Source organism: Geospiza fortis, unplaced genomic scaffold (assembly GCF_000277835.1).
Source record: "Geospiza fortis unplaced genomic scaffold, GeoFor_1.0 scaffold37, whole genome shotgun sequence".
Lineage (NCBI taxonomy): Eukaryota > Metazoa > Chordata > Aves > Passeriformes > Thraupidae > Geospiza > Geospiza fortis.
Genome location: NW_005054449.1, coordinates 1,009,339 through 1,071,977, shown reverse-complemented (window position 1 = coordinate 1,071,977; position 62,639 = coordinate 1,009,339). Strand labels below are relative to the sequence as shown.

The 62,639-nt window shown below is 44.9% G+C and overlaps 3 protein-coding genes and 1 long non-coding RNA gene across 4 annotated transcripts in view; 3 read left to right on the top strand and 1 right to left on the bottom strand.

Moving 5' to 3' along the window:
- The first annotated feature begins 4,222 nt into the window (after positions 1 to 4,222).
- On the top strand, positions 4,223 to 35,763 carry MMEL1 (membrane metalloendopeptidase like 1). The gene is made up of 23 exons (XM_031062484.1): positions 4,223 to 4,351; positions 9,989 to 10,152; positions 19,254 to 19,313; positions 20,158 to 20,319; positions 20,720 to 20,800; positions 21,500 to 21,595; positions 21,850 to 21,968; positions 22,692 to 22,757; positions 24,946 to 25,080; positions 25,667 to 25,756; positions 25,979 to 26,115; positions 26,577 to 26,670; positions 27,466 to 27,594; positions 28,551 to 28,649; positions 29,032 to 29,115; positions 29,374 to 29,477; positions 30,184 to 30,242; positions 30,817 to 30,936; positions 31,392 to 31,525; positions 31,898 to 31,963; positions 32,878 to 32,973; positions 33,239 to 33,315; positions 34,824 to 35,763. Exons 2-23 carry the CDS (start codon positions 9,999 to 10,001, stop codon positions 34,921 to 34,923), a joined length of 2,262 nt encoding a protein of 753 aa, XP_030918344.1. The 5' UTR covers positions 4,223 to 4,351; positions 9,989 to 9,998; the 3' UTR covers positions 34,924 to 35,763.
- Positions 35,764 to 39,223: 3,460 nt separating this feature from the next.
- Positions 39,224 to 40,989, bottom strand: LOC102034191 (transcription factor HES-5-like). Its single transcript, XM_005427646.2, has 3 exons — positions 40,857 to 40,989; positions 40,436 to 40,616; positions 39,224 to 40,307 (listed from the first exon to the last, which is right to left on the bottom strand). The coding sequence occupies exons 1-3, from the start codon at positions 40,917 to 40,919 to the stop codon at positions 40,066 to 40,068; spliced, it is 486 nt and encodes a 161-aa protein (XP_005427703.1). The 5' UTR covers positions 40,920 to 40,989; the 3' UTR covers positions 39,224 to 40,065.
- Positions 40,990 to 52,984: 11,995 nt separating this feature from the next.
- HES5 (hes family bHLH transcription factor 5) lies at positions 52,985 to 54,990 on the top strand. Its single transcript, XM_005427645.2, has 3 exons — positions 52,985 to 53,118; positions 53,392 to 53,575; positions 53,908 to 54,990. Exons 1-3 carry the CDS (start codon positions 53,053 to 53,055, stop codon positions 54,171 to 54,173), a joined length of 516 nt encoding a protein of 171 aa, XP_005427702.1. The 5' UTR covers positions 52,985 to 53,052; the 3' UTR covers positions 54,174 to 54,990.
- A 7,080-nt stretch (positions 54,991 to 62,070) lies between these two features.
- Positions 62,071 to 62,639, top strand: part of LOC115948626 — a 1,684-nt gene continuing 1,115 nt past the window's right edge. Inside the window, exons 1-2 of the long non-coding RNA XR_004082423.1 lie at positions 62,071 to 62,197; positions 62,295 to 62,430. This is a non-coding gene — a long non-coding RNA (uncharacterized LOC115948626). The remainder of the gene's footprint in view (positions 62,198 to 62,294; positions 62,431 to 62,639) is intronic.

Here is a 62,639-nt window from a genome sequence, read left to right as displayed (position 1 = left end):
CCGCTTTCGCAGCAGCAGCGATATCACTCCGCGCCCCCTCAGCGCCGCTTCCGGGAATATCCGCACTAAGCAGTGCTATATCCACGGCCCCGCCGCCAGCCCGCACTGCTTTCGCCGCAGCTTTGGTGCAGCCCCGCGGTTCCGAGCCGCTGCATGCCGCTGCCGATCCAAAGCCGGCATCCCTGTGCCCTGCCACGCCGCTTCCGCCGCCACCGGGGCTGTAGCACAGCAGGCGAATACTGCAGCTTTGCATGTATCCTTCCGCGTCTCTCCCTCTGCCGGAACTTGAGGACGCGGGCACGGCCACATGACCGAGAGATCCCTCCGCGGCGCGGCACGTGCACAACCGATCTCTGATGTGCCTCCGCGTTTTCGCTTTCCACGCTCCTAGCGCTCTAATGACAGCTAATCTAAAAGCCATTTCTTTCACCATCATGCCCCTGCAGAAGATTAACTGTTGTCACTGTGCTGCTGCTGCATCCAGCAGTTTCCAATTTGCCAGGGCTCCGAGGATGTGGCACATGAAATGATCTCTGGCGCTGGAGCCTGCCTTTGGAGCCTCGGCTGCTTCCCTTGGATTTCAGACACACTGATCTGAGCTGGGATCTGCTGCTTCACTCAGTGGCACCTTAAGGAAAGCGGGTCATTATTTAGCATCCAAAGCTGTGGGATTCAGGAGAGTCCTTCCCCTCCTGCTCCTGCTGTGCATTTCAGGAATGACTTTTCCATATCAGGAATGACTTTTCCAGAGACTACACCTGCCCACAGGTGTGTACGGACAACCCTGAGCACAGGAGCAGTGGTTTATTGGCTCCCAGAAGTGTCTGGAGGGCAGAAAACAAACACAGCTGATATTCCTGGTGATATTGCTGAGATTGCTGGTTGTGGCTCTCAGCAGCTGAGGATGTTTGAGGACAGGTCGGGAACAAATTTCCACCCCAAATGGGAGGTTGGAGAACATGAGCCAGGCCCAAAGATGTTAGCAGAGAGTGGAAACCACTCCTGATCACAGTGATGCTGTTTTTAGTGCCTCACTAATAAACCAGCATTTGAGAAAAGTGAGAAGGTGAGAAAACACCTCCTGTCCTGGCCCTCCCTGAAGTCACAGCCTGGTGCCACTGACCCTCTGGGTCCCACACCTCAATACAGGGGTGGAACCTTCACCTCTGAGGTGTGCAACCAGATAATTTCCAATTAATTCACTCCCAAAGTCTACCTTGGGCACAACATGCACGGCCAAGACCTGGAAACCTTGGCAAGCCTCCCTTGTGTCCCTGAGAGCCACAGGGGACGCGTTCTGTGCCAGAGCAGCTGTGGCTTTAGGTGTGTCACCAGCCAACCGGAGCATTTCTGTGTTTCTGTGTTCCCGACACAGCCGCAAAGAGTCAGGAGTTGCAGAGAATGAACCAGAATAAGAATTTCCCCCCTGGTCTCTAAAGGAAATGAAGCAGTAGCTCATAATCAGTTTGCACGCCTCATTCCTGAAGTGCATCAGTAAACGAGAAAATTGAGCTGTGAAGCCAGGGGGGGTTTGTAGGAGGGAGCAGGAGGATGTTAATGATTCAATTCCACCCTGGTTTGCATTTTGTTATCCCCCTCATTTGTGCTCTCATCTCCAGGTGGGTGCTGCCACACCAAAAACCTCCTTGGGGTAACCCAGAGTGAGGGACCTGAAATCCCCACAGAGCCCCAGATCTCAGATGCAGATCAGTAGTGGATGAAATGGGAAACTGACAGGGATTAGCATTTCTCCACTTGAAATGACCACCTCACAGAGCTTCTTGATTGCTTGGAAAGCTCAGATGTGCTGTTAGAAGAGATTCCAGCACTGGTAATGTGCTCCATCTGTTCTCTGCGAGTCACACTCAAATCTGAAATTATTGGGAACACCTCTGAGTGCCTGTCACGGTGTAGGGTTTGTTCTCTCCCTGTAGATGTTAACAATGGGAACAATTATACCTTGCCATGTGCTGATTTTTGCAGCCTTGCCGAGAGGATTTTTTGCAGTGTTGTTTCTTTTCTTCTCGTGCATCATTTGGCCATTCTTGATCAGCTTCCTGAAGTAAACTGGTAATTAATTAGCCATCTACAGAAATTGCCCTGTGTCCGCACCGTTAATGTGCTTGGATGTTTTAATTGATTGCATTCTCAAATGGCTTGGATGGCTTAAATGCCAGCTAATGCAATCCAATTAAGACTCCTAATAAACCTGCCTGATGAACTGCAGGATAATCACACATCAAGCACAGATGTAGAGGAAAATGCCACAGAAGTGACAGTTCAGAATAGGCTGTGTCTTTTGGGAAGATCCAAACTGGGAACATTCCCTCTGACTGGTGCTGGATTTGGGCCCCAGGACCTGATCCAAGACAACTTTTAAGCACACACTTACAGCAGCTCCCATGCACAAAAGATTTTGCACAGAGTCATGGAACAGCCCGGGCTGGAAGGGACACAAGAGGTCATGAGAGCCAAGCTCAGTGGAAAAGGGGTCCTGGGTGAGATTATCCATCACCCTGCCCAGCCTGGGAAATCTTATAAAATTCCACTGAGGGGAACCTTATCGTGTCCCTGGGGAGGCTCTTCCAGGGATTGATTATTCTCACGGGCAAAAAAAATAATTCTTTTATCAAGATGAAATCAAGATAAAACTTTTCCCACTCCAACATCCTTTTGGCCCTCGTCTCCCACATGAAAAGAACAACTCAATAATCACCCTGAGGGAGCACAAATGCAAAGGAGATTTCAGGTGATATGGAGGGGGGAGGCTCTTAAAAATATTATTCAAAGACAATTAGCTGAGGCAGCGGGAAGTTAAATAAATTCCTACTGGGATAGGATGTGAACTTCCAGCAGTGCCCCACAAGTAACTCACTTGAGGATGGTGCAGTGTCTTTGTGGCAGCTCTGGAGGTCTTTCCTCAGCCCAAACAGAGATTAGGGATTTAATGGAGCAATCTGTGTGAAATTCTCTGCTCTGTTCTGCCAGATGCCAGACACGACATAATAGCTCCTCTGGCATCAATGTCTATTAATCTAATCTTGACTTTGATTCTCTGTGTGACTCCCTTTCATCTGTAAAATGGGGATAATTCTCTCTTTCAGATGCCTGTCAGTACCTCTTCGTTCTGGGTACACGGTGCTTTGAAGATGACATTATTTGTACATTTCCTATTATTGTTAAAGAGCTGCACGTTGTCCCTGTCCCCTGTCCCTGTCCCCAGCCCGTCCCAAATCCCTGTCCCAAATCCCTGTCCCAAATCCCTGTCCCCAGCCCCTGTCCCTTGGAAACAGGAATAATCTCCTTTCCATTTTTAAAAGCAGTACATTTAATGGAACAGCTGAAACTTGCATGTGCTCTCCAACTAAAAATAATATAAGGTAAAATACCTGAGATTTATTTTGTCTGGAATCTGTCTTTCTATACAGCAAAACAAGGTAAAAAAAAATATACCTTTATACCTTTCAAGTCATGTGCATGCAATTTTGAAATGCTTTTTTCGTTGAGAATATAATTGCAATACTGAAATATTTACAATACTGAAATTGGGTGTGACAATGAGACACCTGCATTCAAGAAGTCCTGAAAAACCTCTTAAGGGAAAAAACCTCTGAAACTTGCATGTGCTCTGTAACTGAAAATAATTTAAGGTAAAATATCTGAGATTTATTTTGTTTGGAATCTGCCTTCCTATAAAGCAAAACAAGATAAAAAAATATACCTTTATACCTTTCTAGTTATGTGCGTGTAATTTTGAAGTGGTTTTTTTTTCATTAAGAATATAATTGCAATACTGAAATAATTACAATAGTGAAATTGAGTGTGAAAATGGTTTTTTCATTAAGAATATAATTGCAATAGTGAAATTGGGTGTGAAAATGAGACACTGCATTCCAAAAGTCTTGAAAAACCTCTTGGGGAAAAAGGTAAAGCGCCTCATGGAAAACGAGAACTTTCCTAAGAATTAATTATTGGGATAAAGAGAATTCTCCAAATGCTGAGAAGCCAGGAAATCACCTTGTCCTCTTAAAGGCAGCCCTGCTACACAACCTAATTTCCAGTCTAGACATCAAACCAAGTGATTTCAGACGTGTTGGAAGGGGTTAAATCCCTGAGAAGTCTCAGAGCATTTAATTCATTGGGCATTGGGAGCCACCTGCGTGTGAGTGAGGGGGAGAGAGGGAGATTTGGGCACAGCACTTTGCAAAGACCATTCCTGGGGAGAGCCTCAGTGCTGGGAACATGAAGAAACATTTCTTTCTGACTGCCAGAAGACACAAACAGCCCAGTTTCACCCCAGAAACTGCTCGAGGCACCTCTGCAGCTGGAAATCCTCCCCCACAAGAGCCAGGTAAGGCACCTTCACCTTTTTACCTGCTTGTCTCTGCAGTGAATGCATCCAGAAACTCAGGGCAGGAGCTGCTGGGCCTTTCCTGCATAACAACACTGATATCTGATCGTTTTTAATTCTGGGGGTGCTCCAAGGATGCTCATCTCTAAAGGGAGAGCAAGAGAAGAGTTTTGAAACATCACCCAAACTTCGAGGTTTTCCCAGTTCTAAACTGTTTGAGCTGTGCCTCTCCCAGGACTTATTTCAGCTGGCAGCCAACCTGCTCCAAGGAGATATTTCAATGCTGAGCTTTATTTCTTTTCTGCTGGCTGACAGATGACAGGGTTCTGCTGGCTCTCAGAGACAAACCCATTATTTGTGAGCACAATGAGTTCTCCTCTGTGGGCAGCATCCCTGCCACAATAAATCACAGGCTGCATCCAGCCATTGTCCTGGAGCCAGGCATCTGCTGATTCACCAGGGAGAGGCTGCTGGGTTGGGCTTTTTTTTTTTGTTTTTGTTTTAATGTCACCCTATAGCTTCAGATTTCCTCCTGGATTTAAGTGAAAAGTGTATCATAATCTCATTTGCTGGCATTTTGACTGGAATAATGGGCACTGTTCTGGTTACTAAACTGACCATTTTACACATGTATTATAAACCTTGGTTCAGGTCAGTTTTCCTGTTTAGATCAATTTATACACACAGAAGAAATAGATTTTGTATCTGGGTAAGCTGAACATTGAAACTCAGATGACACCAGGTAACATCTCTCTTTCCAGACTCGTGGTTCTTTATTGTACTAAAACCAAAAAGGTAAAAAATAAAAGAGATTTTAAGCAGTCTTGGAGGAGTTTTGGAGCTGCTCCTCACACAGAGGAGCTGATCCTTTCTAACCTGCACTTCACACACTACAGGTGATTCCAGATCTGGAATTGCTCTTCCACTGACACAGAACTGCCTCAAATAATTTATTTTTTTTTAGTGCGTAGGCAAAGGATTCAGGGCAAACTACAAACCCTGACAGCCAGAGGGAAGAGACCTTCCCTCACATCTCAGATAGATGTGGATATAGAAATATATATATATTTATATAGATATCTATAAGGGTGTACCAGATAGAGATGGAGACCTTGTTTCCATGGCAACAACTCTTAAGACAAATCCCACTAAAGATGCTGCCACGTCCTGCTTGGCTCAGATTGCTTTAGGACATGGAGTTGTTTTCACATTTCACATTTGGTGGAGCTCTTTAATTCCTGCAGGAGAGCTCCAGCTGGGAAATCACTGCTCTACTGCACATCCACTCCCTGGATTTCTGGGAGCAGCAACCATGGGATCATCTGTTCAGGTGACCCAGAGCATTCAATGCCATCAATATTAACACTAAAAACTGTGCAAAAATTGGGCAGGCAACTAAAGTAGGCAATACATTCTCATATAATATTATCAGGTGCATATATATATATAATTTTAGGTTATATATTCTCATATATTCTTATAAGCACAAAGTTTTTGAGGTTCACATCACTGGTGACAAAACAAACACAGGAAGAGGGGGAAAAAATACAATTTCTGATAGTTTCTATCTTCAGAATCAATTCCTTCCCAAGGAGGTCAACTTGACATTTTGGCAACTATGACACAGCAACCAAACTTCTGAGCAAGGTAAAAATGTCCTTGAAGAGTCTCATCCCCGCTCAGTGTCCCAGGTGTAGCTGTAATTATTCCAGATTCTCCAGGGGAAATATGAAGACAACAATATTCAAGTGCTGTCTCCCAGACAGGTGAAGCATCAGCTCAAATATTTGCTGTCCAGGGCTGGAATTTCTGCCCTAAATTCCCCTCAGACTTGAGAATTTTTCCCAAGAAGAAAAGCACTGCATAAAACCCCAGAGCTGCTCCCTCTCTGTGTTCAGGAGTTCTGTGCAGTTTGGGATGTCGTGTGTCTGAGGAAGAACCTTTGGAGTAAATATTCACATGTGGGGTCTCTGAGCTCCATTAAACACACCCCACAAAGAGGCTTGGCTGCTCAAGCCCCATCCCTGCAGGATCCAAGGGTAAAATTCCCTGATTTGAGGTTTTTTTCAAGCTGTAACCCTGCCACACTGTGAGCTCTTTGCGCTTCCAAGTTCCAGTAACAGGAGAACCTCCTCTGCAAAGTTCCAAAGTAAGCAAAAAGGGAAAAATCCTTTCAAAGTGGCCCAACCCAAACAGCAAATGCCTCATTGCTTCATCTGGTTTGTGTCTACATTGCTTTGGGGAGAGAGGATGTTTTCCAAGAACTGAAAACCCCCCAAAGTTCCTCAATCTCTGGAAGAAGAAACCCCCAGAGCAGTGTTCACCTTCCCAGGATTGCAAAGAGATATTAAGCTTTTAAAAAAAGCTCTTTTGTAAAATGAAGGGTTGATGGGTGGTGGGGTGGACCAGCAGATGAGAATTTCTGCAGGCACTGATTAGATGATGAATAATTCAATCGAATGTGAGATTTAGGGGGAAAATAAATAACAGAGCAACCCCATTCCATTTCCCAGTATGGAGCTGCCTTTGCCACAGAGGCTGCAAGGTGAGAGTGAGAATGTCAGAAATCAAAGCAGCTCTGTCCCCTCCGAAGCAGTGACCAGAACAGGGACCTTGCTGCACTGCCAGGATGATGGATTGCTCCATTCCAGTGACCACTCAAAGCTGCTCAAGATAATCAAAATTAATGATTCTGCAAATAAGTCCTTTGCAGTTGCTGGTGCTCCTCACACAGAAAATAAAGAGGTTTCTTGAGTTTTGTTTGAGTTGGGTTGGGTTTTTATTCTTTTCACCTAGCACAGCAGAGGGAATAAAGCTCTTAGGTTCTTGGCATCTTGGTTCTCCACCTCCAAAATGGGCAAAATAATACTCTGCAGTGTCTTAGAGCCATGGTGTAAGAATAAATACATTACATCTATGAGAAAAACTACATTCAATCTATGAGAATAGTTATATTACATCTAAAAAAATAACTAGATTAAATCCATGAGAAAAAGTACATTAAATCTATGAGAATAGCTACATTAAATCTACCAAAAAAATTACATTAAATCTATGAGAATAGCCACATTAAATCTACAAAATTAACGACATTAAATCTACAACAAATGCCACATTAAATCTATGAGAAAAACCACATTAAATCTACAAAAAGAATTACATTAAATATATGAGAATAACCACATTAAATCTACAAAAAGAACTACATTAAATCTATGAGGAAAAACTACATTAAATCTATGAGAAAAACTACATTAATCTATGAGAATAACTACATAAAATCTACAAAATTAACTACATTAAATCTACAAAAAATGCCAATTAAATCTATGAGAAAAACTACATTAATCTATGAGAATAACTACATAAAATCTACAAAATTAACTACATTAAATCTACAAAAAATGCCAATTAAATCTATGAGAATAGCCACATTAAATCTACAAGAATTGTCACATTAAGTGCTGCGAGGCACCTGCCTGTTGCAGTTTTATGGATGTCAACCAGGTAGATCCTACTCGGAGCAAGCTTAGTTGTAAAGTGAGAGTAAAATGCTCAACAAGAAGGAAGATTGCCATAAAGCAATCTTTGTTAGCTGCAGAAATTTCTGCAAACAGAAACAAGAGATCCTGATAAAATGTATAGATTTGTCCTTAGCAGTGCCCCTGCCTTCTGCAGCTCTGTTTGCCATGTGGACACCCAGGAGCTGCTGGAGCCCCTGAGCATTTCCCACCCCTGCGTTCTCCCACTCCTCCTCAGCTGCTGGGATCAGAGTTGCTGCCTTCACACTTGCCAGGAACCTGAGTTAACCTGACTCTGGAGAGAAAAAAAAAAATGAAAGGGAAGTTCTCCCAGGGGTTTTGAGGCAGGATGGTGACTGGGAGAAGGAATTGGTGTTTATTGTTCCCCATTCTTGGAATACTGAGTGTCCATTGTCAGCAAAGGAATCCCTGCTCTGCCCCCAGCGCCTCCTCCTGAACTCACACACAAAACTTGGAGTGCAGGGGCACAACCTGGCATTTCTGCCGTGTGAATTCTCGCAGTGAGAGGAAAACACCCCCAGCCCCAGCCCCAGCCCGCCCCTCCCTCCCCACAGGGTCCATCTGCAGCGGGGTGAAACAAAACCCACGGGAAACCCACCCTGCCCTGCTTTTAGTGCCTGTCCCAGCTGTTCCCAGCCACATTTCCGTGCAGGAATTGTGTGCAGTGCCTGCAACACCCCATAAATCAGCCTGTTTGCTCACACTCCTTCATCCCACCCCAAAGCTGCCGGCTCTCAGGGAAACCAGAGAGCTCCAGCAGGTTCCCAAATCCCTACAAGAGCTACGGCCGAAAAACGGGGTGGTTCAGGGGTAACAGGGTCCGGGTGGAATTCAGGGATAACAGAATAACGGGGTGGCTCCAGGGGTAACAGAATCCCGGGTGGATCCAAGGCTAACAGGATCCCGGGTGGCATCCCGGATTTAACAGGATCCCAGGTGGCATTTAAGGAGTAACAGAATCCCAGGTGGCATTCCAAGGATAACAGGATCCTGGGCGGGATTCCAAGGATAACAGAGCCCCGGGTAGAAATCCAGGGCTAACAGAACCCGGGGTGGAAATCCAGGCTAACACAATCCCGGGTGGCATTCCAGGATAACAGAATCCCCGGTGTCATTCCGGGCTAACACAATCCTGGGTGGATTCCAGGCTAGCACAGTCGCGGGTGGATTCCGGGCTAACAGAACCCCGGGGCTAACACAATCCTGGATGGATTCAGGTCTAACACAATCCCGGGTGTATTCGGGGCTAACAGAACCCCGGGGATAACAGAACCCCGGGCTAACAGAACCCCGGGGCTAACACAATCCCGGTGGATTCAGGGCTAACACAATCCCGGGTGTATTCGGGGCTAACAGAGCCCCGGGGATAACAGAATCCCGGGTGGCATCCCGGGCTAACAGAATCCCGGGTGGATTCCGGGCTAACGCAATCCCGGGTGGATCCTGGGCTAACACAACCCCGGGATAACAGAACCCCGGGATAACAGAGCCCCGGGGATAACAGAATCCCGGGTGGCATCCCGGGCTAACAGAATCCCGGGTGGATTCCGGGCTAACGCAATCCCGGGTGGATCCTGGGCTAACACAACCCCGGGATAACAGAACCCCGGGATAACAGAGCCCCGGGGATAACAGAATCCCGGGTGGCATCCCGGGCTAACAGAATCGCAGAGGTGGCAGAGTCCCAGCCTGGATTCCCTGCGTGGTGACAGAGCCCTGCGGAGCTGCCCAGCGCCACGGAGGGATTATTCCGATTATTCTGGGAATACTTTGGAAGCGGGCAGTGAAAGCGGCTCTTTGCCCCCCTCCTCCCCTGCCTGCGAGAAAGGAGTTGCCCAACCTGGTCATGAGACTTTTCCAGACTTCCCAAAGAGGCTCCTGAAGTTGTGACACTGCCCCCAGAGCAGACACGCAGGCACGGGAGATGGAGAATGAGCTTGGCAAATCTGTGGACAATCAAATGGACAAATACATGTAATAATTCGGAAGTTTCCTTGCTCTCTTTGTTTTTATCCTGCTTCCTTTTTTTTCTTTTTTTTTCTTCTCCCTATCCTGATGTAGCCGTGCTGTTAACCCTTTCCCCTCCCTGATTTAGAGTTACAATAATGGGGAAATCAGAAAGTCAAATGGATATTGTGGAAAAATCGACCAAATCTGGGAAGAAGCCCTGGAGCTTTGTGGCCATCGGGCTGGCTGTCCTGCTGCTCCTCATGACTTGTGCTGCCGTCGCCCTGGTGATCCTCTATGCCAGCAGCAGAGGTAAGAACCTGGGAATAATCTGAATTATCTTCCCCTTCCCTCTGCAAACAGCAGAAAAAGTCCTTTTTTTTTTATTATTTTTTTTCCTCAGAGCTAAATGCAAACAAAAATACAGGGAGATTGTGAGGTCACCTCTGTGGGGGACTGAGCTCTTTCTGCCTTGTGCACAGAGATCATGTTGGCTTTCACTTAAATTTTGAATCATGCTCTGTGAGATTCTGTGCTCTTATTTAACTCCATGCAGTTTGTTGTTTTCAGAGCTGCTTTGACAAAGCTGATGTGCTGGTTCAGAGGGAAGGTGTGTGTCTGTGTGTGAGGACTGACATTTCCTCATTTCATCCAAGCACGAGCCAAGATTCATTATTGCCAGGCTTTTTAAAGCAACAGCTGCTTTAAAACACTCCTAAAAACAATCTCCCTGAAGGGGAAATTGCTTATTACAATGTGAAAGCTTAAAAAAAAAAAAAAACGGAGGAGGAAAAGGAGACTTTTTAAATATTCCGTGAGGCAGTTGGATCTCTAAGTGTGATTTGCTTCAGTGACTTGAATGCAAATACCTTGCCAGAAACCTGACATTGAGGCGCGTTAGTTTGAAGTGTTTTGCCTAAATATTTTAGCTGCAGAGCACACTTGGTAAAACCAAAGTTTTCCCACTGGCACAGCAAGTGCAAAGTCCCACTTTAAAACCCTGTGAAGCATCAAATGCTCGGGAGCAGCTCTGCCTCGTGTTTGCCACTTCCATTGAAGCCTCTTGGACTGGGAGCTTTGTTAAAACACTGCAGAGTGAAATTAAAGTGGGAACAGCAAAACTGGAGCGAAACACAGCAGCAAAACACACTGCCTCTGCCTCCCTTGCTGCAGGGAGCTGCATTTTCAGCACTTGTGAGTGAAACACTGCACAATCCTGAGCAATAATTCATGACAAAAGCCTTGCCATTGGTCACTCCAGCAAAACACCAGGCAAAATCTGAGTGTTTGGTATTCATAAAGTTCATCAGAAAGTTTATTCCATTAGCTCAGGAGAGGAGAGGAAATAAATCCCCCAGAGCCAGGTCCTGGAGGAGGAGTTTCTGTATCAAACATTGAGCTTGGCAGGGTTTTGCTGCCTGAATGCAGAAAGGATTTGAGAAATCTGCCCCACGTCCTTTGCTGGCTCCAGACAATGCAGAATTCAGGTATGAATAACATTTACCCAAGTGTGGGTCTCATCCAAATCCAGAGGCAGGGTGTGTGCTCACTACACGTGTTCAAGGCTTATCTGTGAGAAAACAGGTCTAAAACCTAAATATTTTTCTCAGCTAATATCTGCAATTAAACTTCCCTTGGAAACGTTGCCCAGACTGAGCCCTGAGTGCAGGGCTGGTGTTCTGCTGCCCTGTGCTCCTCACACCCCACCAGCTGTGTCCAGCTGTGCCCTGGAGCCACTTTGTGCCTCTGTCCCCACCCCAGCTCACAGCTGGAGCAGCTTCCAGCTTTGGGTGATTCCAGGTGGGAAATGAGATTCCAGGTGGGAGATAAAATTCCATGTAGGAAATGAAATTCCAGGTGGGAAAGGAAATTCCAGGTGGGAAATGAGATTACAGGTGGGAAATGAAATTCCAGGTGGGAAAGGGAATTCCAGGTGGGAAATGAAATTCCAGGTGGGACATGAGAGTCCAGGTGGGAAAGGAAAATTCTAGTGGGAAATGAGAGTCCACGTGGGAAATGGTATTACAGGTGGGAGATAAAATTCCATGTAGGAAATTAAATTCCAGGTAGGAGATAAAATTTCAGGTGGGAAAGGAAATTCCACGTGGAAAATGAGATTTCAGGTGGGAAAGGAAATTCCAGGTGGGAGATGAGCAGCAGGAGCTCCATCCTCACAGAGCACTGCCCACATGCCCTGCTTGGGTCAAGAGCTGAGGCAATGAGAGCTCTTCAGACTCTTCCTGCAGCAGAAATATCTTTTTTTTTTTTATTATTTGTCTTTAAAAGTTTTTTCCCAGTGCCCCCCTTAGCTCTGTTTTGCTTCAGCCCATTCCCAATGCTCAGGCAAAACCTCAAATCCCTTTTCCCCATGAGAAAAGCACCTCTGGCTCAAATTTCTGTCACACAGAAATCCCACAGAACAGGGGAAAAAAAAAACCACAAAACAGGAAAAAAACCCACAAAACAGGAAAAAACCAATGTGGCTGAGCACCCTTCATGTGATACAGCCACCAGTGTTATCCTGGGAATCTCCTATTGCTAATTTCACTGAAATGTTAATTTTTCAATGTGCATGGGACACTGGATTGCTCACTAAGAGCAGACCCAGATTTCTCACTTCACCTTGATGCACCCTTGGTCAGAATGACACTACCCAGGCTTCTAAAAATAATTTTGTTTCGCTTGTAATTAGGAATGAAATTAGAAAATTAAAGCACTGCCTGTCCTGCTTTGCATTCACTTTTATTTTTTTTTTAATTTCTAAAGGCATGTTTAGGCTTTGTGCTTCGGGGGAGAATATTTTTCTGCTTGTATACATCTTGCAGAAGAGCACTGTGGTGCATGAAATAGGCCTGTGGGCACAGCAGTAATTCCTGGAGTTCTGTTAATGCTGCCTGGGATTTTTATCTCTATTCCCAGCCAACAAAAACACTCAAGCTCTCACAGCAGTGCAGTTACAGAGGTCTGGACACAATTTGGGCATTTTTGACATCCAAAAATGTCAAAAAGACCCAAAAAACCACCCTCATCTGAGGGCGTTTCTGCTGAAAACTTGGGCTGTTGTTCTAGAAAACTAATTGAGATAAATAGAGAAATACATGTGTTTATACTGAATACTTGGGCTGTTGTTATAGAAAAGTAATTCAGATACATAAATAGAGAAATACCTGTGTTTCTGCTGAAAACTTGGGCTATTGTTCTAGAAAAGTAATTGAGATAAATAGAGAAATATCTGTGTTTCTACTGAAAACTTGGGCTGTCGTTTTAAAAAATTAATTCAGATAACAAATATCTGTGTTTCTGCTGAAAACCTGGGCTGTTCTAGAAAATTAATTGGCATAAATAGAGAAATACCTGTGTTTATACTGAAAACTTGGGCTGTCATTCTAGAAAATTAATGCAGATTAAAAATACCTGTGTTTCTGCTGAAAACTTGGGTTGTTGTTCTAGAAAAGTAATTGAGGTAAATAGAGAAATACCTGTGTCTCTATTGAAAATTTGGGCTGTTGTTCTAGAAAATTAATTCAGATAAATAGAGAAATACCTGTGTTTCTGCTGAAAACTCTTCCTGTTGTTCTAGAAAATTAATTCAGATAAATAGAGAAATATCTGTGTTTCTGCTGAAAACCTGGGCTGTTGTTCCAGAAAATTAATTCAGACAAATAAGCTGAAAGAAGACATAGGAAGAATAAAGTAATATTTGGGTGTCAGGTTCTCAATCCTTCCCTCACCCCCATCTCAGCAGCTTTTTCACAGCTCCCTCTCTGCATTTCCTGAACCCAAACCTCTTCCCTTGCTGCAAAGTCACAGCCTGAGGAACATCTCAAACCTCTGTAGCTGACACATCACATCACTCAGCAGCTCCTCCAAACAACTTCCAGCCTCACCCAGTTGCTGCTCCTGTAATTCTGGTTATTTCATTGAATTTCTGGCTCTGAGGAGGAAGGTTCACTGGTGGTTTTGTGTCTGCACCCCCAAAAGTTGTCCCTGCTGGCTGTCAGGAAGGTCTCTCTCCAAACAAACACAAACCAAGCAGCACCTTGTTCTGGAGGTGGTTTTTAACAAAAAAAAACACTTTTTTTCCCTGCATTTCCTGTGCTGAATGTGATTGTTGTGCACTAAAATAACAGATTTACACCAGCCTGCTGAGCAGGAGCAGCATCTGAACTAAAAACTGAGGGGAGCTGGTGGCTGAGCTCTGGCTCCTCTCCTTCAGTGCTGCTCCAATGGAACCTCCCCAACGAGCCAGCAGTTGAGGGGAGATGCAGAATTTCATCAGGTGGCAGCTAACACACCAGGCATGATGAAATTTTGGATGGCATGATGAAATTTTGGATGGCATGATGAAATTTTGGGTGGCAAGGCTCTGCTCAGTCCCATTTAGATGGAGCCACATGAATATAGAGCAGTAATGGGCAGTGACAGACCATGCACAGCTGTAAAATGGGCAAATAAACACAATAAATACAAAATTTGCTGGTTCTCACACGAAATTCTGGCTCAGCCACGGTTCTAGGTAGGAAATCCTAGGAAAGGTGGAATAAAACCGGACGTTTGTGTTCTGCATGACACAAATGATGACATTTGTGAATGCAGAGCAGTAATGGGCAGTGACAGGCCATGCAGGGCTGCAAAATGGGCAAATAAACACAAAATTTGCTGGTTCTCACACGAAATTCTGGCTCAGCCATGGTTCTAGGTAGAAAATCCTAGGAAAGGTGGAATAAAACCAAACATTTGTGCTCTGCACTCCTTGTGAAGACGCTGCCACCTGGCACAGGCAGCCCTGCCTGAGACAGAAAACCTGGATTTGGCAATTCCCCTGTTTGCTGCCAGCAAATTTCTGTTCTAACAGCAACAGGGGCAGCTTGCAGTGCCAGAGGAGATCTGAGAAAGGGGAAGGTGCTGAGAGGTAAAAGCTCCCACGTGAGTGAGTGCCTGGTGACAACTGGGGCTCTAATTGTCACCATGTGTGCCATCCCCAGCCATCTGTGCTCCTCCAAAGGCACCAAGCACAAGCTGTGTCCTCCAGAGCCCTGCAAAAGGTTGACTTGGCTTTTATTCTCTTTAAAATGAGCTGCAGTAAAGCTCTGGAAAAGCAATTTGGGGTTGCAAAGCACCATCACCCCAAAGGTGAGCTGCTCATGAGGCTGCAGCCACAAGTTGTGGTCAGGAAATGGGGAGACACCAAGCACAAGCTGTGTCCTCCAGAACCCTGCAGAAGCTTGACTTGGCTTTTATTCTCTTAAAAATGAGCTGCAGTAAAGCTCTGGAACAACAATTTGGGATGAAAAGCACCATCACCCCAAAAGTGAGCTGCACCAGGGGCTGCAGCCACCCAGAGGTGCCACAAGTTGATTTTTCTGCTCCTGCTGCTGGTCAGGAAATAGGGAGACACCAAGCCCTGCAGGAGCCTTGGTTTGGCTTTTATTCTCTTCAAAAGGAGCTGCAGCAAGGCTCTGAAAAAGCAGTTTGGGGTTGCAAAGCACCATCACCCCAAAAGTGAGCTGCTCAATGGCGCTGCAGCCACCCAGAGATGCCACAAGTTGATTTTTCTGCTCCTGCTGCTGGCCAGGAAAGGGGAGACACCAAATATAAGCTGTGTCCTCCAGGGCTCTGCAGAATGGTGACTTGGCTTTTATTCTCTTAAAAATGAGCTGCAGTAAAGCTCTGGAAAAAATTTGGGTTTGAAAAATTTGGGTTTGCAAAGCACCATCACCCCAAAGGTGAGCTGCTTAATGGGGCTGCAGCCACCCAGAGATGCCACAAGTTGATTTTTCTGCTCCTGCTGCTGGTCAGGAAATAGGGAGACACCAAGCCCTGCAGGAGCCTTGGTTTGGCTTTTATTATCTTCAAAAGGAGCTGCAGCAAGGCTCTGAAAAAGCAGTTTGGGGTTGCAAAGCACCATCACCCCAAAAGTGAGCTGCTCAATGGCGCTGCAGCCACCCAGAGATGCCACAAGTTGATTTTTCTGCTCCTGCTGCTGGCCAGGACAGGGCTCAGCGGCTCCTTGCGAGGCCAAATTAAGACAATAAAATCCTCTAGAGTGACCCCAAGGGGTCTGAAGCATGTCCCAGCTCTCAGGTGAGCAGTTCCCCTCTGGAGTGCTTCATTTCCCTCATTTTCTTCCATTTGGAGCAGTCCCACAGCTCAGGGCATCCCATTTATCTCCATGAAAGCTCCTCCTGCCTGATCAATTCTCTGCTGCTGCTGTGTCAGGCTGAAATGGATGCCAAAGCAGGAGCCCCTCTGTCGCTGTAGCTCAGCTGTCAGCAAGGCTTGGCCAGGGAGGAAAATAAAGAGAGAAACAGCTGTGCTTCTGCTGGAAACTTGGGCTGTCACAGGTATTGATCTCAATTCATTTCCTAGAGCAACAGCTTCTAGAGAATGTTCTAGAAAATTAATTGGGATAAATACCTGTGTGTCTGCTGAAAACTCAGGCTGTTCTAGAAAATTAATTCAGGTAAATAAATAGAGAAATGCCTGTGTTTCTACTGAAAAATTGGACTCTTCTAGAAAAGTAATTCAAATAGAGAAATACCTGTGTGTCTGCTGAAAACTCGGGCTGTTGTTCTAGAAAAGTAATTGAGATAAATAGAGAAATGCCTGTGTTTCTGCTGAAACCTTGGGCTTTTCTAAAAAAATTAATTCAGATAAATAGAAAAATACCTGTGTTTCTGCTGAAAACTTGAGCTGTTCTAGAAAATTAATTCATATAGAGAAATACCTGTGTTTCTATGGAAAACTTGGGCTGTTGTTCTAGAAAATTAATTCAGATAAATAAATAGAGAAATACTTGTGTTTCTACTGAAACTTGAGCTGTTCTTCTGAAAAATTAATTCAGATAAATAGAAAAATACCTGTGTTTCTGCTGAAAACTCAGGCTGTTCTAGAAAAGTAATTCAGATAAATAAATAGAGAAATGCCTGTGTTTTTACTGAAAACTTGGGCTGTTCTTCTAAAAAATTAATTCAGATAAATAGAGAAATACCTGTGTGTCTGCTGAAAACTTGAGCTGTTGTTCTAGAAAAGAAATTGAGATAAATAGAGAAATATCTGTGTTTCTACTGAAAACTAGGGATGTTGTTCTAGAAAATTAATTCAGATAAATAGAGAAATACCTGTGTGTCTGCTGAAAACTTGAGCTGTTGTTCTAGAAAAATAATTGAGATAAATAGAGAAATATCTGTGTTTCTACTGAAAACTAAGGCTGTTGTTCTAGAAAATTAATTGAGAAAGCAAAAGGCAGAACTGTTGAGAATTCAGAAGGCGCATTTGAAGTTCATTTCTAGTTTTTGGGAGGTGCAGATGACAAAGTTCCAGCTGAGTGAGCAAAGATCTGAGGCTGTAAAGCCAAGGAGGGCAGAGCTGGTCATGGCCAGAGGCTGTGGCAGGAAAGGTCCTGAGGAATAAAAGAGCAGAATTGACAGAGAAACAAAGGAGACACTTCTCCAGGTAAACTGAGATCTCCCCCCCAGCCATTTCCCATGGTCTGGGCTTGGGGCAGAGTTTCAGAGGCCTGGAATTCCAAACTCTGGCTCCCCTGCTCGGTTACAGCATCACAACCACGAGGCCTTGGCGGAGGGAGGGGAGTTCAAACCGCGCTCCAAGCAGAAATTGGAGTGAGACATTGTCAGCTTATAGTACAGAGAGAAGCTTTGAATTTAAATTAAACAAACAAACAAATAAATAAATAAATTATTCATTTCAGTCCTGCCTGGTCCCCGGGAAACAATGAGAAATTGTTTCTACAAAATTTGAGAGATTCTACTACGAAATTCTTGGAGTAGAATTATTTCTTCCTCACGTTGCTCTTTGCTATTGCTCCTTTCCTTTTTGCCCTTGAACTACTCATCTCTTTTCCCTCCAAGTATTTTATTTCCCCCTTGGATTCCCTGGGCTTTTAGGTTTGGGTTTTGCCAATTGTTTAATTATGAGAGGCTTTAACAAACTCCATAAATTTGGCTTGGCTTGATCCAGCACACAAAAAAATACCCCAACAAATGCTGAAACAAACACCAAAAAAAAAAAAAAAGGAAAAAAAGAAAAAAAAAGGAACAAAAAAAAAGAAAAAAAAAAAGAAAAATAAATATATAACTATCTCTATGAAGCTTCCCATTGTTCCAGGTATTTTGCTCCTCCCGTGTTCAGGTTTCCAGCCACAGAATTTGAGCAGGACAGCCCGAATTCAGGGCAGGACACAGAATACACAGAATTTTTCTCTTGCAGATGTGCTCCCACCCAGCACAGCCACGCTCAGCTGAGCCCTGAACATTCCCCAGCACAGTGGGGGCTTTTTATGTCACTTCCAGTGATGAACTTCAAAGCCCTCTTTTCTCCCCCACTGTTTTATTTCCCCCTGAATTACTGTAATCTTGTTTGCTCTCATGTAAAGCACTTTTACTTGCGTTGAAAGTGATTTTTTTAGTAACTCTTTTCTGCAAACAAGGATCAAAAACAAAGCTTTAAAATGGCTAAATCTGCTGGAAAGGACCAAGATTTTGTTTTTCACAGTGGAGCCACATTGTTGCCTATTTGATATAAGTGGGCAGTAAGGCAAGACATCCAGTTTCTCAAATCTGAAATTAAAGCAGCAAAATTAATTTCCTTCCCAGGGCCAAGGAGATCCCTCAGATCCCTCCCAGTGCAGCTCTGCAGGAACCTGACACCTGCCCAGCATCACCAGAACCTTCACTTGAATACCCAGCATCAAAAATGATGTGTGTGCATGGCTTTTTGGGGGGTCTTCTGCACTGGGAGAACGTCACAAAGCAAGCACTCAAAAAATAGAAAATGAGCAGCCAAGAGCAGGACTTCAGTGGCCTTTTCCATGCTGAAATCAAATTTGAACACAGGTCCACACAGTCTCCTTATTCCTGCACTGAAAATTCCAGATTCTCATGAAACTGTGGCCAAAGGAGGCTGTGACAGGCTGGCCCTCCTCAACACACAAATGCTTGAAGAAATTAAAGCCATTTCATTTCCTAAATTGGATCCTGGTGACTCAGAGCAGCACCAACCCAGCCCTGGGCTTTTTGCCCCCTGTTTAAACCTCTCAGTCTCAGTGGCTTTGAAGATGCTCAGAGCATTTTAATAGATTATCTAAAAAAAGGATCCCACACTTTGGGTAGACTGTGGAGGCAGTTAGCAGGTAGAAAAGATGGTCTAATTCTCCTTCCAGGAGAGATAAAACTCACTGTCAAGGCTGTTGTGGTGCTGCTGCCAACAAATTTTCCTCAAAAATCCTCAGATTTCTTCACAGTTTTCATCTTATGTCTTTGACAGGCACCAACATTCACTCTCCTGCTCTCAAAGCACTGAGCTGTCACTGGGATTGGGCTCTGGTGAGTGATTTTGGGAGGAATTCCCTTCCAAAACAAGTAATTCCATCTGCTTTCCTCCTCTCCCTGCAGGCTCCCACTATGGCACCAACTCGGGCAACGTCTGTACCACCCCTGGGTGTGTGACAGCAGGTAATGGGGTGTTGGGAGTTCCTGCTGCACAGGGGAGGCTTTGTGGGCTGGTCCTGAACCTGAAAAAGAGATAATTCAGAGTTTAAGATGAAAAGGAATGAGATTTTCCCCTTGGGTAAGGAATATCATTCATGAGAGGCACAGGAAAATTGCCAGTGTGGCAAAGGCCATGGACTGACCAACACAGTCTGTGTCTATAAGCAGAATAAAATTCCCTTTAGCCTGAATTTTCACTCTCATGGGGCATTCACCTTTTTATTTGTGGTATCTACACCTCAAGAGAGGTGAGGGTCCAGCACAGATGTTCCCAACACCCCCATGGGAACTCTGGTTTTTTTGGGCAGTGCCTGAACTGGAGCCCAGGGGAGCACTGGGCACTCTTCCCTGCAAGGTCTTGTGCTCTGGGACAACTCTTCTGCCATCCAGATGTGCTATTCTACACCTGCCATTCACATCTGCAATTCCACATCTGCAATTCCACACCTGCCATTCCACATCTGCAATTCTACATCTGCCATTCCACATTTGCAATTCTCCATCTGCCATTCTCCATCTGCCATTCAGATCTTCCATTCCACACCTGCCATTCACATCTGCAATTCCACATCTGCAATTCCACATCTGCCATTCCACATCTGCAATTCTCCATCTGCCGTTCTCCATCTGCCATTCAGATCTTCCATTCCACACCTGCCATTCAGATCCCTTTCTAAGCAGAAAATGGGACTCCTCAAGTCATAACATGTGGGAATGGGTCTTGCCAAGCAGCTCCTTGAGGGTCTTCAGCAGTCCCAGAGGTTCCTGGGCAGTCTGTAGAATTCAGCTCTCCGTTTTTGCTGCCCAGCTGCCAGAATCATCCAGAACATGGATCCCACAGCTGACCCATGCCAGGATTTCTACCAGTATGCCTGTGGGGGCTGGCTGAACAGGCATGTGATCCCAGAGACCAGCTCCAGATACAGCATCTTTGACATCCTGAGGGACGAGCTGGAGATCATCCTCAAAGGTAGGGATGAAGCTGCTCCATCCCCTGAAACCTGTGTTTATTTCAGAGGTTCCTCGCTGCACATCAGACAGAGAATTAAATTTGTACAGAAGTGTTCATTGGGATTTTTTTTCCCCTCTGGTCCTTTTATCTCTACATCTCTCACCACACCCATTTTGTTGGGACATCCTGTTCCCACTAAAAATTACCCAGAGGTGGTTGGGTGCTGACTCCAAAAGGAGCAGGACAAGCTGTCTGCAGCTCCTTCCTCCTGACACTTCATTTCATTAATAGCATGAAGAGCTCTCCAGTTTGACAGTAATTGCAGCCTACAATTCACAGCCCCGAATCCTCAGGGATTTCTGTAAAATGATCCAAGGTCTCCAGGGCACAAATCTCACTGCAATGGTTCCTTCCCCAGGTGTGCTGGAGACTTCAGATCAAGGGGACAGAGAAGCATTTCAGAAAGCTAAAATCCTTTACAGATCCTGCATGAATGAGAGTGAGTGTCTTCTTCTTCCATCAATTCCCCTGTTCAAAACCAGCTGTACAGAAAAAACCAAAGCATTTTAAGCAAAATCCAGTCAATACCTGTTTAATCCATGTGGCTTTGCCTGGAAAATTCATCTTCAGATGGATGAAGATGCCTTGGTACTTCATTAAACCTCAAAATACCCATTTGGGATGTGGAAAGGGTGCATGTTGGATACACACCCCTGGTGTGGATGCAAAGCCTTTCCTTCAGAAGGCACAAACCTGGCCCAGCTCATCCTTCCCAAACCAACCCACTCCAAATCAGCCCTGGAAGTATTGCAGAAGTTATAAATATTATATTATATTATATTATATTATATTATATTATATTATATTATATTATATTATACTTGTAATTATTAATATATTATATTAATAATTATATATTATGTTATATTGTATAATTATTATGTATTATTATTATGCAGAAGTATTTTCATTCCTTTTCTGAAGACTAACATAGGATGGTTTCAGGATATCTCTTATTTTTTGCTATGACACATTCAGTTGCAAATTTAAGCTGTTAGGCCCGTTACCTATTTCTCCTAATTTTATTTTTGTATGGAAACAATCCATAATTTGTCTTTGCTCCCTCAGGTCTTATAGAGCAAATGAAAACAATTATTTTTGTATGAAAACAATGCAGAATTTGCCTTTGCTCCCTCAGGTCTTATAGAGCAAAGAGATTCCCTGCCCCTGCTGGAGGCCCTGAGGATGGTTGGAGATTGGCCAGTGGCTTCTGCAGACTGGAGTAAGACCAAAGGTAATGCTGGGCCTGGGAGGGCTCAGTCAGGATTATTTACTGAAGCAGAGAGGCCATTGTCACCAAAATAAATCCTTCCATTTTCAGTTTCTCTTCCCAAACAGAAGTCAGGCTATCACACATTTGACACTCATTGATCCATTTAAATAGATCTCCAAAATTTCAGCTTGTGAACTGCACAACTTCAATCAGTCTGACACAGATTGACAAATTAACTCTGGTTGGTTTGGTTTTTTTTCCCTTTTATCTCCCAGAGCCAAGCTGGAGCATGGAGGAAACCCTTTCCATCATGAACTCCAGGTTTAACAAACGCGTCCTCATCGACATGTTCGTGTGGAATGATGACAGGGATTCCAGCAGACACATCATTTATGTAAGGAAAAAAAAGGACAGGGAATTTTTTATATGCCAGAAAATCATAATGGATCCTTATTTACGCTGCAGACAGAGGAGCTCCTCACTGAACAATAGTGGTAAAATGTAGGCAATAGTTCTGCACCCTGAGTGTCAGATCTGTCTCCAAGACATACTGGGAAATGTTATATGGCAGCATCATTTTTGTTTCAGCAAAAGAAATAAGGATCAATGGAACTTTTGCTGATTTACAGCATTTAAGGGCTGTAAATTCTTGTGACTTAACAAAAATGAGGATGGGGTTTAATATATAGCAGGAAACCATGGGTTTAAAATACATAAAGAGTATTTCAGAGTTTGTTCATGAATGGTTGTGCAAGAACCTGAGAAGAAGAACCTAGGGCTGGTTGTCCAGCCCTAAAGTCAAGCAACGTAGAAAAGTTACTTAAATTTGTTCTTGGGTCTCCATGATCACTGAAAGATTTTGCTTTATAACCCACACTAAGATCCACCCTGTCCTTATCTGAACACCCAGAGATAAGAGCTGTACCCTCCACCTCCCCCAGAGCCAGGAGAGCCCAAATTCTCTGGGTGTGTGGAGTGGGGTCACCCCAACCCTGAGTGCTAAATTCTCTTTATAGAGAATTCAGCACTCCCAGCATCTCCTGCTGCCCTTCAAGGATTCCTTTGGACAGCCCCAATTCCTGCTCATCACTAACCAAAGAAATGCATTTTCCTCCAGATTGACCAGCCAAGTTTGGGAATGCCATCCAGGGACTACTACTTTAATGGGGGCAACTATCAGAGAGTAAGTATCCCTTGTTTTCATATACTCTGTGCCACTAAAACAACTTTATTCCTTATCCCTGTGCTTTCAAAAACCCCAATACATGAATTTTCACACTATGCAACAATCACAGCTAGGCTGTGACACTCATTGCTATGGTTTTTCCTAATTAAACCAACATTTTGTAAAGTTTACAAAAGGACTGAACAACAGGATAAATACCAAGCCTGCCCAGAGCTGGGCAACTCATGAAGAAGGTTGTGAGAAAATAAAATTGCATTTTGTAGCTTAGACAGTCTCTCATGTTGAAGGACAGCTCCACATTTTCAGTGCAGGGGATTTGCTTGTATCTTCCTCTGAGTCCCTGATGCTCAACAAGCAGGAATCTGCTGCCACTTACCCTCCCCTTCCCCCAAAATTACATGAAATTGTGAGAGATTATTTTCTAGCTGCTTTCCCCTGCCAATGCTCAGGGCAAAAGCACTGATTCTGCAAAAACACTGTTTCTGTAAATACACAGAAAGCTCTTGCAAACAGAGCCAGATAATTTGTCTGTTTCCAAGATGAAAATACTGCTTTAGTACATTTTATTTTCCTCAATTATGCCTTGCTAACAAAGAGCATTTGCAGCCCAACATCAAACCAATTTTCCTAACAAGAATGGAAGGGAATACAGAGGGACAACAATCAGCATTTGAGACTCTTTTGTCTTGTGGTTGTAAAGGCAGATGAAAACATCAGTGGGGAGAGTTTTCTTCTCACTTCAGTGTGTTTGGCTACATTTTATATAGAATTTAGCTAAAATACAGCCCTGTGAGGATAACAGGGGATTGTCCCCACACCTTCTGGGTACCTTTAGGTGCTACCAGGTCCTGGGGCAAAACAATCTGGAAATGGAAAAGTGTGGAAAGCTGCTGACCCAGGAATCTCCCCTGCAAGTGTCACCTCCACAGCAGCACCCAGAGCAGGAAAGAGAGATATTTATGCATTGGGGCATGACATAGATTGACTTGGAGGAGGTAGGAAATCAGGTAGAGTGCAGAGACAATCCTAAATTAGAGAAAGAAAACCAGTTCTGCTCAATACAGCTTTAATTTGAAGGCACAGAGCAGGGGGGCTGAGGCTGTGCTTTTAATCCTAATGACCAAGGAGGAGACACAACCCCTTTTTATTTGTATTTACCAGCTCGCTGCCCCCAGACAATGAGCCCAACTCTGATGACCCAAACTCCCCCTGTGCTTAGTCCAGCATCTTTTGGCAAAACTCCTCCTGAGGCCTGGGGGAGTCTGGCCTGATTAAGGCTCAGCATTCAGCCTAAAACCACAAATCATCATCTCTAAGTGCCCAGACTCAATTTCACCACAGCCACTGTGTTTATCTGGCTTCCAGGGTCTACAGAGGGAGAAAAATATGTGAGGGGAAGAACAGGTAGCATCAAGTTTTCCTGCATCAGGGATCAGCACTCCCTCAGCAGCCAAATGTCTTTTCAAGGCCCTTTCTGAGGCACAAATCAGCCAGAGCCTCCCATCAGGAATAAAGCAAAGGTGCCACTGGGAACTGTCTGAAACAGAGCTTTCCTTTCAGACACTCAAACCAGACCTGAGAAGATTTATGGTATTACTTTCAGAGAACTCAAACCTTCCCTGTTCACCCTGGAATTTTGGATCGCTGTTCCCATGGTGTAACTCAAAGCACAGAGCCTCCTCTTTGCCCAAGCAGTAATTCTAACTCAGAGTGCCAGGCTTGCATGGCACCAGAGAAGGAGAATTTTTGTTTTGAGGCTGGCAAGTGCCCTGTAAGGTATTCATGACAAACAGAATGCTTTGCTGGATGGGAAATGTGAAGATGAACCACAGAAATAGTGACGAGAGATTGTTTACAAGGGCCTGGAGTGACAGGACAAGGGGGAATGGGTTCAAACTGACAGAAGGCAGGGTTAGAGGGGAAATTGGGATGAAATTCTTCCCTGTGAGGGTGGTTAGGCCCTGGCACAGGGTGCCCAGAGCAGCTGTGGCTGCCCCTGGATCCCTGGAAGTGTCCAAGGTTGGGTTGGATGAGGTTTGGAGCCACCTGGGATAGTGAAAGGCGTCCCTACCATGGCAGGGGTGGCACTGGATGGGCTTTAATGTTCTTCCAACCCCAACCATTGTGGGATTCTATGAAATGATGGACAGCAAACCTTTTCTGCCTGTTCTGTGTCCGAGTGCAGGTGAGGGAAGCTTATCTGCAGTTCATGACAACCCTGGCCAAAATGATCCGGGAAGACAAGAACGTGTCCAGGGATGATTCCTTTGTTCAAGAGGAGATGGCAAAGGTCATGGAGCTTGAAACAGAGATTGCAAACGTGAGTAGAGAGGTCAAGAACTCCTCAGGAAGCAGTGGGGAGCAAGGGGTGAGGGGGAAGAGTCTCTTGCTGGTTTGTGCAGCAGAAAATCCACAGTACAGAACAAGTGGGGGAAGAAGATTTTCTGTGCCATGAGCAGCCCAAAAATCAGAGCTTCTGTGTCTCTCATTCTGCCTGCTGTGCTGCTCCAGTCCCAGCCTTATTTCTATTTGGAACTCTTCTAAAGCAGGATAACTCACCTTCTGCTAACCATGCACTGGGATAACACCAGGGCAGACTCCCTTGCATCCTTAATAACCCACAGCACCCTAAAAATCCCCCAGAAATCCTTCCACTCTAAAGAGGACAGGAGGAACCTCTTGGCTCAACATATCCCTGAAACATTATTGAATAGGGGGCACCCAGGTTCCTGTACTGAAATTTTGGAAGCAGCACTGGGCACAACCAAATGATTTTCCTTTTCCCAAAACAAACTGGTTAATCCGAATATCATTGGAGTGTGTGTGTGTGTGTGCACCTGCATGTGATATCAGCCATTGATATTTCTGTCAGTTGATTCCAGTAATAACCTTGTGAATGTCTTCAGGCCACCACCCCAGCAGAGGAAAGGCACGATGTGACCTTGTTGTACAACAAAATGACCTTAGCAGAGCTGCAGGAAAAGTTTGCATTCAATGTAAGTGTTTCATGAGCAGTCTCATACTTCAGGGTCTCTTAATTACTTGCCAGTTGGAAATGGCTTTGTGAATTGATCAGTGCTTCAAGAAAAAGGTATAAAATCATTCCTATTCCTGATTTTGCCTTCAGAATCTCTTTAAAAGCTGCATTCAAGGTCATAAGACTGTTGAGGCATTTAATCATCCGACACTTGAATGTCTCTCTGTTAAATTCTGCCTAGGAATTTAACTGGACCTTCTTCATCCAACGTGTCATGTCTTCAGTGAGTGTTCAGGTGGACCCAGAGGAAGAGGTGGTTGTGTATGGGATGCCTTATCTGCAAGAGCTGAAAGCAATTATCTCCAAGTACTCAGCCAGGTAAAGAGACTGCGGGATAGGTAGGACAAAAGTCACAGAAGGATTGCTGAAATGTCAATTATTGGACCCCCTTTGCTAGTTCTGAGCTTCTGAGGGAAAATGACACCCCTGTAAAATACAGGAAATGCCTTTGGAGGTTTCAAATTCCAAATACTGCAGTAGAAGGTGTCTCACTTGCTGCTTGCTTAGCAAAGGTTAAATGGGAAGAAAAAAACACATGACAGGCTTAGCTCTTGTTACATTCTAGAAGGAAGAAAAATAAGAAATGAATCCCAGAACAGACATGACAGCCCAGTCCTCAGGCTGGATGACTCTGCAGTTAAATGAGATGCTGTGACACCCAGGGCTGGCAGCAATGATTTCCTTCCTTGCCTCCATCCAAAATTGAGATTCCCCTGTGACTGCCTGCCCTAGTGCTGGTTTTTACAGGGGGTTAAGCTCAGCTTTGCTTGCCCACACAGCACCATCCAGAACTACCTCATCTGGCGGCTGGTGATCGACCGGGTCAGCAGCTTGAGCCGGCGCTTCAAGGACGCTCGGGCCAGCTACAGGAAGGTATTTCCTCTCTTCACCAAGAGGAGAGCACCACTGCCACCAAACCCAGCCTGCTCGGCACAAAAACCCTGCCAGGGCTTTGGAAAGAGATGAACTTTAAGCTCCCTCCCAGCCCAAACCATTCTAGATACTGGGATTACATCACGGAATCCTCAAACAAGCCAGATCTCAGCAGTGGGAACCTTTGGGTTAATTTAGGCAGCGGTTTGAAAGCTTTGGGTTAATTTGGGTGGGTTCATTTAGGTGGTGGTTTGGAACCTTTGGGTTAATTTAGGGGGCAGTTTGAAAGCTCTGGGTTAATTTAGGTGGTGGTTTGAAAGCTTTGGGTTAATTTAGGCAGTGGTTTGAAAACTTCAGGTTAATTTAGATCATGGTTTGAAAGCTTTGGGTTAATTTAGGCAGTGGATTGGAACCTTTGGGTAATTTAGGCAGTGGATTGGAACCTTTGGGTTAATTTAGGCAGTGGTTTGAAACCTTTGGGTTAATTTAGATCATGGTTTGAAAGCTTTGGGTTAACTTAGGCAGTGGTTTGAAACCTTTGGGTTAATTTAGGGGGCAGTTTGAAAGCTTTGGGTTAATTTAGGCAGTGGTTTGAAAACTTCAGGTTAATTTAGATCATGGTTTGAAAGCTTTGCGTTAATTTAGGGTGGTTTGGGTTAATTTAGGTAGTGTTTGGGTTACTTTAGGTGGCGGTTTGAAACCTTCGGATTAATTCAGGCGGCAGTTTGAAACCTTTGGGTTAATTTAGGCAGTGTTTGGAAGAGCTTTGGGTTAATGTGGGCTCTGGTGCTGCAGGCCCTGTACGGGACGACGCTGGAGGAGGCGCGCTGGAGGGAGTGCGTGAGCTACGTCAACAACAACCTGGAGAACGCGGTGGGAGCCATGTATGTCCGGGAGACTTTTGCTGGTGAGAGCAAGAGGATGGTATGTAGTTTACCCTTCATACTACTGTACATCCACTCTGGTGGCAGCTCTCTGGTCAGAGAGTCAGAGAAAGCTAAATAAGCTTTGCCATGAGTCGGCCTGGGAAGCTTTAGGGAGCTGGAGAGAAAGAATTCTGAACAATCTGCACCCGGTGTTTTGTCATAAGCTGTTTACAGCCCATAAGGTTGTTTGCAAGTGGGTGTCTTCTTAATTAGCCAATGGTGATGGTTTTTTGAATAAGGGACCAATCATGTCCACCTATAGTGGACTAGAATATAAAAAGGAATGGGTTTTCTGATAAAGTGAGTTAGCCTTCTGAATGCCTTGGGTGGCTGTGTTGTTCATGACTCAACAGCAACACATCCACAGTGCCCATTCCCTCTGGTGTCAGCTCCCTGTTTTATGCCGGGGAGAGTTATCCACCAGTCAAGAAGGTGCAAGGACTCATTTGTGATGCTCTTTTATGTCATTTTTGTATTAGGAACTGCAAGAAGTAAATGACATTTGACTCCAAAAGCTCAGAAGGCATAAAGCAAAACTTTATTACCAAACTCCCCATATTTATAGGCAGGATCGTTCACCCAGAACCTGGTTGGTTCTCAAACAACATTTCTCATGCCATTGGATCGTTAGGAACAACACTTTCTTGCATATCTCTCTCTACAAAAATCACAGACAACATTCCACATGTTGCTAAATACCAGGTGCACAGACCAAGATAAGAATTGTTTTTATTCTTTTCTCTGAGCTTCTCACAGCTTTTCCCAGAACGATGCCTGGGAGAGTTATCTGTTCCGCTCCCTGACCAAACTGCCACATCCACACTTTCAGGTGCTCAGTACCATGGTTTAGAGCACAGAATTTGGAGACGTGGCTTTCCAGCAGGAAGTTTTTCATCCCTCCTTAGCTGGGAATAGGGCATGGCAATGATGAGCATCTCCCTGGCTCTCTTTCAGGTCCGAGATTTAATAGAGAAGATCCGTGAAGTGTTCGTGGAGACCTTGGATGAGTTACAGTGGATGGATGAGGCATCCAAGGAGAAAGCTCGTGAGAAGGTCAGACACAACAAAGAACTTCAGTTTTCCCTCATGGACATGAAATATTTGGAATTTTGTAATATCACCATATCCAGTTTCTCCACAAACAAGAGGAAAAGAGGACATTATGATCCTGTTACATTGTCCTTTCCTTTCAGTCCTTTGTTAGCCCACATCAATAAAAATGCCAACTGGATGTGACGCAATTTCCCCCCCCCAAAAAAAAAAAAACATTTCCAACTTTTAATTGACCTCAGGACCATCAGCACCATTCCAAAGCCAAGGAAAAAACCCAAACATTTCACTATTCTTTGTATTGAAACTTCAGTAAAAACAACCCAACAACAGCACACTGACAAAAACCACAATTAAGAGGAAACATTCAACTCTTTTCTTCCAGGCAATGGCAATCAAAGAACAAATTGGCTACCCAGATTACATTTTGGAAGATCACAATGAGAAACTGGACCTGGAATATGCCAATGTAAGTGTTTAGTGCTTATCTAACTAAATCTCTCAAAGTAAAACCCTGCCTTTGCTTTCTTGCCACTGGAACATTTGTACCTGTGCAACTGCCCTTTCCAAGGACATTAAAATAAACACATCAATAAATAATTGGTGCAAAGAACCAACTATTCAGTGAAACCATGCAACCAAAACGTCCTTTAGAGGACATTCAGTGGGACGAGGAGCTCCTCTTCCTCCTCAGCTGACCAATGTACTTGGATCCCTGTTTGTGCAGTTAAACTTCAGTGAACACAGCTACTTTGAAAACATCCTGGAAAACCTGCGAGCTGGAGCCCAGAAGAGCCTGAAAAAGCTGAGAGAGAGAGTTGACCAAGATATGTGAGTTTCCAGACTGAGCCACAGACACAGCCTAAATTCTGGGTTCACGGCGGGGGTGTTCAGCTCATGCTGTGGGTACCTGGGAATGCCTGTGGCTGAGACAATCAAGCAGTTAAACAATTCTAAGATAAAGTGAAAAATGCTTTTCCCTTTGAATGTTGTGTGTTTGGGATGAAAGCTGCCCATAAAGAACCCACCAGATATCTCCTGATATCAGGAATTCTTCACAGCTGTGATCAATGCACCCTTTTTCCTACATTAATTCTTGCCTTATATAATCTCTTTATAAGGATTTTCCTTCTTGTTACAAGGTTCTTCCTTCTCCTAAGGAGGAAATTATATTTCTTTATATTTCCATATATACATTCCTGACAATATATATATATATACATATATATAGATCTATAGTACATGTATGTGTGTATATATATGTATACATATATATATACATATATACAGAGAGATATAGATATAGATATATAGATTATATAGATAGAGATAGAGATAGAGATAGATTAGATATAGATATAGATATAGATATAGATATAGATATAGATATAGATATAGATAAATAATCCCTGAAAATATTATATCCTTACAATCCTTTCCTATATACCTTGCACTTTTTAACCAGAATTAAATTTCAAAAATGTCTGGGGGAAAAAAAAACCCATCATGACTAACTGCGTGCAACATTTATTTTCAGATGGATAATTGGAGCTGCAGTGGTCAATGCATTCTATTCCCCCAACAGGAACCAGATAGGTAGGTTTAAACCCTTTTAACCAGTTGATTTTATCCACACAACAGTGCAGGTCTGCATCCAGAGGCAAACCTGCCTGTGCCCATCCAGGAATTGTGGGCAAGGCTGCCTGGCTGTTCAAGCTCAAGCACTTTGCTGATGAATATTCAGCTTCCCTGTCACTTGGGGTTGAAAGCCTGGCACAGCACCAGTGTCAGCACCCAGAGAACGCCCCCAGTGCGTCCTGGGCTGCTCCTGCTGCTGAGTTTACAGCCCCTGGGGCAGCTCTGCAGTTTGCTCTGTGCAATGGCACTGCTGAGAGCCACCCAGACTGCAGAAATTAGGCTAAGCTTAATGTAAATGCTGCTTGGGTCTCAAACAGGGAGATGCTGCAGATGTGCTAAATTAAACCTTTATTAACTTGTCATTTTCCATTTATCAAGAGAGAAACGATTTCACATGAGGCATGAGCTTGTTTCTAATCATTTTATGTTTTCTGTTCCTTCCTGACCCTTACACCAAGCAAACAATCTGTCTGCCAAGGATGCAAAATTAAGCCACCTTACAGCATTTCCCTCTTTCTCCCTGTCTTTGCAGTTTTTCCTGCTGGGATTCTCCAGCCCCCCTTCTTCAGCAAGCACCAGCCCCAGGCCCTGAACTTTGGAGGGATTGGGATGGTTATTGGGCACGAGATCACTCATGGCTTCGATGACAACGGTGAGGAGATGACTGAAAAAATGTTTTTATTTCAGCTAAAACTCGTGGCAGGAATGGCAGGGATGAAAGTGCACTGGGACTGAAGATCCCTGCACGGCCACATCCAGCTCAGCAGCCATAGGAGCACACTGGGAACACTCCATGGAAAGTTTTGCAGGGAGTGTTTCCTGAACAGAGCATGAGAAATAAGCAGGTGTTAAAAAAAAAATTGAGGCAGTGACAATTCTCTGGAAAAAAAATGTTATCTTTACATCATCAGAGCAGAAACACAAAATAAGCAGATCCATGGGCTCCCAAATACAGTGAAATCTGTGAACAGAATAAACTGTGTCCAAAATATTTAAATTCAAGGAGGAAAGAGGAAGGGAGTGCAGCTCCAACATCGCGGCTGCTACACTGCAAGAGTTTTGAAATCTTGCTCAAAACTTTCCTTTTGTCCCTGGGTTTTCCTGCAGGTAGGAATTTTGACAAGGATGGGAACATGCTGGACTGGTGGAGCAACTTCTCAGCGCTGCATTTCAAGGAGCAGTCCCTGTGCATGGTGCACCAGTATGGGAATTACACCTGGGAGCTGGCAGGGGGACAGAACGTGAGTGACAAGAACAGCCCCAGCTCTGGCTTTGTACTTTATGTTATTAAATACTGACTTTAATAGGGGACCCCCATGGGGGATAAGCACAAACCCCAGCTTCTACAGGGCTGGGATGAGCTGGGGACACTGGTGTGGCCCAGAAAGCCCAGGGTCTGTGTGCAGTGATGTTCTGTCCATGTTATATTTGTGTGTGTTCTGTTCCAACCTACAGCTCTGACCCTGTGATTTCTCTAATTTCATTCTCTCCTTTCTCGTCCCAGCACAGCTTTCCTCTGCTCCAGGCATGTCAGGCTGTTGTATGACTGACCTGTAGCTCTTAGAGTTGCTGTTTTTATTGACAATAGAGTAAATAAATGATTATTTTTACAGGTCAGTGGCATAAGCACATTAGGAGAAAACATTGCAGATAACGGAGGAGTCCGACAGGCTTATAAGGTAATCCTCAAACACCCTGTCAGTAAACTTTACCTGTTCTGTGAACTATTCCATGCTAAAATTTGACAATTAACATGTTATTAGCATATTCTAAAAGCTAAAGCCTCAGCTGCACACCTGGAAGCTCATGTGGCCATGGCTTGCTGCCATTCTTGCACCCAGGAGCAGCCCAAAGGTGGAGCTCAGGAAGTGTTCTTCCCTACAAAAAGCCCTAACAGATATCACAGTAAAACTTTTTCTCTGTGGTGTTTAGGGTGTTTATAGAACACCCTGAATTTTTGGAAATTTAAATTCCAGCCCTAAGGGACACCATTCCAATTAATTACTTCATTAGGATTGTTCTAAAAGCCATGACAGATGTGGAGGGGATGTGCCTGCACACAGAATCCATGGGTGTTCTGTGGTGCTGGATCTCTTTTTACCCTCATTCTCCCTTCTGTTTCATGCTTTGGGACTGTCTCAGCACCTGAGAGGCTGCAGAAACCAGAATATTGGGAATTAACCAGCATGAGGGCACATTAACTTGTCTCCATCGTGTCAATATACCTAAAAAAAGCAAATTGGCCAATTAATGTGCAACAATAACAGGGAATGGATTTAACATTGAGCAAGGTTGTTATCTGCTATTTAATGAGCAGTTACCTGAAGAGAGAAAAGTCATCAGTATAGAGAAGCAGAGGAGATTTAACACTTCATTTACAGATACAAATTCCTGTAGAAAGAGACCATGAAGTCAGCAGTGCTTATGCTGACAGCTTTTTCATAAAATTCTCTGCACTGTTTGTATTAGAGAGAGAAAATGTATACAAATACAGAAGGGAAGCATGCTGGTTAATGCATATGGTGAATAAAATCCCTCCTCCCATTCAAAATCCTCCTGCTGCTCCTCTGAGTTGATCTGTGATCATTTCCAGGCCTATTTGAAGTGGCTGGAACAGGAAGGGAAGGAGCCAAAGCTGCCTGGGCTGAACATGTCCCACAAACAGCTTTTCTTCCTCAACTTTGCCCAGGTGAGAACACACAGGGCTGTGCCTCAGGCCCTTGGACGTTGCTGGAGCAAACCCCTGGGGGAAATCAAGGGCAGATAGATCTGTCCCAGAGCACCAGATCTTGATAAAACAAAAGCTAATTAATAAATAATTGCATCTATTCTGCCTCTCTATAAAACATAGCCCAGTGATATCACAGCAAACTGGGGTGGTTCTTAGGAGAGCTGAGAGGTTCCCAACGTGAATTCCCAATAGTGACCCACTAATGATGAATCTCCCTGTGCAGGTTTGGTGTGGTTCCTACAGACCAGAATATGCCAGTCAGTCCATAAAGACAGATGTTCACAGCCCTCTGAAGTACAGGTGGGTTTTACTCATTTTCTAACTCACAACTCACTTCATTCAATCCCTTGCACCACAACAGCACAGGAGAGTCTGATAACAGATAACTGCTACTTATAATTGATAACTGATAACAAGATAACTCCTGAGTGATTTCCAGATTTTCTCCCATGGCTTCCAGGACACTGCAGGAGAGCATTTACCTGTACCTGACCTGCAGGTGAATTTGCCAATCCATAGGGTGGGGTCTTTGCTGGGTCCCCAGCATGAGGGAAGAGATGAATCTGACTCCATGTTCTCAGAAGGCTGATATATTATATTATATTATATTATATTATATTATATTATATTATATTATATTATATTATATTATATTATATTATATTATCATAGCATATTACATCATATCATATATCATATCATATCCTATTATATTATATCTTATCATATCCTATTATATTATATATCATAACGTATCATATCATATTATTCTATTATATCATGAGTCTGACACAGCTGATGGTGATTGGTCATTAATTAGAAACAATTCACATTAAACCAATCAAACATGCAACAGTTGGTAAAAAATGTCCAGACCACATCCCAAAGCAGCCAAACACCGGAGAAGCAATCAGATAATTATTGTTTTCATTCTTCTCTGAGGCTTCTCAGGAGAAGAAATCCTGGTGAAGGGATTTTTCAGAAAATCTGACAGTGGCAATAGGGGATGGAGCAGGACCAAGCCCACTCTGTCCTGGCATTTCATTGCCCATATTACCCATATTTCCTGAAGCATCCCATATTCTGAACTGCAATCAAGTTCTGAGGTGTAGGAGCATCGGGGGCTAGGACAGTTGGGATGGATGGAGATGAGAGATCTCTGAAGCCAGGGCTTGGAACTTGGGGTTTATTGCAAAGGGCCTGGTGCAGGGCCCTGCTGGGAGCTGCCAGCCACAGCTGGAGCAGGCCCAAAAAAAGAGAGAGAGGTAAAGAGAAAGAAGGCAAGAGCATGGTAAAGAGGATGAGAGAGTGAGGAAGAGTAAAAGAGAGCGAGGCTCCAGTTCCAATACAATAAATCTTCTGTGCTGAATATTCTGATTCTCACTAACCAATCTAGTACAAAATACAAATCTGACAGCGTTTACATCCAGCCTATAAGAATCATTACATCACCATACTGTGTTACATTTTAAACCCTAAAAACTCCTCTTTGGGCCTCTTCTGCCAAGCTGGCAGGGTCTGCTCTGACCCTTGGGCCTGTCTGCAAGCAGAGGGTGTTGTTCCATCAAAAGGGGATCACCTTCAGCCAGCCATGCCATTGTTTTCAAGTCATTCAGTAACTAAGGGATCTCAAAGCTGCTTTCATTTCAATCTCACTTATAGTTTCCATATTCTCAAAATCTTTTGCCAGGCAATCTTATTTATAAGCCTTTCCTGTCGCATCCTCCCCAACATGAGGCCCCAAACCACTTTCTGTCCCCCAGAGCAGCAATTTTCCATGTAAATGAGAGTCCCTTCTCTCTGTTTAGGGTGATGGGCTCCCTGCAGAACTTTGAAGCCTTCTCCGAGGTGTTCCACTGCAAGAAGGGCACGGCCATGCACCCCGCGGGGACGTGCCGCGTGTGGTAACCCAGGATGGGGCTCTGGTGACACCACAACCAGCTGCTGGCAGGGATGTGCCCGGTGTCCTGCTCAGCCCCAGGAACAGCAGCAGGGGCAGCTGCTGCAGGGAGAGCCAGGGAAGCCCTCAGCTGTCCCAGTGCCACTGGGAATCTCATAGGGATGACGGGGATGGAGCCCGGGGCTGGCAAAGCCACGCTGTGTCCCCAGGCTCAAGGACTGTTTCCAAGGACATCCTGACTGTTACTGAGACTCTGCTTCAGGGTTACAAGGACTCGTTCTTACACAAGAAAACAAAACCAACAAGCAGCCACGAATCTATTTTTCAGAAAGGAATAATAATTTTAATATGTCTGCCCCACTTTCTGGGGGCTCAGCAGTGCTGTCTGAGACTGTTCCACTGCTCCGTTTCCAGTGCTCTGGTTCTGGTTCTGGTGCATTTTTCCCCCAGATCAGGTTAGGGCTGGTGTAAACTCTCGTGCTGTCTGTGCCCCTGCACTTTGATCGCCGCTTTGTTGTTCATGGATTGCTATTTGTGGTGACAGTGAGCTCTGTGTCAAGATGCCTGTCGCACTCTCCTCCTGCACTTGAGTTCCTCTGCTCCAAAGAACCCCCTTCAAGTGAGGCATCACTACAATTATCACATTGTAGGAGTACAAATTCTGTCTTTATGGTTAAATTGCAGGGTCCCACCCTTCAGAGATATATTTAAAATGATGCTTATTCTTGTAGAAAGTGTATAAAATACCTTTTGCCAAATAGCAGACATGTATCCATGGAAACAATTAAGCTGGTTTTAATCCTGTGCCTTTTTATTTTGCCATAGGCTATTTTTCAGTATTTACACTTGAAAATGTAACATGTATTAATTTTTAATAAAATTTAAAAGAAAAAAAAAATCATGGTGGTGAATTCAGCATGGATTTCCCTGTGAAGAATATGGGGGGCTTTCCTAGGTAAGCATCCTACTATAATGAGAATATCTTAAACTCCAGTATTTAATAGTGAGTTTTGAATATTATTCCAGTAAATGCTTTTCTTTTTAGCATAGGAATCGCTTGACAGCAAGGCAGTAATTGCCTGTGTGACTCTGCAAAATCACTGAGCCCTGGAGATGGGCTGTTAAGGTTCTGGCACATGCAGCTGCTAAAGGATAACTAAAATGTGCCTGGGAGGGTTAATTCCGAGGGACCATCACAGCACATGGGAGTTCCTCCATTTTTTCATGTAAGTTTATCCCATCTCCCACCTGCAGAACACTTCCCAGCTTGTGTCAGGGCTAAGGGCAGGAGCTCCAGCCTCCCCTTGCAGCCCCCCTGGCCCTGGTGCTGCGCCCACACGCAAACTGGAGATGAGAGAAATGGCCCTGAATTCCTACTGACCACTGCGTCACCTTCCCACAATCACAAAATGCTTCAGCCCTCTGCGAAGTTCTGCACCCAGAGGTGTTTTGCTGCACTTTAAATCGTAGACAGCGAGAAGAAGCTTTATTACATGCGGAGGAAAAGATCCTGATGTTTCCCAGAAGGAATCCGAAGCCTTTCCCTCTCCCATGCTGCCACCTGGTGACAAATCCTGCTCCAGCTCCTAAAAGACCAAAATTCCCATCCAACAGGAGCAGCTTCCAGCTCCATCAAACCCCAGCTGGTGCAGACGTCAAATCCTGCAAAAAAAAAAAATTCATTTTTAGTTGGTGGATTGCTGATCCTGGTGGATGCTGCACCTCTGTCCCTGGCTGTGCAGAGCTCCCTACAGCAGCTGGGATTTTGCACAGCACTTCCTATAAACCACAGAGTTTCTGAAACATTACTCTGCAAAAACACCCAGAACTAATTCTGCTGAAAAAGCTAACACAGTAAAATTAAAAAAAAATAAATAAAGAAGTTGTCTATTATATTTTCCTTGAGAAAAAGTCCAACATTTCCCATTTTTTCCACTCCTCACGGTCATGTGGATGTCACCTCCCAGATGTCCCAGCGCTCCCATTCAGGGCCTCTCCAGATTCTTCCACATCTCATTTTATAGACAATTCTGACAACTAAAGCATTTCTATCCTCACCAAATTCTTCCTTAAAAACATTCAGAATAATCCTTTTCCTTAAGGTAAAGCCAACAGCCACATAACTCAGAGTTTCCTTTCTGCAGGTACAAAATTCTTCAGTAAGAAGAACTTACATTCTCTCTCCAGAAAGAGAATGTGTTCTCTTCAGTAAAAACTTCCTTTTTAGACACAGTGGACACAGAGGATGTTAACTTTCTTTTCTAAAGCTTTGCTTGGCACAAAGGAATTTTTTTTTTGTTTTACATGGAATTGCTGTGTACAATTCCTTTCTTTTCTCCTAAAAACTGAAAAAAAATCTGTACAAAAATCCATTTGGAGACTGCATTGCATATTATGTAGAATGTTTAAAATGGGGAAAAAATTAAAAAGCCAGGTTTTTTCCCACCAGCAAACAACAAGTGGAATAATTAATGCATACCAAATGTCAACTGCCCATGGGGCAAGAAGAAAAGTCCAGGCATTCCACACAGCCCACTGCTCCTGAAGGGGATGTAAAAGGAAGAGTTTCCATCCCCTGTGACACTCCCAGTGCCTTGATCACTCAGCTGTTGCCAACTTTGATGCTTCACAAGATGCCACTGGGCTGTTTCATGAACTCCTTTGCAAACCCTCCTTTTCATTTCCAAGCTGCCTTTCTCTTCATGATGATTTAGGGAAAAAAAAAAAATTAAAAAAACCTTGGGTTTTTTAACCATCTCCATTGTGTGTCACAGTTCAGACAATGTCCAATTCAATCCTGGTTTCTTCACCAAGTTCCTGCACAGGAGCAGTTCTTTGATCTCCTTTCTCCTCATTAACATCAAAACCATGTCAAAGGGAAACACAGAGTACGAACAGCCAGATTTTATCAGCTTTTAGCAGCAAATCTTCCTCTTTCCGCTCTAACAGCCAGGCTTCTACTGCTCTCTTAAGAGCAAGAACCACTGTTGGGTCACTCTCAAATCAGATTTCAATGTATTACCCAAAAAGAGAGGTACCTCTGTCTCCTGCACTGCTGCAAAGGCAAGGAAACAGCCCCACCAACAATCAGGGAGGGGAATTTTCAGCTGGAGAACTAAGACCATTCTTCAGGATATCATTATAAAACTACCCCTTTACAGTGATGTTCTTCACACTTGTGGGGCGCATAACTTTTCCTCCTTTGCCAGATATTTGTGAGGGCAGCTGCACCAGCCAGCAGAACCACAGAGATGAGGATTTCCATGATTGCTGTCAGAGGTGGAGCTGGGGAAGTGCTCTGCTCCTCAGGTGTGATGTGAGAAAACCCCTCAAAGCCTGACAAACCCCTTAAATTGTGGCAGCCCCCGCAAAACCTGACAAAGCCCTCAAATCCCAGCAAGCCAGCCCCTCTAAACCTGGTACAAGCTACTTAAGAAAATTAAATTGCCCTCAAAACCTGGCAAATCAACCCCTCAAATCCTGGCACAAACCCCACTAAAGCTGGCAAAAACCCACCCCTCAAAACCTGGCAAACCAAGCCCTCAAATCCTGGTAAAAACCGACCCTTTAAATCCTGCTACAAACCCCACTAAACCTGGCAAAAACCCACCCCTCAAAACCTGGCAAACCAAGCCCTCAAATCCTGGTAAAAACCGACCCTTTAAATCCTGCTACAAACCCCACTAAACCTGGCAAAAACCCACCCCTCAAAACCTGGCAAACCAAGCCCTCAAATCCTGGTAAAAACCGACCCTTTAAATCCTGCTACAAACCCCACTAAACCTGGCAAAAACCCACCCCTCAAAACCTGGCAAACCAAGCCCTCAAATCCTGGTAAAAACCGACCCTTTAAATCCTGCTACAAACCCCACTAAACCTGGCAAAAACCATCCCTCAAGGCCTGGCAAACCAAGCCCTTAAATCCTGATAGAAGCCCCTCTAAACCTGGCATAAACTCACCCCTCAAAGCCTAGAAAACCAGGCCCTTAAATCCTGGTACAAACCCCACTAAACCTGGCAAAAACCCACCCCTCAAAACTCAGCTTAGTGTGCTGAGTTTGTGAACAAATGGTGTGGAAATAGGAGTCAGGTGCAGGACATTGCTGCTCAGGTGAGGGTTTTGGGGACAGGGCTGAGGGAATGCTCGGTAGGATTCTGCAGGAATCTGTGGGATTCACAAGAATATACAGGGTGAACATGAATGGGAGTTCCTTGAGCTTTACAAAAACCCCATTTCTTCAGAATGACAGCCTTTTTCAGAGGTGCAGGCAGCTGCACATCCTTCAGATGGAGAGACCCACGCAGAAGTTGCACACAAATGCATTTTATTGCTCTCTACACACACAGAGATGCATACACAGTATGCAGGTGAGCCATAGGGCAGTCCCAGCACTGGGAGAAACATCATCCACCAGGAATTCAACCACTCAATACAGATAAAAATCATTATTATAATGAAAATGCTAAAAAAAGCATAGCTTACACCCAAAATGTATAACATTGACAAATCAAGCCTGTTACCTACTACTTTTCTTTAACATAAAGCAATAACATACTCTTTTTCTAAATTGAAAAAAGCATCAAATAGTAGAAATATTCCACATAGTTTCCTAACTCCTGGTCATCCCTCACACTGTATGTACAGGGCTATGAAAGGGCCATGGGGGAGAAACCCAAACCAAAACCAAACCCGTTTTTGATGCTGCACAACTGATGAGCAAACAGAGGGAAATACTTTAACCAAGTGGGAATCAATTTATCCTCCAGAGTGACTGGGCCAACCAGAGTTGTCAGTCAAGCCAGAGCAAAGCTGATGGCTCTTACTGGGAATATTAGAGAAAATCTCCTACAGCAATTCCTGTCCATCACAAGTGTAACATTTACAAGCACCCTCCTTCATTCTGAAGACGTTGCCCCTGCCTGGGCAGCACTGCACCAGCGCCTACACAGCTTCAACACTAAACAGAACGCCTCAGCTTTTGCCAGAGGGTCCCAAAAACAGTCAAAAGCACGGCATTCCCTCATACATAAATAAAACACGGGGGGGAAATAAAATTCCCTACAGGAGAGAGGATCAGAGCTGGACTATCAGATGCAGTCAGATCCTTCCTCTGGACTGGCACAGGTCGGTGCAGTGAGGGCTCCCCTGACTACCAGGGCCTCCAGAGAGGGCTGCTGTCCTTTGGAGACACTTGTTTGAGGGCACTGGCGTTCCCAGGGCAGAAGGAGACCTCTGGAGCAGCTGCCTGGCTCCTCTGGAAGTGGCTTAAAAGTTTGGTCTGCGTTTCAGTTCGGACTTTGTGGAGAGAGAGGAAATAGAAAGCTTCTTGCAAACACCTGGAGTAGCCCTCTCTGAAGTCAAACTGGGAGCTTTTATGGAAGGATCCTGCAGCTGGAGGAGGGAAGAAAAGAGGGAGAGGGAAGAAAAAATAGTTTAGAACAGCTGTCCATGGCTCCAGATTCATACAACAGTCACAGATTTGCGGTGAAATGGAGACTGAAAGAAAACCCAACACTTACTCTTCATCTGCAGCTGGCTCTGCTGCTTCAGGTAGCTGACAGTCATCTCCAGGATGTCGGCTTTCTCCAGCTTGGAGTTGGGCTGGTGCCTCTGGAACTCCTTCTCCAGGAGCAGCTTCAGCTGCTCGATGCTGCTGTTAATGCGGTCCCGGCGCATTTTCTCCACCACCGGCTTCCTCAGCTGCAAAACCTCCATTGGCTTCCTCAGCTGCAAAAAGCAAAAGGAAAGAGCCCTGTGATTAAAGGATCCTCTCCCTGACCCTCCATTGGCTTCCTCAGCTGCAAAAAGCAAAAGGAAAGAGCCCTGTGATTAAAGGATCCTCTCCCTGACCCTCCCCAGGGCTGCTTGCTGCCCACCACCGCTCCTCAGCAGAGCCAAGGTCTCAGCTGGTGCAAACAGCTCTGCTGTGCCTGCACTTACTTTGTTTTTCTCCTTTGGTGTCAGCAGGTTGTCGGGCTCCAGGAAAACAGCGCTGGGAGCCATCTGTCCTGAGCAGAGAGAGGATTTGGAGTGGAATCCAGGAGGGAACGTGCTGCTGGGAGCTGCCTGCAGCCGGTATTTATCCATCCTGAGCGTGTGGGTCTGCGGCTCGGTGGCGTTTCCCACACTCCCCAGCCAATCCCCACCACGGGGCAGCACAAAGGGAGAAGCAGCTCTATTCTTGCATGCTCCAGTGGCACTGAATAGCTCAGGGATAATGACCTTCTTCTCCCAGATGAGCAGGTGGGGAGTGCGCGCTCCCCGAAAGGCCGCGAGCGCGGTTCTGTGTGTGTCAGGAGCTGGGAAAGAGCTGGGAAAGGCTGCTGACTAATGCCAAGGATCTATGGCATTCCAGGGGCAGCCCGGGGGTCGCAGGAGGAAGGAGGAGGAGGAGGAGGAAGAGGCAGGAGGAAGGTCATCTGCCCATGGAGGGATTGCTGCTCCAGGCGCACGCTGCAGCAGGCACCAGGCACACGCCAGCAGCTCCTGGCTCTGAAAAATGTGCATTTTGTGATTGGAATTTTGCAAATATTAAAGTGAATGTTGTGAAAAATGCGTATTTTATGATTGTCTTTTTGCAAATATTAAAATTAATATTGTGAAAAATGCGTGTTTTGTGATTGGCTTTTCGCAAATATTAAAATGAATCTTGTGGAAAACGCATAATTTATGATTGGCTTTTTGCAAATATTAAAGTAGATATTGTGAAAAATGCCTATTTTATTATTGGGTTTTTTTGCAAATATTAAAATGGATATCATATATGTTATGTTAGGAAGTTATGCTGTATTAATTTTCTTAAATAGTGTGTTCAATATAGTTTTAAGTTATGCAAAAAATGTGCATTTTATGATTGGCTTTTCGCAAATATTAAAGTGAATATTGTGAAAAATGCGCATTTTATGATTGGCTTTTCGCAAATATTAAAGTGAATATTACATGTGTTGTGTTAGAAAGTTATGTTGTATTAATTTTCTTAAGTAGTATGTTCAATATAGCTTTAGGTTATAACTGTTAGGAAAACTAATCCACAAACACCAGAGGTTTATGTCCAAAAAGGAGACAGAGGAGTTCTTTTACTTTATTCGAATAAAGGGAAACAATGGGGAAAACCCCTAAATTCCATAAGAATTAAAAATTAAAAGGGAGGGGTTATACATTAGAGGGAAATCTTTGGGATCAGGTGTTTTGGGAAGTCTGAACCTCTCAAGTACCTCAGAAATGGGGAAAGAGAGAAGGGAAATGTGGCTGGAAATTGGGATAAAAAGGAGGCTGGGGCCTCCAAAAATTAGAGAGACCCCAGGGGAATGCCCCATGGCCTCTCCCCTTATTGGAATAAAGTAAAAGGTCTCCTCTGTTTCTTTTTTGGACATAAACCTCTGGTGTTTGGGGATTAATTTTCCTAACATTCCCTTCCCTCAGAACCTGATGCAGCCCTTTAGAAAACTCTCATAAGCGCTTTATGTTTCTGTTTCCAAATACCTGCAAGACAAATACTCGTGGGGAAGGTTTGGGGATTGTTTCAGAATCAGTTCAGTGTCACATGCTGCCTCTTGCTTCCTCCCCAAAACACATTTCACTCTAATTATTTTCATTTAGTCTATAAACAAAGGAAAACTGGGTGCAGAAGAGATTTATATCCTCATAAACTTATCAGAAATCAAATTCCTGATTCCTCATTATTCTCCCCTGGGCCAGTTGCTGTGTTTGACGCACAGCCTGTGCTCAGGTGGTGCCCGCAGCTGGGAGAGCTGATAAAAACACAGCCAGGGATTCCTGCAGGAAAACTTGAACCAAATCTGCCAGCAGTTTATCCAATAGGTAATGTCAGGGTTTATGTTTGTGGAGCTCTTAGTGCAGTGAGTAAATACCAGTTGTATTCACATTAATATACGTGTAGGTGTGCTCACCTTTACATTAATGTGTGTGTGGCCACATTAATGAGAACACACACCCCCAGAGAGCACAGGGACATTTCTCCCTCCCTCTGCAGCTCATTATTGGTGCACCAGGTAAGGCTCCAATGACCTCTTCCAGGCTCTGCTTTTCCATCCCCATTGTGCTGCCCTGAATGGGCTCCCCTCTCCCAGCACAGAGCAGCAGCTGTTGAGCTCAGGGTCTTTTATGTCAACTTGTGGGAAAGCTTTTGTGACACCGTTTCACATGTTCTCCTCAAAGCCTGTGGATTATCTCTGAGCCCATGTAATGCCACCCCTGAAACCAATCCTGCCCTCTGTGCAAGAGATTCCCTGAAACAGAAACTCCAGAGCTGGGACTCGTTTCTCCAGCTCGTTAACTGAGCTCAGGAAGAAGAAAAGTGCCAGTCCTGTGATGGGCAGGGCAGTTTTATTAGAGACAATTTCTGTTTCCTTCTTGCTGCTTTCCACTCAACACCCAGATAAAAACAACATTAATTCCTCCACCTTTGTGATGCCACCTCTGAAACCAATCCTGCCCTCTGTGCATCCATCTAGGGGAGATTCCCTAAAACAGAAACTCCAGAGTTGGGATTTGTTTCTCCAGCTCGTTAATTGAGCACAGGAAAAAGAAAAGTGCCAGTCCTGTGATGGGCAGGGCAGTTTTATTAGAGACAATTTCTGTTTCCTTCTTGCTGCTCTCCACTCAGCACCTAGATAAAAACAACATTAATTCCATGGGAACAGCCATGTCAGCCTCACCCTCCTTGCTTTTGGGAGTGGTTGTGCACTGGCCCAGTGCTCAGAATTTCCTCTCCACCAGCATCCAAACTGACCCAGAACCTGCACCTGAGGAGGCTGAACACAGACTCCAAATGCCCAGTAAAAAAAAAAAAAATTTAAAAAAAATTTCTTTCTTTAGTATAGTTTTAGTATAGTATATATTTTGTATATATATAGTATTTTATACTGTGTATATATAGTGTATATATATATATATACTATATATACTATATATACACACTACTATATATATACTATATCTATTATATATAGTATATATGTATAGTGTATATATAGTATAAATATATATAAATAAAATATATTTAATAAATAAATTTTATATATAATATATAAAATAATATATATAAATAAAATATATATTTACATAAATATATATGTATATATAGTATAAAAATTATATTATATTATATTATATTATATTATATTATATTATATTATATTATATTATATTATATTATATTATATTATATTATATCAGCCTTCTGAGAGCATGGAGTCAGACTCTCATCTCTCACCTCATCCTGGGGACCCCACAAACACCACACATCTGGATATCTGAAACAGGGCATCAACAACATCCTTGCCCCAGAATCCCTGCCAGATGTTAGCCCTTTGGAAAGCCCTAAGGATGCTGCTGCTTTCCCAGGTCTGGAGAGATGCTCCCACTGCTGCCCTGGCAGCCCGTGCTGCCCAGATGGCCTTTTGGGAGCAGGGCTTTCCCACTGAACACAAAGCAGAGCCAAGCACCGTTGCTAATGTGGTTTGTAGTCGGGCACACTTCCTTTGTGACAGGAGGGAATGTGGTTAAGGAAGGTGTGGGAAACTCCCGAGCAGGAGCAGGCAAACTTCCCCAGCAAACTTCCCCAGCAAACTTCCCCAGCTGTGTGTTGGTAAGTCATTCAGAAAGGGGAGCAGGGGCAGAGATGAACTGGGAACAGGAAAAACAGCAAAATTGGGATATTTAGCCAGTGCTGAGTCCTGCAGAGCATCCTCAGGTGGGAAATAAAATGGGTCCAGTCCCAAGGGCCTTACTGAGATCTGCACTGAGGCCAACAGAGAATTTGGACTCCAAGATTTGCTCTGCCAGGGCAAGATTTCCTACCTGTGGAGCTATTTCTGATCTCTGTATACTTGTAAATACAAATTACCTCCACACCTACCCCAGAATTTATCAAAATTTGAATTTTCTCCTGCCAAATACCAAAACGAGAATAAAATCTGTTGTTTCTCATTTCTTTTCTCCCCCTGGTATAAAACTTGGCTGAGTTTTCTCAGCCCCCATAGCTCCACATGGGTCATACAGATACCCCACAATACCCTCATGCTCCACATTTCCTGGGCTGCTGCATTTCCTGGGATGTATTAAACAGATTGGGGGGTAAAAGAGGCAAACAGGGGATGTGGCTCAGAATTCTCAGAGCAATCTGACCCACCTCTGCCACCTCCAGTGAGACAATTGGCTTTGGTGGATGAGCAAGATTCTGCTCTGCAGCTCCTTTCCCTGTCATTTCCTCCCTGCTTTTCCTCCTAACCCTTCCCTACATTTCCTCCCTGTCCTGCTGCTTGGCTGGTGCAATTTCTGTCTGCCTTCACCACTTCCTTCCCTTTTTTTTTTTTTTTTTTAATTTTTTCCTTTTTCCTCGTGGTTTGCTTTCCCTCCGTGCAGGTTTCATAATCTGATTTTTCGATCTGTCACTCCTTTCCCCCCCCTGGCTGTCACAGGCAGATGTGGTTTGAGGACAGGGGTGTCTCAGAGCCCCCACAAGCCCTGGTGAGTGTGGAGTTCCCTCCAGTTTCCCACACTGCTCTCCCATTCAGGGCATTCAGGCTCAGGATAAAGGAAGTGTGCCATGCTACAAGCTGAATTAGAAATGGTGTTTGACTTCCCTTTGTGCTGCACAGAAACCTTGCTCTGGGCAGACCATCTGCATAGCCCTTGCCGTGGAGAAAACCATTGATCAAGGCCTGTCAGCCCAGCTGGGGGAACTTGGGAAAGTAATTCCTTGTGCCACTTCAGTTCTTTGGGGCTTAACATCTGGCTGGAGGGGGAGGCGACACTTGATGGTTTAACAGTCTTGCTTCCTTTCAAGTTTAGGGATGCTGTTTTGATCCCAGATAAGCCTTTCTGAAATCCTGATTTTAATAACATGGAAAGCATCCAGAAGAGTAGGAATAATGCACTGGGCTTTGCATTTTCAAAGTGCTTTACAAATACCAGCTAATGAATTCTCAGCGACCCTCCTCCGTGGGTGAGGGTGTATTATTAGCACAGTGGTTTTACAAAGGAGGGAAAATGAGGCTGAGGAGAGAAAAACCAAGATTTCAAGATTTCAAACAGCCTACAGGTCGCAGGCTTCTATGGCCAAGAGGTTGTTTGAGACATCTGGTTTGCAAAAATGCTCAGCACCAACTTTTGTTTTAATTAGCTTTGGCATCTCTGAATGGGGCCAGCTCCCTTGCTTGTGGGAGGAATTGGATTTCCAGGCTGGACCACACTCACAGCCATGCACCACCCAGATAAGCAGATACCAAAGTTCTCCTTTGCCCCCAAGTGCAGCAGTGGGCTTTGAAAATGTTATTTAATATAATTTTTCTAAGCCCATGAAACAGCTGGAAAGGAAGATAAACTCAAATCCCCATTCAAAGAAATAATTATTGTTGTGTTCAACAGAAAATAACTCCATCTCTCCTGAAAGTAAACTAAGTTTTCATTTGCTTATTCATACCCCTGCAGCTGTGCTTAGTCCCTGGGCAAGTCTGTCTGTCTGTCAGCACCATGGGATTCTGCTCAGCTGCTTCCAGCAGGGATGGTTATCCTGGGGTTGGAGCTCCTCAGGGAAGGGATGCCCTGAATGGACTCCTGAGGGAATATGAGGAAATCTGAACATGTGTCTTGCCCTGGGGATGGAGATGAGAGCACCCAACCCTGCCCATGGCCTGGCAGCTCCGGTGTGTGCCCCTCTGCCAGTCCTTTGCCTGGCTCAGGGGCAGCTTTTCCATCTCCTGAAAACCCTTCTTGCTTTTATCAGACGCCCTCTCTTCATTCTGCTGCCAGCTGAGAGCGGCAAAGATGTCACGGATGTATTTTCTGAAAAATCCTTTTGCTGGGATTTTCCTCCCGAGAAGCTGAGAGGCCTCAGAAACGAAATGTAAACAATGATTATCTGCTGCTGCGGAATGCAACAGGTACATCTGTGATTGGTCTCATGTGGTTGTTTCTAATTAATGGCCAATCACAGTCCAACTGTCTCGGACTCTGGGCAGTCACGAGATTTTATTATCACTCCTTTCTATTCCTTTCAAGCCTTCTGATGAAATTCTTTCTTCTATTCTTTCAATACAGTTTTAATATATCATTTTCTTTTCATATAATAGATATCATAAAATAACAAATCAGCCTTCTGAAACATGGAGTCAAGATTCTCATCTCTTCCCTCGTCCTGGGACCCCTGTGAACACCACCACACAAAGATGTCTCCAGAACCCTCCTGACCGGCAGGGCAGGATCTCACAGGAGGCCTGGGGCACTTTGGGCTCTGCAGCTGGTGACTGAGGGCTGCCAAGCACAAGACAATGGGTTCCAGTGGGAGCTTACACCCCAAAACTCACCCCAAAACCCAGGCTGAGCTCAAGGGGAAAGGAGCAATCCACTGGGGCATAAGGGAGAGCCAGCTTCAGGCTGTCAATTTGTTCCCAAGGCAGGGACAAGCAAAGGAGGCTCAGGGGACACCCAGGAAGCCTCTGGCTCTTATCTCCCACCACTGCCCTCACTGGCCTCTGAGTGATCCGATATCTGCCCCACGCAGATGGGATGAATTGCTGATGCTGTCAGGATCCTCCTGCCTGGCACCATTCCCCTCTGTTCATGACAGTAATGCCAGACTTCAGGAGCCACACTCCCCATTCCCAACCTGCTCTGCTGAAATGTCCTCTCTGCAGGACACCTGCTCCCTGCCAAAAGCTTGGCAGCACTGTTTGCTGAGTCTTGGGACATTCATAATGCTTAGGGTCTTCAGCAGAACTTCATGTCCAAGCCTCATAATTCTATAAAGAGAGAAAATTAATTCTATCCATCCAAAATCCAGAAAAAAAAATCCATCAAAATGCTTTTATTTTTATGGGAAACATCAAACTGTTTTTGTTAAACCTCTGTGATGTTCAGCCTATTTCTTGGTTCCTCAGAGCCCAAATTTTGATATTTGGAAGGATGGCAGCACTGCCAGACCCACAGAGGTGCAGGGCCCATGGTAAGGGCTGGATGCCACCATCTCCCAAAAAACCCATCCAAAACCAAACAGTGACAGAAGTGCATGAACCCAGCAGCTTCTTCTGTTTGCTGCCCTCACTGCACTGTCAGTGACAAGCCATGTCCTCCCTTGGCCAGGACAGGGCAGGGGACTGATGGGGAGTTCCAGGGACTTTCAGGGAGCTCCCAGTTGAGAGGAATGGTGGATTTGTCTTTCCAAACAAGCTGGTAGATAAAACTAGCACTGGGACAGAAAAGAAACAATGGGAAGGATTCCACTGATTGATGAATGCAAAAAGAGATTTGCTTTTACAAATAAACTTTAGGTTTGCTGATCAATGAAATTAGACATTGAAAGAGGAAAGAAACAATGGGGGAAAAATTCCATTCCGTAAGAATTCCATAAGAATTCAATTCCATAAGAATTAAAAATAAAAAGGAAGGGCTGTACATTAGAGGGAAATCTTTGGGATCAGGAAGTCTGAACCTCTCAAGTACCTCAGAAATGGGGAAAGTACCTTGGAAATTGGGATAAAAAGGAGGCTGGTCCTCCAAAAATTGGAGAGATCCCAGGGGAATGCCCCATGGCCTCTCCCTTTATTCCAATAAAGCCAGAAAGGGACTCCTCTGTCTCCTTTTTCGACATAAACCTCTGGTGTTTGTGGGTTAATTTTCGTAACACCAGGAGGGTTGGGAGAAACCTCAAACCCCTCTAGCAGCACGTGGGAGATCTGTCACTACAGGACACCAAACACAACACAGACTCGCTGCTCTTTCCAAGGTAAAAAGGGACTTTTTATTTCCTGATTCCAACATTTATAGATTCCCAAAAGTGACTGTGCCACCTCTCCAATGACACTGGACTATCCAACAGCCCATCAAATTCCTCCTCCTCCATAAAAGAATGCAAAACAATAAATTATTTACATAAAGTGTGTGAGAAAGTTCGTTACAAGAATGTAAACATCAGAAGGCTTAGAAAAACTTAAAAAAATCAGGAGATCCCTCAGCCCCATCCCAGAGATGGGGAAGGGCAGCATTTCCAAACTCCTCAGTCACTCAGCCCCAGGAAGGAGCAGAAGGACAGAATCCATCCCCTGCTTGTGTTTTTTCCAGGTTTGGAAGGAGGAGGGTGATAAACACAGCCCGTGGTGGCTCCCGCCAAGCCTGCTCCCAGGGCAATGTGTTCCTTTGAGCCATAATTGATTCCTGCCATCAGGCACCAGCCTGCTCTCCCCCAGGGTCAGCTCTTTCCCACATCCAAGCCCATTATCCCACAGACCATGCCTTTTGTACAACACACTCCAGCCATTCATGTGCAAAGCAGCTGTAATCCCCAGACCTTTCAGAGTCAATATACCAGGAAATAATAAATCCCCCTTGTGCACTCTTGAATGTGCCGAGAGGTGACTTGTGGGAAATTCAGCTGGGCAGAAAAATAATAAATTCTCCTTAATTTTTAATTATTTGTGATGCTCACTGTAGAAGGACTATGTGGCTACTTGGGGGTCACCACACAAGCAGCTATAGAAAATTGCTTTTGCCTCTACCAACCCTAAAAATGCAGATCAAGTTGTCTCACATGTTTCTTAATGATCAAAGTCCACTTTCCTTCACTCGTGCACCTGGGAAAGGCAGTGTATTGAACATTCTGGATCTGAAGAAAAACTAATTAAAAAAGGTTAAATCCGTGAAGAATGTGCTTTACAGTATTAAGACCCCTTTTTGAGTGGGTTCTGATGTCTCAAGGAGGCAAGATAATAGCATGTTAATGAGATTTAATGGAATATTTCATACAACGGTTCTAATAACAACATAACCTTTTCCCCTGGAAGAGGCAGATTTCCCTCGACTCCCACTCCACTGGCTCACATGCAGAGCTCCCTGTGGGAACAGAAGGCAGTCCTGAATAACAAGTTTTTCATGGTTATTTCTTTATCTATTTCCTTCCAGCCAAACAATTTTTATATTTTCTATGTTTTATGTCACTGAAGACCCTGAGCAGAGCATGAGGGGCAGGATTAGGGCTGGAGTTGGGGTTAAGGGCAGGGGCAGGGCTGGGAGAAGGGATCTTCATCTGAGACACCAAAGGAAGCAGAATCCTCAATTGAGAACTATCAGATGATAATCAGGGGTCACCTCAAACAGGTAGTTCTTTGTCTTTTCACGCCTTGACCAAAAAACCTCCAGGGAGGAAGCTGTGAGAAGATGAGGGTGATGAAGGGATGTGCTAACACTGCAGGGATTTGTGGTGCAGAAATCTGTGAACCTTCACCATTAGCTCAGATCACCCAGCAGTGACACACAGACCCAGCAGTTCACCAGGGTTCAGCATTTTGAACAGCATCCAAAGATAATCCAAAAATAATCCAAGGATTTCCCCCCCCAGGTGTGTCTGCCTGGCACTCTGGCGGTGTTACTGCTGCCACCAGCTCATTCCCCATGAAACTGAGATGAGAGCTGGCTTCATCCTCACCTCCCTCCATTTCCCTGGGTATAAAAGCTTCCCCAGCACTTCTCCCAACACACAGGGAGAAGAGAATCTCTGAGAACCCCCAGCACTGCTGCTCCTCCACTCTGCTCCCTGATGTGGTGGTGTCTGCAGGGGTCTCAGGATGGGGGAAGAGATGAGAATGTTGACTCCGTGTTTCAGAAGGTTTGATTTATTATTTTATTATATATATTATATGAAAACTGTACTAAAAGAATAGAAGAAAGGATTTCATCAGAAGGTTAGCTAAGAATAGAAAAGGAATGATAAAGGCTTGTGACTGAGACAGTCTGGACTGCTGGACTGTGATTGGCCGTTAATCAGAAACAGCCACATGAGACCAATCACAGATCCACCTGTTGCATTCCACAGCAGCAGATAATCATTGTTTACATTTTGTTTCTGAGGCCTCTCAGGAGAAAAAATCCTAAGGAAAGGATTTTCCATAAAACATGTCTGTGACACCCTGAGGTGCTCCCAGGTGATGCCAGAAAAGCACACGGGCCACGTGAGCCCCATCCCTGCCTCTTACCACTGGCACAGGTCAGTTCCCAGCTCCCAAAGGGCTCTGTGGAAGAGCTCAGCACCACTCTCCCATTTCCCAAAAGAGGAAACTGAGGCAGAATACAACAAATCAGAGCGTCAGGATAGCCTGAGCTGCAGCCCAGAATTCCTGCAGCCACCCCTGCATGAACCTCTGTCCCTGTCCCTGTCACCCCTTTCCCCCCTGGATGGTGAAACGTGCCCGTTTCAGCCTTCCTGGGTGGAAAAGCCGCAGAGTTCATGGTGCCCCAACAGCAGCAGAGCCCCACAAAGGGGTTATTAGCAGCAGGCTGTGTGGGTTTGGATTTCTCTGCCTTTCCCAGACTCTTCTCCCATTGATAACATTTCTTGCTGGGACAATAGAAGTGTGCCTTGCAACTCCTCCCGACATTAGTGACGGTGCTTGAGCCTGAATGATTTAAAGGGAAGGAATCCAACTCCCAAAAGACCATCTGGCTATCAGTGCTAACACAGCAATAAAGGTCAGGGCTTCTCAGGAGTTGGGAAAAAGATGGTTTTTGACACTGAAGTGTCTTCAACCAGCTTGGTCCATGCCTACCTGAGTGCCAGCGTGGCTCCCCTGCTAGGAAAAGGATAACCCAGGAGAGCAGCTCCTGGAAAAAGACCAGCCAGAGAACACAGGCAACACCCCATTAAAGCTGGCAGAAGCTGGGGCTTGGTCTCTGAGCTGTGTCTTATTTTGTATCATAATCCTTTGAGTGCTTCAAAGTGCTCATGAGATGTCTTGTCTCCTGGCTTTCCCACAAGGCAGGGAATAAAGGGCTCCAAGGACAACATCTGCCCTTCACAAAGGGCTGAGTCCATTCAGGCTGCCACAATGAGTCCCACGTCACTGCCCATAGCAGTGTCACCTCCCTCCTTCCTGTCAACTGCCCATTACCCCCAGGGCTTCATTGCAGCATTTCCAAGCAAGAAATTCTTTGGTTTTCTTAGCTCACTGCACATTTCCCTCCCAGATGCTCAGGGGAGGAGCACACCTCTGCCTGGGGCACACATGGCAGGATGCAGCGCAGCTTTCCCCAGGCAGCTTCTGGGTTAGTTTTGGTGCTGTCTCAAGGGCTGTACCCAAGCAGATCTTTTACTCACGACACACAATCAGAACTGACCTCCAGTGCCCGCACAGCTTCGTTCTTTATCTTGCCTTTATCACAAAATAAATGGTTGCTTCCTCAGCTCCCCACACCGCACACTCCACTGTCACCGGGATATTTTTTGAAAAATCCCTTAGCCAGGATTTCTTCTCCTGGGAAGATGGGAAGCCTCAGTTTCTCCATGTTTTGCTGCTCTGGAATGTGGTCTGGAGATTGTTTATCCAAACATGCGAATTATTTTCAATTAATGACCGATCACGGTCCAGCTGTGTTGGACTCTGAGGAGTCAGTCACGAGTTTTTATTATTCATTCTTGTTAAACCTTTCTCTTTCTTAGTACAGTTTTAGTACAGGAATGGAATGGAATGGAATGGAATGGAATAGAATGGAATAGAATAGAATAGAATGGAATGGAATAGAATAGAATAGAATAGAATAGAATAGAATAGAATAGAATAGAATAGAATAGAATAATAAATCAGCCTTCTGAGAACATGGAGTCAGATTCTCATCTCTCACCTCATCCTGGGGACCCTCACAAACTCAACACACACACACACACAAACACCGAGCTCGTCCAAGCTCTGGGAAGGGCAGAGATGTCCCTGGGGCTGTTGATTTGAACTCCAGCAGGGTTTCCCTCCCTTTCCCACCTTTCCCCAAAAGCGTGCCTCCTCCACCGTGCCCGGCACATGCCAGGCTAAGGAATGCCACTCATGCCAGCCCTAGCAGCTGGAGGGTCGGTGCTTTCCCAGCCCCACACTCCACCAGCAGCGTGGGCAGAAGGTTATTCTCCCCGGGGCATTGGCAATCAATGTACCATGCACTAATGGATGCTTCCCCTATTGTCCCTCTGCGGGGCTGGATTGGCTGCGGGGCTGTGGGAAACACCGGCCATCCCCACACTCACGTATCTGCCCCGGCTCCCTGGGTATAAATAGAGGGATTTGGGAGCTGCCAGAGCATCTCATCACACTCGGCACAGCAGCTGCCTGGGGTCTGTGCCCAGGGCTGAGCGCTAGGAATGGCTCCCAGCAATGCTCTCATGATCCACATGGAGGAGAAGCTGCTGCCAAAGGAAAAGAATAAAGTAAGTAGAGCCCTGGAGGGGATTGGAAGGGTTGGCCTGCTCCTAGAAAATAAATATAACATGGGAAAAGAGGTCTGAGGGAGAGCAAATATGTTAAAGAGAGATAAAGGGGATTGTATAGATTTTTAAAAATTGAGTGGGGAACGGGTAGGCAGCATCACACAGCTCTCCTGCCAAAAAGAAGCATCTTTGAAGATGGGTGTATCAGGGCATCAGAGGGGAAACTGGGTCAGGTCTCACCAAATCCCTGAGGATCTGCTCCCTCTCCCACAGCTGAGGAAGCCGGTGGTGGAGAAAATGCGCCGGGACCGCATTAACAGCAGCATCGAGCAGCTGAAGCTGCTCCTGGAGAAGGAGTTCCAGAGGCACCAGCCCAACTCCAAGCTGGAGAAAGCCGACATCCTGGAGATGACTGTCAGCTACCTGAAGCAGCAGAGCCAGCTGCAGGACCAAAAAGGTGAGCGCAGAGCAGGTATTGCACATCTGGATCTGCCTCCAGGGCTGTGCCCTCCCACACACCCCAAGGCAGGCAGGGGCTGGAGCACCCCAGGCACGTGAAAGCCACTGCACAAATTGTTGATTTGAACTCGAGCAGGGCTGCCCTCACTTTCCCACCTTCCCCCAAAAGTGTGGCCACACCACAGCTGTGCCCAGCACATGCCAGGCTCAGGAATGACGCTGATCCCAGACCCAGCCCCACACTCCACCAGCAGCGTTGGTGTTGGGTCCCTGCCCCATGTTTTGGTCATGATTTTAACCCGCTGCATTTGCTTTTTCTTTCTCTCTCAGGTTTCATCCACAAGAGCCCAGAGCAGGACTTTAACAGCGGGTACCTGCGGTGCCTCAAGGAGGCCATGCACTTTCTGTCCTACTACGAGCCCAAGAAGGACACCCAGGTGCAGCTGATCAAGCACTTCTGCAAGGCTCAGCTGGCTGCAGATGCCTCCTACCCTGCGGCGCTGCGTGCCTCCCCCCTGGCTCCCTGCGTGCTCCCCAGAAAACAGCCTGCCCAGAAGAGCCTGGCTGCTGCTCCCACCATCTGGAGACCCTGGTAGAGCTGCTGAACTTTATCCCCACGTTTTTGCTCCAAAAAAAAAAAAACAAAAAAACTAGAGGGACCTGTGGTTTATTAGTTCCTCTTTGAAGTAGGAAACGTTGCTTTCCAAAGGTGGGAGGAGGGGGTGGTTTTTGGTTTTTTTCTGTCAGCAGAAATGAGGGTCGCTGGGTGGTTTCCCTTCATAGTGAAGGATTCTGGGTGTATCTTGCAGCAAATTTGTTGCTTTTATTGGTGGCTCCTGGCCAAAGACAGGACCAAGTTCTGTGGTGATTTAGAGAGCAGATGACCTTTGGTTTCCACCACTGAGGCTGTGCCTGTCAGTGGAAATCTTTCTGCTGACTGCCTGGGTCACAGGTTCAAGTGCTCCATTGTCTCTAGATAATGTATTGACCTTCCTCCAAGAAGGAGCCCTTTGGAGAATGTATTTCGTGTCATAAAGAGAGGATTGAGCCTTTCCCTTTTGAGTGAAAGATGTCATTAAGAAATGCTGATTCTTCTGAAGCTCCTCTGCTATTTTTAGTATCCTTCTTACAGAAAGTTGTGATGACCACAGAGAGCTCTGGGGACAGTTCTCTTCGTGCCACTTTGTGCTGCTCTCATTTGAGGGATAATTGGTGCCTTTTGTAAAGGAAATACCTCTGCTATACCTTAAGGAAAAGGGGGAGGAAGGGAGGCAAGAAGTACTTTATAATCATTCACTGAGCACGCCAAGGAGCTTAAAAAGCTTTTATAAAGTTGTGATGTATTCATCCTGTGTGATGTTCAACCTGCATGTCCTCGCTGTACAGTACAATAAAAGCGGTTTTAGTCATTAATGCTTTGCTTTGGGATGATTAAAAGGGCTGGCACTGCTGGAGTGGGTGCCTGCAGCCTCTCCTGAGGTGGGGAAGCCATCAGGAGGTGTCAGTTCTGAGCCCTTCACTCCAACACATGAATTACATCTGGGAAATCCCTTTGGCAGAGCTGGATGTCAGATCCTGTAAGGAAGCAACCTCTGGAAAAATTATCAAAAATCAAAATGGAAGTGAAATTGCAATGAGGTGCTGAGAAGTGGCAACCTTTCAGATTTAACAGTGACCTATTCAGCCTCCAACAAATCACTCATTCCACAGCCACTTCATTTCCCCCACTAATTTTTCCACCAAGCTGAGATCAGCCTTGTGCTTTCTGCCTGTGCAAATTTCCCAATAACTTCCAAAGGGTTTGGCACCTGCCTCAGCTTGGGGATCTTTAAAGCTGCCTGCAATGGGGTGAACTAATTTTTGCTGTCTTAATTTTATGCCACAAATTCTGTTAGGCTCCCTTTACTGAAGTGAAATTAGCCCACAATGGTTAAAAGTGTAATGAGGAGAGAGTGAGGAAGCATTTCCTCTCCTAAATGATTTCCTTTTCTTTTACCTTCTCTTCAAAATAAATCTGCACAAATAATCATTTCACAAAGCCATTCTCTAACCGCAGTAATTCACTGGTTTGGGTTATTCCCTGTCAGGAATACTCTCCTGACAGGGGACACTCTCCTTCTTCCAGAGAACAGCACAAAACACATTTGGTCAAAAATCCACTGTTAACCACACAGAAATGCCCCAAAAACCAAACAGGGCTGTGCTGTTCTGCCACATTTTTGGGCCATGGATTATTTTGGTTTTGTTAGGAAAATTAATCCACAAACACCAGAGGTTTATGCCCAAAAAGGAGACAGAGGAGCCTCTCCCTTTATTCACATAAAGCCAAAAAGGCTTTATTTCCTCTGTCTCTTTTTGGACATAAACCTGTGGTGTTTGTGGATTAATTTTCCAACCAGTTTCATTTCTGCACAGGCTGGTTGAGTGCTCTTCAAGGTGGGGGTTTGGTACAGGTCTCTACCAGTGCTCCAGATTTATTCTTCCTAATGAACTGCTAAATAATTCACAAGAGATATTTTTGGGTTTCATGGTTGCTTAGCGAGCTTGGAGAAGTCACTCGAACCTCTGGGTGCTCAACTTGTCCTTGCCAATTAGCACGGGCTTCTGCATCCCAGCAAAACTCCAGCTGTTGTCCATGCCTGGGGGGTTTTAAATCTAATTAGGGCGGTTTGGGGGAGTTCAGGCTCAGCTGGAGTGCCCCAAAGGCCAGCCCAGCCTGATGTGCACTGCTGGATCCACAGGGCAGGCTGCTGCTCTTCTGGGCATGGGATTCCACCCAAGGAAAGCACATTTGAGGGTCACAGCTGGCAGCCGCTCTGCAGGTTGGGTAAAAAATGAGTGTAAGGCAGAGAAAGAGTGAATTTCTCCTACCTGGGCACTGGGAAGGGACCAAACCTTACAGAAAAAAGCTGGTTTTTTTCCTTCTGCTTTCCATTGTCAGGAAAATTAACCCACAAACATCAGAGGTTTATGTCCAAAAAGGAAACAGAGGAGTCCCTTTTTACTTTATTCCAATAAAGGGAGAGGCCATGGGGCATTCCCCTGGGATCTCTCCAGTTTTTGGAGGACCCAGCCTCCTTTTTATCCCAATTTCCCAGCCACATTTCCCTTCTCTCTTTCCCCATTTCTGAGGTACTTGAGAGGCACAGACTTCCCGATACACCTGATACCAGAGATTTCCCTCTAATGTACAAACCACCCTTTTCATTTTTAATTCTTATGAAATTTAGAGGTTTTCTCCATTTCTGAGGCACTTGAGAGGTTCAGACTTCCTGATACCAAAGATTTCCATCTAATGTCCAACCCTCCCTTTTAATTTTTAATTCTTATGGAATTTAGGGATGTTTCTTCCCCACTGTTTCTTTCATCTTTCAATGTCTAATTTCATTGATCAGCCAACCTAAAGTTTATTTGTAGAAGCAAATCTCTTTTTCCATTCATCAATCAGTGGAATCCTTCCCGTTGTTTCTTTTCTCTCCCAGCGCTGGTTTTATCAACCAGCAGCCCCACAGCTGGTTTGGAAAGACAAATCCACCATTCCTGTCACCATCAAGCCCAGCCTTGCCCCTCTGGGCTTTAATTTACCAATTACCCCAGAGCTAAAAGCCAGACCTCCAACCTGCCCAGCCCCTGCACACCAAAGGTTATGTTTACAATTTATTAATTATTATCACTTCTCATAATTGAACTCAAAGCTTCTTAGGGCTCCTCCTGCCCCTGGGGTGACTCTCCCCTGCTCCCAACACATTCCCACCCTTAGGGAAAATGTTGTTTATTATGCTGATCCCACAGCTCAGGAATACTCTCCTGACAAAGCCCCTATTAACCTCAGAGTGTGGGCCTGAGTTTCTCGGAGTTTCCCACACTTTCTTCCCTATTTAGGGCATTCAGAGGCCCACAAAGGAAGCGTGCCTCACAACAGCCCACATTAGTGACGCTTTTTTGGCTCCTCATTGTGAGCAGCAGCAATTCCTGTCCCGATGGACCATCTGGAGAGCTATTTTTCCCAAGGAGCACATTGATCGATCAGCATTATGCCAAGGCCCTTTTAAAACTTGGGAACGTTATGCTCTTTGACACTAAATAGGTGTCTCAAGAGGGGTTGTCAGAAAGATTTTAAACCATTTGAGGGAAGGAAAAAAAACATTTAAAAATCGTAATTATTTCTTTAAAGACGCCATCAGTGGCACCTGGGAGACAGGCTGGCATGGATGTAGGAAATGGTCTAAAATAAAAATGTTCTGAAATTGGTGTGAGCCGTGGAGTTGTGTGCTGGAAGCACAGCCACATAGGTACAGGGCGCTGCTTTTAAATCTGTGTGACACAGACAAGGAAATTCTGGGCTTGACAAGGAAATTCTGGGTTTCCACACTCTTTGCTGGTAGCCCACCCTCCTCCAGACCTGTTGCTCCATTGCAGCACACTGAGCTCCACTCGTTAAGGAAATTAACCCACAAACACCAGAGGTTTATGTCCAAAAAGGAGACAGAGGAGTCCCTTTCTGGCTTTATTCCAATAAAGGGAGAGGCCATGGGGCATTCCCCTGGGATCTCTCCAATTTTTGGAGGATGCAGCCTCCTTTTTATCCCAATTTCCCAGCCACATTTCCCTTCTCTCTTTCCCCATTTCTGAGGTACTTGAGAGGTTCAGATTCCCTGATCCCAAAGATTTCCCTCCAATGCACAACCCTCCCTTTTCATTTTTAATTCTTATGGAATTTAGGGGGTTTTCTTCCCTATTGTTTCTTTCATCTCTCAATGTCTAATTTCATTGATCAGCTCATCCCACTGATTGATGAATGGAAAAAGATATTTGCTTTTACAAATAAACTTTAGGTTTGCTGATAAACAAAATTAGACATTGAAAGATGAAAGAAACCATGGGGGAAAAAACCCCAAAATTCTGTAAGAATTAAAAAATTAAAAGGGAGGGGTTATACATTAGAGGGAAATCTTTGGGATCAGGGAATCTGACCCTCTCAAGTACCTCAGAAATGGGGAAAGAGAGAAGGGAAATGTGGCAGGGAAATTGGGATAAAAAAGAGGCTGCATCCTCCAAAAATGGGAGAGATCCCAGGGGAAGGCCCCATGGCCTCTCCCTTTATTGGAATAAAGCCAGAAAGAGACTCCTCTGTCTCCTTTTTGGACATAAACCTCTGGTGTCTGTGCATTAATTTTCCTAACACTGGGGTTGCTCCTCAGCTCACAGCAATCCCACAGGTTCCTATCTGGAACCAACCAAAGATGCACCTGTTGGTAAACCATCTCCAGACCACATTCCAAAGCAATCAGATAATTATTATTTTCATTCTTTTCTGAGGCTTCTCAGCTTCCCAGAAGAAGAAATCCTGGCGAAGGCATTTTTCAGAAAATATCCTGGAATTTTCAGCAAATACCACGGAAAATACAGGGAAAACACAGGAATTTGTGCGGTTTGGGGAGCAGAGGGCTGTTGTGTGCCTGGCTCAGCATTCCCCTCAGATGGAGGGAGCTGCCAGGATTTCCCATTTTGCTGTTCAACAATAGAAGTGTGCCTGGGAGGGTCCCGGGGAGAGCCCCCGCCCGCGGCACCATCTGCCCGGCCCTTGCAGGAAGGGATCAGCCTTTAATCACCCCGAGCTGGTTGAGCCCTTCGGAGCATTGTGCTGGGGACAGCGTGGCATCCTTTAAACCCGCTCATTTCGTATTTCCAGGGCTGAAAATTGGGTCAGAGCTTCCCTGCCCTCTCCCCGTGGCTGCCGCCTCCTTCCTTCCCACCCACTGCTGTCCCTTCATCCCAGGAGGGATCCAGAAAATCCCGCGCTTCGCTTCCCTCTGCAGGAGCAGCACAAGCACATGCATGGATTCAACTTTTCACTTTTAATTTTTGAAATGAATGGCAGATTTTTCATTCCAAACCAGCTGTGGGGCTGCTGGTTGATAAAACCAGTGCTGGGAGAGAAAAGAAACAACAGGAAGGATTCCACTGATTGATGAATGGAAAGAGATATTTGCTTTTACAAATAAACTTTAGGTTTGCTGATCGATGAAATTAGACATTGAAAGATGAAAGAAACAGTGGGGAAGAAAAACCCCTAAAATCTGCAAGAATTAAAAATGAAAAGGGAGGGTTATACATTAGAGGGAAATCTTTGGTATCAGGTGTATCAGGAAGTCAGAACCTCTCAAGTACTTCAGCCAATGGGGAAAAACCCCTAAATTCCATAAGAATTACAAATGAAAAGGGAGGGTTATACATTAGAGGGAAATCTTTGGTATCAGGTGTATCAGGAAGTCAGAACCTCTCAAGTACTTCAGCCAATGGGGAAAGAGAGAAGGGAAATGTGGCTGGGGAATTGGGATAAAAAGGAGTCTGCATCCTCCAAAAATTGGAGAGATCCCAGGGGAATGCCCCATGGCCTCTCCTTTTATTCAAATAAAGTCAAAGGACTCCTCGGTCTCCTTTTTGGACATAAACCTCTGGTGTTTGTGGGTTAATTTCCTTAACATTTTTAACTTTTAACTTTTTTTGGATTTAACTTTTTTTTTGACTCAGAGATGAGGTACCTGAGAGGTGTTTTAAAAATTATTATTCCATTTTTAGTCTTATGAGAAGGGTGAGATACTACAGACGTTATAGTTTATCTTATTATAATATAGTTTATAAAATTATAATAATGTAATTTTTAAAATTATAATTTGTTATTATAATATTAGAAGTTAGTTATTTTTTAATTACAATACACTATAAGTGTTTCTTAGCCTATCAGCTTTAACCACAGCATACTATAAATATCTTAAAACTAATCATCTAAAATTACCCCTCAGAAGTCCTACAACACATCTTTCATAATTCTATTTCTCTAAAATATTTTATTTACAAAACCATCCTTTAAAACTTACTTCAATGTCTCTCTCAACAACGTCTATCCTATTCTATGATATTCATAAGTCAATATCTCTTATCTCAAAATTTACATACAAATACACACTATATAAACCTTCTATCAAATTTTAAGGATTTTCTAAAAATCCATTTCCCACACCTGCAGCCAGGGATTGCCCCAGCTCCAAGGAATACTGCAGATTACAAGCTGGCAAAATAATTCAGTGAGCTGATTTTGAATGGGACTCATGGTGTTCAGTTATCATTTTTGACAACCATCAAGAATTAATATTGTTGTACCCTAAGTGATCCATCTAAACATAAATTGTCTTTGGGCTGGGAAGGGAATACACCTGGCTTGTGGAAATCCAAGAGGATCCAGGCAGTGAAAAAGGCTTCAAAATCTTCAGGTTAATAATGGATTACAGGATCATCTCTTGCAGAATTATATCCTTTTATTCACCAGTGTGACGGGACACTTTGCTATCCAGGTACCATGGACACAGGTTTGGCCAGGGGAGGGATGCTCTGATTATTAAATCGGAGGTTTCCTGTCTGATTTTGAAAGGCAGACACAAGAAATAAGCAGGATTTTCATCGATGTTGTATTCAAAAACTGCATGAGGCCTCCCACGCCTGACTGGCAGATCCTGAACACAGCTGGGTTTGTACTGGCTTGTGCTGGAAGGGGGCAGCACACCTGACCTGGCAGCTTAAAACAGCCTGGAAAAAAAAAATTAATATTGCTGCAAGGCAGCTCCAATCCAGGATCATGCCTGGTCCTTTCTCCTTCATTACAGAGAAATCCCAGGACTGAGCAGTCACAGGAGGGCCTCACACCTGTGGAACAACCTGCAAATGGGATAATAGGGCAAAATAATAGTCAGGAATTGACTTTTCACTCCCTCTCAGATGTTTGTAAATGGGAAATATATTTAGGTGGAGGCTCAGGAACAGTGAGGCATTTACAAAGTGGCATGAAATTAAACAGGACGTGTTTGGGAAAGACATCACAATCACGACATGCTGTAGGAAAGCCCAGATTACCCAAACAAAAGCAAGGAAGAGCTCTGGGTATAACTTACAGAGGGACTTTCAACAATACAGAGGAAAATATTTCAAGCTAACTGTTTGAAGGGCTCTCCCCTCGATTTTAGCCTGAAAATTATCTGGTACTGTATTCATCTAAGCACGGTTTAATGTCAATGAAAGGGTTTAGTCCCTCTAATTCTGCATCTTTCCCTTTTCAACCTCTCTTTGGGGCGCAGAGCATTATCTCTTCCTGGGATCAGTCTTCTGCGCTCCATTTCAAGCCAGCCTGGGAAAAGGCAGCAGCACATTGAGATGCCGCAGTTCCCAACATCAGGCAGAAGCCGGATGATAAAGACGGGCCAACGCTTTCCCACGTTCCCTGCCCAGCGCCGCGATGCCAAACCCTATTGTGTCCCACACTCCCCGGCCCACCTGCTCCTTTGGGAGCGGGGTATTATCCCCAGGCGATTCACAGTCAATTTGCCATGCTGTAATGGATGCTTTCCCATTGTCCCGGGCACGCACGGATTGGCTGGCGACTGTGGGAAACTGCGACTCGCTCCGGACCCAGACTTTGGTAATGCGGCCCCTGGGTATAAATAGGGCACATCGCGGCTGTTTTCCCCACTCAGAGCTGGGAGCTGCCCTTGGGATAACGCTGCTCTATCCTTGGACGTCTGTCCTAAGCCAGGACAGCATCCCATGGCCGGGAGGGGAGAGCAGGGTGAGTACCTGGGAGCCGGGAAGGGACTGGGGGAGCCTCGCTGCTCACCTTCCCTCACCTTCCCTCACCTTCCCTCACCTTCCCTTCTGTGTTACAGCTCCGGACCCCCGGGTGGCATTTACAGCAGCTGGAGCTGTCTGGAGAAGGGATTTCAGAGGGACCAGCCCAACTCTGAGAGGGGGAAAGGCGAAATCCTGGGGGGATGGCTGTGAGCGAGCCGGGATACGGGCAAGGTGAGTGCTGCCCATCCAATCCTATCAATCCCATCCCATCCCATCCCATCCCATCCCATCGATCCCATCCCATCGATCCCATCCCATTTGATCTCATCCCATCCCATCCTATCCCACTGATCCCATCCCATCAATCCCATCCCATTGATCCCATCCCATCCCCTATCCCTCTCACTCCCTTTTCCTTTAGGAAAAGCCTCTCCCCATGT

Bases quoted from the DNA above. Each gene is read 5' to 3' on its own strand.
- MMEL1 (XM_031062484.1), top strand. From the start codon at position 9,999: ATGGGGAAATCAGAAAGTCAAATGGATATTGTGGAAAAATCGACCAAA. The intron at 25,081-25,666 runs GTGAGTAGAGAG...GAATGTCTTCAG, and splicing joins TTGAAACAGAGATTGCAAAC to GCCACCACCCCAGCAGAGGA. The intron at 27,595-28,550 runs GTATGTAGTTTA...GCTCTCTTTCAG, and splicing joins CTGGTGAGAGCAAGAGGATG to GTCCGAGATTTAATAGAGAA.
- LOC102034191 (XM_005427646.2), bottom strand. From the start codon at position 40,919: ATGGCTCCCAGCGCTGTTTTCCTGGAGCCCGACAACCTGCTGACACCA. The intron at 40,617-40,856 runs GTAAGTGCAGGC...GAGGTTTTGCAG, and splicing joins CACCAAAGGAGAAAAACAAA to CTGAGGAAGCCGGTGGTGGA. The intron at 40,308-40,435 runs GTAAGTGTTGGG...TCCCTCCTCCAG, and splicing joins GAGCCAGCTGCAGATGAAGA to CTGCAGGATCCTTCCATAAA.
- HES5 (XM_005427645.2), top strand. From the start codon at position 53,053: ATGGCTCCCAGCAATGCTCTCATGATCCACATGGAGGAGAAGCTGCTG. The intron at 53,119-53,391 runs GTAAGTAGAGCC...CCTCTCCCACAG, and splicing joins TGCCAAAGGAAAAGAATAAA to CTGAGGAAGCCGGTGGTGGA. The intron at 53,576-53,907 runs GTGAGCGCAGAG...TTTCTCTCTCAG, and splicing joins CCAGCTGCAGGACCAAAAAG to GTTTCATCCACAAGAGCCCA.